The 72,089-nt window shown below is 38.6% G+C and overlaps 1 protein-coding gene across 1 annotated transcript; it reads left to right on the top strand.

Moving 5' to 3' along the window:
- The first annotated feature begins 43,463 nt into the window (after positions 1-43,463).
- On the top strand, positions 43,464-71,099 carry ITM2B (integral membrane protein 2B). Its single transcript, XM_044249727.1, has 6 exons — positions 43,464-43,661; positions 65,128-65,256; positions 66,720-66,926; positions 68,553-68,663; positions 69,300-69,450; positions 70,351-71,099. The coding sequence occupies exons 1-6, from the start codon at positions 43,545-43,547 to the stop codon at positions 70,434-70,436; spliced, it is 801 nt and encodes a 266-aa protein (XP_044105662.1). The 5' UTR covers positions 43,464-43,544; the 3' UTR covers positions 70,437-71,099.
- The last annotated feature ends 990 nt before the right edge of the window (positions 71,100-72,089 follow it).

The following is a 72,089-nucleotide window of genomic DNA, read 5'->3' as shown; positions in this document are numbered from 1 at the left end:
CTATTGTCTATTTTAAGACACCACCAATAATAGTCCACTGTTAAAACACTATTTTTAATAAACAAACTGTTTTTAAGCCAATTCAAATTTTGGAAGTAGTAAATGTGAAAAATATCCATTTTATTTATTTATTTTTTTTTTTAGTTTGATGCCATATATATATATATATAATTTATTTCTTTTCAGCATAACATAATTCATTGTTTATGTACCACACCCAGTGCTCCATGCAATACGTGCACTCCATAATACCCACCACCTGGAAAAATGTTCATTTTAGAGTCAAAGAATTCTGTAGCCCAGTTCCTCCCTCCTGACCCATACAAGCCAAGTGCCTGCTAGAAACATCTACCAATGTGTCAACACCCCTGAAATTCAGTCCATCACTCTGTCAATCCCTGCACTCAAATCTGCTTCTGTTTCTGCTGTCCATTTCTATTTCCATGATCAAACCTTACTCAAGTCAGAGACCTGGACTCATCCTTTTCCCCTCATCCTCCCATTCAGTTAATCTCCAGGTTCGGCTCACTCTACCTCCTAGACCTGTTTTGGCCACATCTGCTTCCCTGGATCCTGGCTGCCCCCACCCTTGCTCATCCAGGCAGCCTCCCTCTCCTGCGGGTCTGCAGCAACCTCCCACCTGACCTCTGCCTTCTCTTCTAGGCAGCTCAGCAGAATGCCTCAGATTTTTCAGTGGCTGCCCAAGGCGCATAGAATAAAGCACCAAATCCTTATGATCCTTAGATAAAATACCAAATCCCAGGCCCTCTGTTCTCCAGCATCACCTCACTCAACTTGTTTCTCTGCTCTAGAAACTCAGGCCGTGCAAGGACTTCTCTTAGCTCCTTAGGGAGTCATGGAAGGCTCGCTCTGCCCTGCTGTGGTCTCCCTCCTCCCTTTTGTGTAGACCACGTATGCATGGCCTCCAGGCTTCAAATAAAATGTCCTCTCCTCACAGAGCCCTTCTCTGAGCCCCGGATGAGCCTCGGTACCCTGCTCTATGCTCCCACCCCACAGTGTTCCTTTATCTTCGTAACACACAGCACACTGTGTTCCACCAGACAGCTGTGTTCCAGTGCTGAGTTTCATGCCCGGCACACAGCGAGCACTCCTTAAAGTCCGAAAAGTGTTTTAAAGAATCATGTGCGTAAAGAACAAATGTGATTAAAGAATAAACATTCACAGGGGCGCCTGGGTGGCTCAGTGGGTTAAACCGCTGCCTTCGGCTCAGGTCATGATCTCAGGGTCCTGGGATCGAGCCCGGCATCGGGCTCTCTGCTCAGCACGGAGCCTGCTTCCCTCTCTATCTCTCTGCCTGCCTCTCTGCCTACTTGTGATCTCTGTCTGTCAAATAAATAAATAAAATCTTAAAAAAAAAAAAAAAGAATAAACATTCACAGATAAGCTGTCTTTGAAATGGAGTCTAGAAAGTCAGCTGGGTTCGTGTCCCAGCTTCCCCAATTATTACCAAGTAGACAAGTTACCTAATCTTTTGGGTTCTTAGTTCTCCATTTATAAGTGGGTACAACAATGGCTTCTAAGACAGGGCCATCATGAGGACTGAAAAAATCTGTGTGTGTGTGTGTGTGTGTTTGTGTGTGTGTAGAGCACCTAGGACACAATTCAGCACACTGTAAGCACTCAAACAAATATTTGTTATCACCATTACCTCATTTATCAGTCTCAACAACCTTAGGAGTAATGAGAGTTGGTAAACTGGGGGCCATATACGGTAAAAGTCTCCAGAATTTGAGGATATAGTGGGGAGGAGTTTACCATCTCTGGATGGAACTACCCAAAGTCAAAATGCAAAAGCCCCACATCAGCCCTCCACTGAAGCAGCCCTTCCTTCAGTGATGGAAGGACAGCAGAGAAGTTGCTTCAGACAAAGCTTGGGATCCATCCAAATCAGCTGAGGTTGCAGATGTGTCTCCAGGCCCAGACTCTAAGATTAAAGGAGGTAATGCACATTAAAAGCACTTAGAAAATCATAAAGTATGATATGAACGTTCGTGGTTGTGATTACTATTATTAGTGGTAGAGTAATTCTATTACCCAATCGATGGTATTGTGATCTGACTGAAACAACCCAATGGCTCGTAATCACAAGAATGTTATTAGTAGGGCAGAGAAGCTGAAGAGCTGGGGAGGAAGAAATGAGTAATGTTTATCCAGCACAATCTAATCAAGAGGGATGCTCATATGAGATGAGAGTGGGGAAGTTCATGAGACAAAGTTTCTCCTGACACCATGCAAATATTTTGGTTCCGTCAATGTTTATCACGCAAGTACTTTTCCCTGGATCAGCTTTGCAGGCACCAGGAAAAGGAACATCCTGGAGAGGAATCTCTGTAAAGTGAACAAATAAGTACTCATTCATCAAAGACTTACTGGGCCCCTACTATCTGGCTGGTACCACAAAGCAGTAAGCAGTTCCTGCCCCCATGCTATAGCCCAGAGGGGAGACAGACAAACAAGTAATCACACAAATAAAACTACAACAGCATCTTGTGCTCAGTGCTACATTAGACTAAGGGAGTAAGAAAGGCTTTTCTGATACTTTATGTGGAACCAGGAGTCAACCAGCCGATGGAATGAAGAGAAAGCTGTCAGGCAGAAGGCAGCAAAGAGTTTGGTGTGTTTGAGGATCAGAAGAGCCCATACAGATTGGAAGGGGTTTAAGGGAGAGAAGGACCCCAGGGAATGACCTCGAAAGGGAAGCAGACCAGATCACAAAGGACCGCAGAGACCTCTTGGAGATGGAGTTATTCCGAGTACAAAATATAAAGAAAAGATGGGAGATGATGACATCTGCAGTCCAAAAAGATCCTTCTGGTTGCTATGGGAAGAATGGATCAGAGGGAGGATTAATAGAAATGGAGAGACCAGGTCAGAGAATTTTGCAATAATCCAGTCAAGGGGTAATGGTAATATGGACAAGAATGGTGGCAGTGAACAGAAGGGGACAGAGTTGTGATATGTTTAGGAATAGGATTACTAGACCTCAGTGATAGACTGGATGTGTGGGAAGGGCAGTTCCCAGATACCAGCCTAAGAGGTGCCATCCATTCACTAAAATGAAGAAGGATAAACAAGGGATAGATTTGCTATGACTCTGGGTGGGAATGTAGATATTACGGAGTGAACTAGAGTACAGTTTGAACATGCCACATTTGAGAAGCATGTGAGATGTCCCAGGGGAAATGTCAAGTGACCGTTTAGACTCACGGCAATGAAGCTTAGTAGAGAGATCCAGGCTGCCATGGACATTTATGGTCACTGGTGTGTAAGGACAAATCGTGCTTAGGATGAGAGAAATGATCTAGAAAGAAAATGTAGAAATGAAGTAAAAAGAACCACCAGTCCCTTGTGAGCTATCATCTCAGGAGTCAGATTCTTAACAACCCATTGGCTCTGGGTGGGTTAATAAGATTGGTTATCTAAACCAGAACAATTCAGTAATCAGTTCTTCATCCGTGGTGACTCCAGTAAGATAGCTAGCCTCAACCAGCAGCGGACCACTCTGTCCATGATCACTGTATTCTAAAACACAGCAGATTTTATTATTCCCATTTTTACAGAGGGGAAAATGAGACTACGAAAGTTTAAGTGATTTGCGTAGAAATGCAGAATCAGTGAGGGACGGAACTGGGACTGAATTCAGGGCATGCAATTGCAGCCAAGAATTCCACCCACCCTTCAAGGATAGAGCCCATGGTCATCACAAGCTTGTGAAGAAATAGAGAAGTTCGTGATCCTGGTGGGAAGACCATAGAACAAAGAAAGCAAAATTAGGCAAAATTAAATAGAAGCCTGTGGGCAGAAGAGATCGTCATGAACTCAGGAAGGTAATAAAGGGTCTACAGGTCTGTGGACTGTGAAGATTAGCGAGGAAGTAGGGTAGGTAAAGGGGGGAGGGGAAGAGTCTCAGATTTAAGGATGCAGTGAACCAAGATGCAGAACGCACTGGGGTGTAGAGAAGAGCTGATGGCAAATGGGTCTCATTCCTCAGGCCACCTTCAGATGGGTGGGGGTGCAGTGCAGGAGAATTAACAAGATCTGTCAAGGGCAGCAGGCAAGGAAGCCGGGCACAGTGACCTTTCCCAGACTCAAAAGTCTGTGCAGGTGACTAAGAAAAAACATATTTGCATGAACTAAAAATCAGGTCAGAAAGCCTTAGAAAGCCAGGCTGGAAATACTGAATTTAGGTTAGTAGTCTACAAGGAGCCTTTATAGATTATTGAAGAGGGAGGAAATATGAAATCTTCAGGAAAATGGTGGTGGTGGTGCTGGGCTACAAAAGGTAAAGAAAGCAAAAACTGAAATCTAGAGGAAAAGTAAGAGGCTTACAGCAGGATGTAAATCAGTGGCTTTTCAAACTTTCCTTAGCAGAACATCCTTTCTAAAAATGAACTCCTATTTGAAATCCCAGTGTATAAAGCAGAACAAATAGTGGCCTCCTTATTAGGACTATTTATTCTAAACATATAACATAGACTTTTTTTAAAAAAAGATTTTATTTATTTATTTGACAGAGATCACAAGTAGGCAGAGAGGCAGGCAGAGAGAGACAGGGGGAAGCAGGCTCCCTGCCAAGCAGAGAGCCCAAAGAGCAGAGAGCCCAGTGCGGGGCTTGATCCCAGGACCCTGAGATCATGACCTGAGCTGAAGGCAGAGGCTTTAACCCACTGAGCCACCCAGGCGCCCCTAACAGACTTTTCATAAAGGCAGCCAAGGGATAAAGGAGCCTGATTAAATAGGGAAGTTTCAACTCCAAGATGATGCAGTGAAATTGCACCTTGTATTAGCTTTAGCATCCAAATAGCCAATTCTTTTATGAATTTTACCGAGGTTTTATAATAGAAAGAAAATCTTCATACACATTGATACAGTCCTTGTATATAGTAATTTTTGTTTTTTGTAATTTTTTTTGTCTGCAGTGACAGGTTACTCTCCCAGTGGGCTGATCCAGAATCAGAGGCAAGGCACTTTTTTTCCTTAACAAAAGTAGGAATAGCAAGAAGCCTCCAAGCAAAAAAAAAAAAAAAAAAAAAAGACATAGCTGTCTAGAAGGTAAGAAGATCACAATCGGCCCTGATGTAGGCTCTCTGCATGAGATAGCCTTCTCACCACATGACCAATGTGGTGAGAAGAAAGCAAATACAGGGAAGAGGCTCTTGAGTCTGGCTGGGCACCTCATCAGGCATGGTGTGCCTGTGCTATGGTAGTGGATTCACTTGTGAGCAGTGCACAGTCCAGAAGTCAAGAAAGAGCGGTAGACAGTTTCAACTTTCCCAATATCAATAACATTAGCTAGGTTTTGCATTTGTGTTTGCATCTGTTGGCATCCCCATTCTTTATTTCACTTGCATTGCCCCAAGAAGAGAAGCTAAGTGTGGGGGAGAAGGAGGGGTACCAGGTATGAGATATTTTTCTAGCTCTGAAAAGTCTCTGTAACTTGAGTAGTAAGAGGCTTGAGTTAACATAGGTCATTTACAAATCAAGGGAACAAATTCCATTTCATAATACAAACATATTCCATATTACATGCCTGATAGTTGAAGGAAATTTGCATATAACAGGAAAGTTTAAAAGTGCAAGTAATCCCCTTCCTTAGATTAAAGAAGGTTTTTATGGATCATTTATATTCCAGACATTTCAGGGCCATAAGAAGCAAAGAGATTGTGGTCAATAAGGAGTCATGTCAACAAATTTTTTAATAAGATTTATTTATGTGTCTATTTGTCTCAGAGAGAGAGAGAGAGAGAGACTGGCACAAGCAGGGGGAGAGGCAGGCAGAGGGAGAAGCAGCCTTCCCGCTGAACAAGGAGCCTGATGCGGGACTCTCTCCCAGGACTCTGGGATCATGACCTGAGCCAAAGGCAGATGATTAACCAACTGAGTCACCAAGCACCCCTACATGTAAACATATTTAGGGTCTGTCTTTTGATATTATCAGACACTTGTTTGTTTTTTATGACTTGGGCAGAAAAGAAATACTTAGGAGTAGAAAAAGCTATTTATACTTACTAGGATATCAAAATGATATTCCATTTTTTTAAGTTACAGATTAAAAATCTAGTTTTCCTTGAGTTTAAATTAGTAATCTTGTTTTGCAAATTAAGAATAATGCTCTCACTTTTCTTTGATTAATATTTGATTAGTATTGGTAAAGAAACTAAATTAAACAATCAATATCATTTACAAAGTTGGATAATTACATCCCCTTAAACATTTTAAATGGCATTTATAAATTTAACAGAGTCAATTTTTATTTTAAACATTTTAAGTGCCTGCAGAGCACATTTATAACCTAATGAGAAAAACCTTCCCCAAGTACTTAAATAACTCTCATAAATCTAATGCATTATATGTATACATGTGGGTAATTAAATTCTCTTAAACATTCCAATTACTTGGAAAAAAGATGAGTGTTCATACTAACAGGAATCAGGTCTTGGGAAGGAGGTGTGATAGAGGCAAGCCAATGAAAGTCCTTGCAGAGATGCCATAGGACCTTGGGACTAACAGATCTGGAACACACGTTCTCTGAAATCCAGGCCACAGGAGTTCCCAACCCAACCTACTCCATCTCATCTGCTATGAATATTTTGAAAATGTTTCCTGATGCCTGGTGTTACCCGAGTGTCCCCAGACTTCCCATGTCTTCACCCTACCCCTATCTTACACCCACCACATGTTTGCAAATAGTTGGCTGGAGTGCAAAAAAAGCTGCTTCAGGAGATGTGGAGGGGATCCTGGGGGGCTCAGTCAGTTAAGGCAGTGATGACCTGCCTTCTACTCAGGTCATGATCCCAGAGTCCTGGGATCAAGCCCCGTGTTGGGCTCCTTGCTCAGTGAGGAGCCTGCTTCTCCCTCTTCCTCTGCACATGCTCTTTCTCTCTCACTCACTCTCTCTCTCAAATAAAAAAGAAAGAGCGAAAGCGAGAGCGAGAGAGATGTGGATTTGGTAGCAGTCATCTCCTGTCTCCCTCACAAGCAACTCCCCTCGGACAATTGGTTATGGAGGTTGGGAAGGGCCTCTGTAGTGAGGGGACAAAAAGGAAGGGACGCCTGAAAACGAAATTATGGAATTCTATGTCTAACTATGTCTTAGACAAGATAATGAAGTCATAAAACTTAACATTTGTACTTAGCACATATGAGAACCCAAGGACTGGGTTTCTACTCCCTTCTCCCCTCAAATATATGTTGACTTAGTTATTATCAAATACCTTAGAATAGGAATCTGGTGCCGAAAATCTATATTTGAATTCTTTTTTTTTTTTTAAGATTCTATTTATTTATTTGGGAGAGAGAGAAAGCATAAGCTAGGGGGAAGCCAGAGGGAGGGGGAGATGCAGGCTCCCCACTGAGCAGGAAACATGATGCAGGGCTGGATCCCAGGACCCTGGGATCATGACCTGAGCAAAAGGTAGACGCTCAACTGACTGAGCCACCCAGTTTGAATTCTGACAAGAATGCGGTGAGGATTTAACTAATAGCCCAATATATACAGGTTCATTGTAGGGTTCAGGTAAAGACATTTTCAAAGGGGTTTCTCTCTCTCTGAATAACAAAAAATTCAATGAATCTTTTTTTTTTTTTTCTTATTTTAAAATGGGAGCTGCTATATACCCAATGCTGTGTGATGCAGTGGGGAGGTTGTGGAAGAAATCAAGGTGATGCTCCTTTCCTCCAGACTGTACAATGTAGGAGATAAAACTTACCCACATATAACAATAACAACAACATAAGACCATGTACAGCCAAATGCTAGATAGGATGTGGCGTTCCTTGGATAGTGTAGGAAATGAAGAGGGCAAGTTTCTGGAAATGGTTGCAGAAGGCAGTTTGGACTTCACAGAGATGCAAAGGCATCAGCTGACTCTTAAAGAATGGGTAGAACTCATACCCCAACCCAGACACAGGCTCCTCTGGGTACCTGGAAGGAAAGGCCCATTAGGGAACTACTGAAAATTATGGGTAAGCTGACCACATTTTCCATAAAAATATCAGAACACATGGTCTGACACATGGTCTAACAACAGGAAAGAATATTTTAAATTGGGGCTGTTCCAGAAAATCTAAAACATATGGTTACTCAATTTATGGGCCAAGAAAATCCTAACCACAATAAAGGACTGAACTGACCAGCCCAGATAGATAAGACAAAGCCACTGCCATCTGAGAAGCTCTGAACTATTTCCTCACCATCTCAGAGTTTATGTTGTTCATGAAGGTTTCTGTTCACCTTTTCAGAGTTAAGATCAGTGCCTCAACAATAAAAGACAAGATGGGGTGCCTGGGTGGTTCAGTCAGTTAAGTGTCAGCCTTTGGCTCAGATCATGCTCCTGGAGTCCTGGATCAAGCCCTACATTGGGCTCCCCACTCAGCAGGACGCCTGCTTCTTCCTCTTCTCCCTGTTCATGCTCTCTCCCGCTATCACCATTTCTCTCTCTCTCTCTCAAATAAATAAATAAAATATTTAAAAAGATAAGAATTTATATTCTGATTTATTAAATTATGCTTTAATATTCTCTAAATTTATTAAATAATTTTTGTGCTAGGCAGGGTATATGAATAATGAATATAAAAATGTTTCTCCTACCTGGGACAATAAAATAAAACCCAATGAAAAGTTTCCTTCCCTACAAGAAAAAGAGGACATCCATATGCCTTGAAGTTCCCAGGCTTTTTATCAGAGCCCTAATTCATACTGAAAATTATATTTTAAACTACCAAGATTGTTGTCTGTTTTTCTCATCTGATGTCTTACTGTTTTTCTCATCAATAGTCTGCTGTCTGAAATAAAATAAATGCCAGAAGCTTCCTTATCCAGTTTTACAATTAAAATTTTTTAGCAATTATTGGAAAAGAAACAATTTTAAGGACTTGAACTCAAGTCTTGGCAGGTTAAAACATCTTCCATTTCACCTTTCAGCCCATCCCAAAGCTCAGAGATCACTTGCCAACTCATTCTCAGTATTATCAAGGAAATGCACATTTTTCTCCTTTTATGGTTCGTGAATACATTGGCCAATATGATGTGGTAATCATTGCTGAAAGAGAACAACAAAGCCACACATTTGAACATTTCCCTTGTTTCTAAAACAAAATCTTAAATGCATCTTAAAATACATTTATTTCTGATAAAAGCAAAAAGACATGTTTTTAATGAGATTTCCTTCCATTATTAGGTTAGGGTCAAGAAAACCTGGGTATGTTTAAAGACTGAGCCCGACTTTCATTAACAGAGTTGTTAAAAGGGGGACACACCTAAAGATACAAAACAGAAAGGGAATGTTTTGTAACCATTAAAATAAAAAAAATTGTTTTTAACTCTAAGGAATGCAATCTGACACATGCTACAACCCAGATGAACCCTGCAGACAGGCCAAGTGAAATAAGCCAGACACAAAGAGACAAATACTGTATGATCTCACTTATACAATGAGAAACCCAATGTAGTCAGATTCATAGAGATGGGAAGTAGAATGGTGGTTGGCAGGGGGCTGGAGTATGAATGGAATAAGGAGTTATTGCTTAATAGATATAGAGTTTCCATTTTCAAGGTGAAAAGAGTCTGGAGATGGATGGTGGTGAGGGCTGCGTGATGGTGTGGACAGATTTAATGTCACTGATATGCACATTTAAAAATGGTTGAGTTGGGGGCACCTGGGTGGCTCAGTGGGTTAAAGCCTCTGCCTTCGGCTCAGGTCATGATCCCAGGGTCCTGGGATCAAGCTCCACATTGGGCTCTCTGCTCAGCAGGAAGCCTGCTTCCCTCTCTGTCTCTGCCTGCCTCTCTGCCTACTTGTGATTTCTGTCAAGTAAATAAATAAAATCTTTAAAAAAAAATGGTTGAGTTGGTGGGGTGCCTGGGAGGTTCAGTCAGTTAAGCGGCCAACTCTTGGTTTTAGCTCAAGTAATGATCTCGGGTCATGATGTCAGCATTATGAGATCGAGCCCACATAAGTCTCCATGCTCAGCAGGGAGTCTGCTTGAAAATTCTCTCCCTCAGCCCCTCCCTGCCACTGCTCACTTGTTCTCTATCTTTCTCTCTCAAATAAATAAATAAAATCTTTTTAAAAATGGTTAAGATGATAAATTTTATGTCATCTATATTTTACAAAAATATTTATATTTAAAGTCGAAAATTTAATTATGAATAAAGTTCCAGATATTCATAGCACCAGTTACCTACCTGGATAAAAATTCTCTTTCCCAATCCCTAAACCTTGGTCCAATACTGGCAGGTAAATAATCCATAGCCTTTGGAGAACTGAGTCAAATCCCAAATATTCAATAGAAACAGGTTGTTTGGGGGAGCACCTGGCTGACTCAGTCAGTAGAGCATACATTTGATCTCAGAGTCACGAGTTCAAGCCCCATGTTAGGGGTAGAGTTTACTTAAAAATAAAAAAATAAATAAATGCAAAATAAAAGCAGGTTGGTGACAAAGATATAACAGTTATTTACCTTATCTCTTTGTATAAGTAAAGTCAATATATTTTACTATCATTTTAATATAATAATTATAGCTAAATTTCTTAATTATTTATGGTATACTGAGTACTGGCCTAAATATTAAAATCCTGACAATACATGTATTTTATATATGAATAAACTAGTCTTAAAGAGATCATTTGCCCTCTGTCATCAGCTAGTAAACTGTGGATCTGGGATACCAATCACAGCCTCTGGCTTCCATACTTTCAAGTATTAGCCTAAAGCTAGGTTTTTGGAAAACAGATGAACCTAGTATAAGTACTACAATTTTCATGGGTTAGTCTCCTTGCTCAATCTTTCATTTCTCAAGAGTCATATGCTGTACCGACTGAGCCAGGCAGGTACCCCAAAACATTTCTACTCTTTAATTTCACTGGAATGATATGTAAATATATTGGGCAACAAAGAAAAGTGAAACAAGTAGCAGGAGATACTTGAAAATACAAGATACTAGAGAACAGAAAACACTCCAGATGGTGTCTTTTCACTATAAGGAAACCAGCTAGAATGGTCAGGTTACAACATAGAGAGGAGTAACTGGGATTGAGGGAGACGGTAGTAAGAAGACAATGTAAGCAAAAGCACTATACTCATACAAAAACAGTAGGATAAACTACAAAAGAATTCAAGGACACATGGGGCTCTTGGGTGGCTAAGTGGGTTAAGCCTCTGCCTTCACTCCGGTCACTATCTCAGGGTCCTGGGATTGAGTCCTGCATCAGGCTCTCTGCTCCATGGGGAGCCTGCTTCCTCCTCTCTCTCTCTCTGCCTCTCTGCCTACTTGTGATCTCTCTCTGGCAAATAAATAAACAAAATCTTAAAAAAAAAAAAAAGAATTCAAGGACACATGCTTCATTGTCAAGGATCCTATAATCTAGTAGAAAGGCAAAAGGCACAAACACATTTCACAAGCAATAATTCAAAGGAGTGAATAAACATAATGAGAAAGATATGTAGGTTTTAATCAGGGATCAGGCAAAAAAAATAAAAAACAGTAAGATCCCAGAGTTTTGGGGTCCAACTTAGAAATCAAGGAGGGACAATGTCATTGAAGAGGAACGAAGGCATTGCAAACCAGGAAGAGCAAAAACACAGCACGGAAATGGGAAGAGATTGTGTCCCATAAGCCTTGCACATGAACTTCAATGGAAGCAAGCAGGGAGAGTGACTGTACCATAGGAGATGATTCACAGATGACCTGGAGGAATTCAAAGGAACAACATGCCTACAAGTTTAAGGAAGAACATCAGAAAGTTGTACAAATTTTAGTTTTGCTGGTTAGAGAAAAGGGAATCACTGTAGTTGTGTGGATGCGGCCAGCCAAAGGCTGCACTTCAAATCGTTAAGAGGTCAAGTAATTACCTTATTAGAATGAAATTAACAGAAGAGCTCAGATTTGTCATGGAGACCTCAACATACGGGAAAGGACTAAGAGAGCAGGATCCCATCAAACAGAAAGTCTGCTCTGCAAAGTCTAGTAATTCCAGCTCTCATAATATATATTGTATGCGTCACTATGCACCAGACATTATCCCAAGTGCTCACGGAGGGTTCACTCATTTCATCTGCATGATCCAGTCGATGGTGGTAAGGGCGCTCCTACCCTCAGAGCGCAGGACTTCACCATGAGGCTATACCCATTTTGTAGAGCTTTTCAAATAATCATGTCAGATTCTGTCTGTTCTGGAACAGAGGGGCAATGAGCTGTATGAATGCAATGTAACCAACATTTTCCAACCGTGGTCTCTCCAGTCTCAAGGATCTGTTTTAGTTTTCTGAATTTAAAATGAACTTAATGAATTTACTGCCGGCCACGTGCCGGGAAGGATTTGTGAGCAAAACAAATACAGGTTTGGGAAGTAGATGGGGAATTGGGTAGACTCTACATTTGGCACCATATAAAATTGTTCCGAATTTTGAAAAGTGAAAAGAATGAGTCACAGAGAAGTAATTAGATTGGACAGTTTATTCCCCAGACCTCTGCTTGGTTACAGGTCTGGAGACTTAGAACCAGCCGAGCCCCCTTTTTGGGAATCATGACATATGCTCATCTGGGAACTCAGCAGGTATCAATTCACAACCCAATCTGTTCCCTGAAAGATAATGAATGACTTTGTAATATCAGGCATCAAAGAATAAATATTAATTCTCTGACACTCTGAAGAGAAGATAAATTTAAAATGTCAGTTGTGTTTCATCCTAACTGGATGAAAATTTGCTTTATTCCTGTCAACCTGTTAAATAAAAAATCCACAAAACATAGAAAAGCACTGAAGAGGAACCACGGAAGGCAGCAAGCGTTGTAGTGTAGTGAACACAACACCACTCCCTAGAGATGACCGGTAGGGCTTAGAGCACAAGGTCTAGTCTTTGATCTTGGCCTATTCAGTCCCTCTTCTTGATGCCAGTGTTGTTTAATTGCTATGTTATGGGCTGAGTTTTTGTCACCTCCAAATTCATTACAAGCTGAAGTTCTAACCACCAGTCTCTGTGACGTCTCAGAAAATGACTGTATTTGGAGACAGGGTCTTTGAGGAGATAATCAAACTAAAAAGAGGTCAAGAGGGTGGACATTAATCCAATATGACTCATGTCCTCATCAAAAGAGGAAATTTGGACACAGACACAGTTCTAATGATAAGAAGGCCCAGGGAGAAATCGGCCGTCTACAAGCCAAGGAGAAAGACCCAGGAATAAGCCAACAGTGTCAATATCTTCATCTCAGACTTCTGGCCTTCAGAATTGTGAGAAAATCAATTTCCATTTTTCTAAGCCACTCAGTCTGTGCTACGGTGTTATGGTAGGCCTAGCAAACTAATGCACTGTATTTTCCCTGGGACCATAAGCGGAATGAGAGCCAGCCTGGGTCTGCTCTCCCCTCACATTCCCAGGGCTTGATATGCAGTAGGTTCTTAATAAACCATATTGAATGACTAGCTAACTGCGGCTGGATGTCTTGAGCCATTTTACTGGAGTGCAGGGATATAACCATAACCAAAAATTATCAAAAGGAACTTCCTTCTTTTATCAAAAAATAACTTTAATTCGTATTTTTGGGATGATGCCCATTCATTCTGGAAACTAGAGAACAGCATAAAGAAGGGGTGGGGCAGGATCACTACAGCCCTGCCAATTCGAGATGACCACTTTAACTTTTGGCACTTGCTGGTCTTTTTTTTCTAGATATACACATATTTTAACATAGTAGAATAATATTGTAACATCTACCATATGTCACATTTTCCCTATGTTGTTAAAACTTAATAAGTATTTTAAATGCTTATGAAACATATCATATCATGTATATTTTCACAGCTGAAACCTTCATGATTAGACATTCAGGTGTTCCTAATTTTTCCTATCATTATTAGTACACAATGAATATCTTTGTGTGAAGAAGCTTTACTCCTCTTTTCTGAATTCTTTCAAGGATGACATTCTAGCACTATATTACGGAATCACAAAGGCATGGCCACTCAAATGAACTGTTAGGGCCTTTGATACACATTCTTCTACTGCTTTTGTGGAAAAGATGAGACAACTTATTCTCTTACCAGCAGTCCATGAGATTTCCCAGCATGCTTTACCCTTAAGTATGATTTTTACAAATCTTGTTAATTTGATAATCTAAAACGGCATCTGGGAATCATTTTCATTTTCATCCTTTGAATATTAATGAAGCTTTCCATTTTCCTTCATGCATTAACCACTTATAAGTGTGTCTTTTGAATGGCCTACATGTGCCTTTTGAAAAGGGGCTTTTTCAGGGGTCGTTTCTAGCTAGGCCTCTACTACAGTATTGCCTGCCTTTCAACAGAGACCTCTTCTTTTAAGTTAATGACGCAGCATGTCCCGAAGCTGTCCCAGAATCTTATCATGAGCAGTGACACTATAATGAAGTCCACTGTTGTGAATAGACAGGGAAACTAGTTCCAATTATTCACCTCTTACTAACCAAATTTTGATACATCAAGTGCATGTGGATATATTTAATTCAGCTCTCTAGGTATGAAATCAGTTTTCTTGGTGGATTGAAAGTTTTCACTTCAAAAAAAGAGGAACTTTTAGGAGCAAGATGGCAGAAGAGTATGAGACCTAAATTTTGTCTGGTCCCAGGAATTCAGCTAGATAGGTATCAAACCATTCTGAACACCTACGAACTCAACAGGAGATCAAAGAGAAGAAGAGCAACAATTCTAGAAACAGAAAATTGACCACTTTCTGAAAGGTAGGACAAGTGGAGAAGTGCATCTGAGGCAATATATGGGAACAGAGACTGCGGAGGGAGGGGCCAGCTCTCAGCAAGTGGTAGAGCAGTGAAGCACAAAATCCAAACTTTTAGAAGTCTGCTCCACTGAGGGACGTTGATCCAGAGGCTAAGCCGGGGCAGGTGGGGGTGTGCGGCAGAAATCTGCTGGGTTTGGAGACTCCAAAAAGAGCTGTGCACCAGAGAAAGAAACTCTTAGTCACTGGCCAGGTGAGCTCAGAGTGCGGCTGGAGACCAGGGAGACAGGAGGGATTGAGAACGTTTCTCTGAGGGCACGCTGAGGAGTGGGACCCTGAGCCCTTGGCTCCTCTGGGCTGGAGATTAAGAGGTCACCATTTTCATTCCTGCCCTCCAAAGCTGTATGTAAAGCATTCAGGGAACAAAAACTCTTGAGAGCAAAACCGAGCCAATTACTTAGCCTGGCACCTGGGAAGGGCGGTGCAGTTCTGTTTCAGGCAAAGACATTTGAACACAGGGTTTCTTTCTTTCTTTCTTTCTTTTGAAGACTTTATTTATTTGACAGACAAAGATCACAAGTAGACAGAGAGGCAGGCAGAGAGAGAAGGGAGGAAGCAGGCTCCCCGCTGAGCAGAGAGCCAAACGTGGGGCTCGATACCAGGACTCTGGGATGATGACCTGAGCTGAAGGCAGAGGCTTTAACCCACTGAGCCACCCAGGCACCCCAACAGGCAAAGACATTTGAGAATCACTGCAACAGGGCTCTCCCCCAGAAGATCATCAAGAACATCCAGTCAAGACTAAGTTCACTAATCAATGAGAACTGCAGAATACCACTGTTAGGGGAATATAACACATAGAATTCATGGTATTTTCCCCATGATTCTTTAGGCTTTCAAAGTTAAATATTTTTAATTTTATCTATTTCTTATTCTATTCTTTTTAAATTTTTCCTCTTTCCTATTTCAACCTATTTAACTATTTTATCTTATCAATACCTTTTTAAAAATCTTTTAAAATTTTCATTGTCATAGTCATATTCTATCCCAACATTGTATTTAATCTTATTTTTGTATATATATAAGTTTTTCTTCCTTTAAAATTTTGGAATATAGTTTCTTCTAACAGATCAACACATAACCTAAATCTGGCATATGGTTTTGTTCTAGTCTCCAGCCTGATCACATTCTCTCCTTTTGTTTTTCTTTTTTCAACCAATTTCTTATCTTATCAATTCCTTTTTAAAAATATTTTTAATTTTTCATCTTTATAGTCATATTCCATCCCTTCATCATGTTTGCCCTTGTGTGTGTGTGTGTGTGTATTTAAAATTCTGGGAGACTTTTAAAAGTCTGGGAGACTTTCTCTTCTAAATTACATAAAGAACAAATTACACCCAAAATCAAGTGGGTGGCTCTGTTATACTCACCAGTATGTATGTATGTGTGTGTGTGTGTGTGTGTGTGTACACACACACACAGTATGCATATGTATATTTTTTTCCCTTTATTTTTTTCCCCCTTTCTTCTCCCTCCAGTTTCAGGTCTCTTCTAATTTGTTTACAGTATATTTTTCTGGGGTTGTTGTTACCCTTTTAGTATTTTGTTCTTTCATTCATCTATTCTTATCTGGATAAAGTGACAAGGCAGAAAAACTCACCTCAAAAAAGGACGGACAGCTAAGGACCTAATCAATACAGACATTAGTAAGATGTATTAGTAAGATAAATTCAGAGCACTAGAGTTCAGAATGATGATTATCAAGGTGCTAGCTGGGCTTGAAAAAAGCATGGAAGATACTAGAGAATCTGTTTCTGGAGAACTAAAATCCCTCTCTGGAGAAATAAAAGAACTAAAATCTAAACAAGTTGAAATCAAAAAAGCTATTAATAAGGTGAAATAAAAAATGGAGGCTCTTACTTCTAGGATAAATGAGGTAGAAGAGAGAATTAGTGATATAGAAGACCAAATGATGGAGAATAAAGAAGCTGAGAAAAGGAGAGATAAACAACTACTGGACCATGAGGGGAGAATTTGAGAGATAAGTGATACCATAAGATGAAACAATATTAGAATAACTGGGATCCCAGAAGAAGAAGAAAGAGAGAGGGGGGCAGAAGGTATATTGGAGCAAATTATACTAGAGAACTTCCCTAATTTGGAGAAGGAAACAAGCATCAAAATCCAGGAGGCTCAGAAAACCCCCCTCAAATTCAATAAAAATAGGTCCACACACTGTCATCTAATAGTAAGACTCACAAGTCTTAGTGACAAAGAGAAAATCCTGAAAGCAGCTTGGGACAAGAGGTCTGTAACATACAACAGTAGAAATATTAGATAGGCAGAAGACCTATCCACAAAGACCTGGAAGGCCAGAAAGGGCAGGCAGGATATATTCAGAGCACTAAATGAAAAAACTACACAGCCAAGAATACTATATCCAGCTAGGCTGTCATTGAAAATAGAAGGAGAGGTAAAAATCTTCCAGGACAAACAAAAACTAAAAGAATTTTCAAACACCAACCAGCCCTATAGGAATATTGAAAGGGGTCCTCTAAGTCCTAGCCTCAGCAATCAGACAACAAAAAGAAAGAAAAGACATTCAGATTGACAGAGAAGATGTCAAACTCTCACTCTTTGAAGATGATATGATACTTTACGTGAAAAACCCAAAAGACTCCCCTCCAAAACGCTAGAACCCATACAGAAATTCAGTGAAGTGTCAGGATATAAAATCAATGCACAGAAATAAGTTGCATTTCTATACACCAAAAACAAGACAGAAGAAAGAGAAATGAAAGAGTGGATCCCATTTATAATTGCACCCAAAACCATAAGATAGCTAAGAATAAATCTAACTAAAGAAGCAACAAATGTGTCCTCAGAAAACTATTAACTACTCACGAAAGAAACTGAGGAAGACACAAAGAAATGGAAAAATGTTCCAGGCTCATGGATTGGAAGAACAAATATTGTGAACATGTTTATGATACCTAGAACCATCTATGCATTTAATACAATCCCTATCAAAATACCATCAACTTTTTCAAAGAAATGAAACAAATAATCCTAAAATTATATGGAACCAGAAGAGACCCTGAATAGCCAGAAGAATGTGGAAAAAGTTGGCATCACAATTCCATACTTCAAGCTCTATTTACAAAGCTATGATCATCAAGACAGTATGGTACTGGCGCAAAAACAGACACATAGATCAATGGAACAGAATAGAGAGCCCAGAAATGGACCTTCAACTCTAGGGTCAACTAATCTTTGAAAAAGCAGGAAAGAATATCCAATGAAAAAAGTCTCTTCAATAAGTGGTATTGGGAAAATTGGATAGCCACATACAGAAGAATGAAACTGGACCATTTCCTTACACCACACACAAAAATAGACTCAAAATAAATGAAAGACCTCAGGGTGAGACAAGAACCCCTCAAAATTCTCAAGGAAAACACATGCAGCAACCTCTGTGACCTTGGCTGCAGCAACTTCTTACTAGACACATCTCCAAAGGCAAGGGAAACAAAGGCAAAAATGAAATATTAGGACTTCATCAAGATAAAAAGTTTTTGCCCAGCAAAAGAAACAGTCAACAAAACCAAAAGACAATGGACAGAATGAGAGAAGATACTTGCAAATGACATATCAGATAAAAAACTAGTATCCAAAATCTATAAAGAGCTTATGAAACTCAACACTAAAGAACAAATAATCCAATCGAGAAACGGTCAGAAGACATGAACAGACATTTCTCCAAGGAAGACATCCAAATGGCCAACAGACACATGAAAATGTGCTCAACATCACTTGGCATCAGGGAAATACAAATCAAAACCACAGTGAGATAACCACCTCACACCAGTCAGAAAGGCTAAAATTAACCGGTCAGGAAAGGATAGGTGTTGACGAGGATGCAGAGAAAGCAGTACCCTCCTACACTGTTGGGGGGAACTGCAAGCTGGTGTAGCCACTCTGGAAAACTGTATGAAGATTCCTCAAAAAGTTGAAAATAGAGCTATGACCCAGCAATTACACTACAGGGTATTTACCCTAAAGATACAAATATAGTGATCCTAAGGGGCACGTGCAACTGAATGTTTATAGTAGCATTGTCTACAATAGCCAAACTATGGGAAGAACCTAGATGTCCATTAACAGAAGAATGGATAAAGAAGAGGTGGTATATATACAATGGAATACTATGCAGCCATCAAAAACCATGGAATCTTGCCTTTTGCAACAACATGGATGGAACTAAAGGGTATTATGCTAAGCAAAATAAGTCAACCAGAGAAAAACAATTATCATATGCTCTCTCTGATATAAGAAATTTGAGAGGCAGGGAGGGGGAGGTGTGTCATGGGGTAAAAGGAGGGAAAAATGAAACAAGATGGGACAGTGGAAGGAGACAAACCATAAGAGACTCTTAATCTCAGGAAACAAACTGAGGGTTGCTGGAGGGACGGTGGGTGGGAGGGATAGTGTGGCTGGGTGTTGGATTTTGAGGAGGGTATGTGCTATGGTGAGTACTGTGAGTTGTGTAAGACTGCTGATTCACAGAATTGTACACCTGAAACAATACATTTTATGTTAATTAAAAAGATAAAAAATAAAATAAAATAAATGGAACTTTTATAAAGAAGGCAGATAGTTCTCTATTTTCAATATAATTTTGACATAAATGCATCTATTTCAGCTGCATTTATTAAATTCAGGACACAAAGGACATTAAAAATACATGTATTTTCCAACTGATTTATTCTAAAATCAACATCCATAGTGAAACAAAATCTTGTTCCTTGAATAAACCTTAGAAGTCTTCTAATCAAATGCTTATATATTCAGAGGAGGAAAACTTCAACAAAAATGTTCGTTCAAGCAGTGGCTGGTGGCAGAGCTCTGTTTCAGAGAGAGAATGGTTAGAATTTGCAGAGAAATGCTGATGGTGCACAGATCAGGAGGGCCAATCAAGTACAGTGAAGTAAAGACCAGGCAACTTTGAATTCCTTAGTTTGCTTCCCTTCCACATCCCCACTTAGCTGTACCCATCCTTGTGCTCTGTTTCAGAGTCACAGAGGCAAAGGTGTCCTGTGTCTTTCCAAGGATGGCCCCTGCCCCTCCCTTCCTCATCCTTTCCCCTCGCACCTCCGGGTGTCATCTGTCTCTTCCCTCTCTTGTGTTGTCATCCTTCCCTCTCCATCTGTTCTCAATCTAAAAATACATTCGACTTTCCTTTTCCTAAAGAAAGCTTCATTCTAGGCTTTCCTTGCTAACATTACCCTATTTGTCCCCTTCTCAAACTCCTTGAAATGTACACTTTGTTTTTCTTTTCCCGCAATTTCCTACCCACACATATATATTAAGGTAGTTGCTGCTCTGACTCTCCCTGCTCCTCCAATTAGGTTTGCCTATCCTTGAACTTCGTATAAGTGGACTCATACAGTGTGTACTTTTTTGGTGTCTGGCTCCTTTCATGCATTTATTCTTTTTTTAAATTATGGTAAAATATACACTACACAAAATTTACCATTCCAAATATTCTAAGTATATAGTTCTGTGGCATTAAGTACATTCCCATTGTTGTGCAGCCATCACTATCCCCCCATCTCCAGAACATCCTCATCTTCCCAAACTGAAACTATATACCTGTTCAAAGCTAACTTCCCATTCTCCCTTCCCCTCCTTTCCAGCCCCCAGTAGCCTGTCATCTATTTTCTGTCTCTATGAATTTGCCTATTCTGGGCACCTTATACAAGTGAATCCATACATTGTTTGCCCATCGGTGTCTGGCTTATTTACTTAACATAATGTTTTCAAGGTTCACCCATGTCTTAGCATGTATCAGAACCTCTCCCTTCTAAGACTGAGTGATGTCTCATTGCATCTGTGTCTCACACTTTGTGTATCTGCTCCTCCATGGATGAGCAGAACCTTTAAGTGGTTTCCACTTTTTGGTTACTGTGAATAAGTGCTATATGAACATTTGTGTACAAGTAACTACTTAAGTCCTTGCTTCAATTCTTCTGAGTATATACCTAGGAATATATCATATGACAACTCTGTTTAACTTATAGTTGCTACACTATTTTCCACAGTGGCTACACCATTTTACATTCCCAGCACTGCTTTTCTCCATATCTTCACCAACACTTGTACTTGTTATCTGCCTTTTCCTTCCTTCCTTCCTTCCTTCCTTCCTTCCTTCCTTCCTTCCTTCCTTCTCCTTTATTTCATAATAGCTATCCTAAGTTTCTTATTGTGGTTTTGATTTATGCATTTATTTTTAAAATGCTCTCTGTCCTTGGTTCCTATCCTCATATTAGTTCTTTGTTCATTTTTCATTCTCCTTGGCTGACTCCTCTCTTGGCCTCTTGAATATGAGTTTCCCTGGTTCCTCCTCAGCCTCTCCCGCTTTCTTTGCCCATGGTCCCTGGAGAGTTCATCCACTCCCACACTTCTATGATGGGAGTGTCCTACCGATGTTGGGAGCTCTTAAATCTGTATTTCTCCAGTCAGGACCAAACTCTGAGACCATATTGTCTTTAAATCACCGCCTTTGGAAAATAAAAGAAACTTGGCTAAAAATATGGACACAATTAATGGTCTTGTGTCCATTTTTTAAATATCATTTTTTAAATATCATGGTAAATATATCATGGTAAAAAATATCACATTTTTTAAATATCATGGTAAAAAAATACATAAAATTCAGCATAACCATTTTTGTTTAAAAAAAATAGACAATTTTTTATAGCACCATTAGTTTCAGAGCAAAATCAGCAGAATATACTCCCATATACTCCCTGCCCTCAATATCCACAGCTCCCCCATTTTAAAATCCCCCACCAGAGTGGGACATTTGTTACAATCAACGAAACTACTATGATACATCATTATGACCCAGAGTCCATAGTTTACATTAAGGTTCCCTCCTGGTGGTGAATATTCTATGTGTTTGGACAAATGTATGCACAGTATCATAGCCAGTAGTTTCACTGCCCCCCAAATCCTCTGTTCCCTGCCTATTCATCCCTCAATTCCTCCTAACCCCAGCAATCACTGATATTTTTACTGTCTCCATAGTTTTGCCTTGTCCAGAATGTCCTATAGTTGGAATCACATAACACCTAGCCTTTTTAAGATTGTTTTCTTTCACTTAATAATATGTATTTAAGTTCCTCCAGGTCTTTTCATGGCTTCATAGCTCGTTTCTTTTTATCACTGCGTAATATTTCGTTGTCTGGATGTACCATAGTTTGATCCATTCGAGGAACATCCTGGTTGCTGCTGGATTAGGGAAGTCATGATTAAAGCTAGTATAATCATTTCTGTGGACATGAGTTTTTGACTCAGTGAGCAAAATCAAGGAGCACAATTGCTGGATCATATGTTAAAAATATGTTTTGTTTTGCAAGAAACCACCTGAGTGTCTCCCAAAGCAGCGTATCATTTTGTGCTCCTACCAGCAATGAATGAGAGTACCCAGCATTCCACCTCCTCACCAGCATTTGGGGGTGTTTGTGAAAGAAAGAACTGATAAAAAAATTTCTTCTCTGCAAAAGACACTACCAAGAGAATGAGAAGACAAGCCACAGACTGGGAGAAAATATTTGTAAAAGACACATCTGATAAAGGACTGTTATCCCAAGTACACAAAGAACTCTCAAAACTCAACAATAAGAAAAACAAACAACTTGTTTAAAAAAGAGGCCAGAGACACCTCCCCAAGGAAGATATGCAGATGGCAGAGAAGCATATGAAACGACGTTCAACATAATATGTTATGAGAAAATTGTAAATTAAAACAATATACCACTACACACTTATTAGAATGGCCAAAATCCACTGAACCCATTTAAAAAAATTAAAATAAAAAATAAATAAAATTGGAAAAAATAAACCACTTTAAAGTGTATAGTTCAGTTGTGGTACGTACATTCGCATTGCTATGCAACCAATCTCCAGAACTCTTTTCACCCTGCAAAACTGAAACCAAACACCTATTAAGCAATAAAACTGCATCTCTCCCTTCCCCCAGTCCCTGGTAACCACCTTTCTACTTCCAGTTTCTATGTATTTGACTACTTTAGTTACCCCGCATAAGCAGAATCATACTGTATTTGTCTTTCTGTGACTGGTTTATTTCACTTAGCATAATGTTCTCAAAGCTCATCCATTTTGTCACATGTGACAGGATTTCCGGTGTTTTTTTAATTAGAAAAAGGGGTTGATGCTTTCAATTGGGAAATATATGCTGTGCTGGGCATTTGCCCCCCTCCTCCAACAGCCGTTCCTCACCCTTCTCTTGGCTCTGCTGGGAGTCCCAAAAGGCTGATCTCTGTGGATTGCCTCACCCTTGCCCTCTAATTTCTGGTTGGGTTTGGTTAATGGAGCCCGAGAGCATGAGGTATTTATTTGTTCCCCCACACAGCACTCCCTTCCTGCCTCGCCCTTCATTCAGGCTGCGGAGGCTCCAGATTCTTCTTCCCCAGCACTAGCTCACTCCCAGCTCCCTTCACACTGTTCCCTTCCCTCCCAGCCCCTGCCCAACGCCCTGGCCTCTTCAGGCCTAAGGGTAGGAACAACTTCCTGTTGTGGCCAGTCCCTGCATGCTTCACATTCCTTTTTTGTTCCTTTAGCCTCACCTATACCTTGGTAGGGAAAATCTCTTTATTAAAGTCTCTTCATTAAATCCTTCTGAGTAAGCCATCTGTTCCTATGACTCTTGCTGTGATCCTGAATCCAGACTCATCCAGCAATAAAAAGAAAAAAATTAATGATGTAGAAGACTAGGAAGTGAAAAATAAAAATCTGTATCTACTCTCATAGCCTTTACTCCCTTCTCGTCCATCTACACCTACTGCCATTTTGTTTGTTGTTTCAGGGGTTTTGGGGGAGTAGGGGGTCAGGGGTTGGGGTAGAGGTGGTTGTATTGACCTTGAGTTCACCTATCGGGTGAACTTTAGCTGGTCTCAGACAATCCTGTTAACTCCTTCTCCTTTGCTGGTAACTGGTTCAAAAATCCAGGCCTAAGCCCTAACCACGAGATAGCTGGGACTGGGCTGAAAATGGGGTCCTGAGTCATGATCCAGCTCAGGTCAATACGATCCAAAGGGAAATTTGCGGGGGCAGGGGTGTCCTCTCAAGAGCACCATGCTTGAAAATGAGGCCCAGAACTGCTCGAACCTGTTTGAGGAGTCCACAGAGGAGGCCAAGCCAGGAGAATCTAGGAAACAGAATTGGGCCAGCAGGTTAAGTAAGCTAACCCTAAACCCAACTGGCCTCCACACATGCAGTTATGGTAGCTGATAAATTTCATGGTGTTCTGTTTACTTGGAACTAAAGCATCCTAACCAAGACTTGTATATTCTGTAAAATATACACACCCAAATGGAATCGTATCATAGATATTGTACTGAAAATTGTCTTCTTTAAAAAAAAAGATTTTATTTATTTATTTGACAGAGAGAGACACAGTGAGAGAGGGAGCACAAGCGGGGAGTGGGAGAGGAAGAAGCAGGCTCCCCGTGGAGGGCAGAGAGCCCCATGCAGTGTGAGGCTCAATCCCAGGACCCTGGGATCATGACCTGAGCTGAAGGCAGATGCTTAACGACTGGGCCACCCATGAAATTTTTTTTTTTTCACTAAATCATATAATCCTGAACATCTTTCCAGGTAAGCACATTTAGATCAGCCTCCGTATTTTAAATATTGGGTAGTATTTTTATCCAAAGGAAATATCTCAGTTTATTTACCATTTCCTTCTTTGAAGAACATTTAGGTTGCTTGCTGTTGTTCCCTATTACAAACTTTAGCAAAATGACACACGCTTTGGTGTTCCTGTATTAATATATACTTAAGATAAATTCCTACTAGAATTGCTTGGTCAATAAATCTGAGAACGTAAAATGTTCATAAATACTACTAGAGTTCCTTCAAAAAGGTTTCACCAATTTACGTTCCTACTCAGAATATGTGAGCATATTTATTTCTTCACATTCTTGCCAACACTGGGTATGATAAAGAGTTTAAACCTTTGGTGATCAGATGGAAATCACATATCAGTGGTGTATTCATACTTTTATTTACGAGTGAAGTCCAGGCATTTTTATGGTTTTTTCTCATATTCATGTCCCTTTGCTCACTTTTTAATTTAATTTTTTCTTGTTGATCTGAAGTAGCTCTTTGTACATACTTTTAAAATAGCTATTTATGGAGGCACGTGGATGGCTCAGTGGGTTGGGCCTCTGCCTTCGGCTCGGGTAGTCTTGGGGTCCTGGGAAGGAGTTCCTCATCCGGCTCTCTGCTCGGTTGGGGGGAGCCTGTTTCCCCCTCTCTCTCTGCCTGCCTTTCTGCCTACTTGTGATATCTGTCTATCAAATAAATAAATAAATAATCTTTTAAAAATAGCTATTTATGACAGATATTATAAATTCTGTGTCCCGCTTTTGAGAATCATTTCAGTTTGCTTATGGTACATTTTTATGAGAAAGTCTTATGCAGTATACTGTATTGATTGATGTTTATTCCATCATTTAGGATGATTGCTTTTGCCTAGAGTCCTTCCTTCACACCAAGATTGTTTAAATTCATCAATGTTTTCTCCCAGTAATTTTCTGGGTTTAAATTACATTTACAAATCTGATCCAAGTGAAAAGTTTTTACTCTCCACTAATCTGCCCTCTAGTTATTTTGTCGCAATGAATATATACTAGTACTAAAATTTTTAAATAATACACTCACTAGCTAGTGTAGTATAGATGTATCTTTCTATTAAAATCTTAACAAAAACAAAATCAACAACAGATGTAATTTGAAAAAATCAATTCGGTAAAAGGATGAAACTAGGCTTCCCATATTTTGCTTTGAGATGTGAAAGATCACCATATGTGGTCCTCCCTCTGCTGCGTCTAAGCTCCTCCTCAACATGTACACACTGTTCAGCACAGGAGGACTGCCGGCTTGTTACTGATGGCCACCCCTCCTCGGGCTTGACATCAATCCACAGAAAAAAAAGGAAGAAAAAAAAGAGAAAAAATAAAAGAGCTATAGGAAGATAGAATAATCTGTTAAAAGCAGGATCAACATTTTCCAGTGGGCAGCAACAACTGTTCCTGTCATGTGTGGACTGCCACATAGTACAATTCATTTCTTGACTCCCCCTTGTAAAATAAAAACTTGTCCAAGCCCCCAGCCCCTCCAGTCCACAGCCCCAAAGGGTCTCTGCTTTGCACAAAGTTAAGAACACAGGCTCTGGGGACAGATCATCACATTTACACTGGACTCTCCCAGTGACCAGCTGTAAGACCTTGTCACATTGCTTGAGTATCTCTGGGCCTCAGTTGTCTCACCTGTAAAATGGGGATTATAAAATAATACCTTGAGATATCTTGCGGATGCATCACCTGAGTTAATACATATAAAGCATTTAGCACAATGCCTGGAATGTAAGTGCTCAATATATATTAGCTCCTATCTTTATCAGAGAGCACTTAAGTTTATCCGAGCTACAAGTCCACTGCAGAAGTCCAAAGGAACACTGGCAAGTTGGGAATTATAGGACATTCCAATTTTCCTGTTGTTTGACAAGTTTGCAAAGATCATGCAAGCTCTCCCTTTCTATTTTGTTAAGCTATAATATGTGGGTAATTAGTTTCTTAAGCAATTAACTACTAATTGTAGAATGCAGTAAATATGCAATCTGGGGGCTACTCTTATTAAAGGGGTTCTTACTCACCTGACTTAAGACATGTTATTTCTTCTCCAAATGACTCAGAGCTCTACTCACTACTATTATGCAATGAAGTTAGAGAATTACTGAATCATGTCAAGCCTATTTATTGATGCAAAGATCCCACTGAGTAACAGCAAAAAAAGTCTTAGTCATAGAGTAAGACAAAGGCATCATGATGGAAAAGAAAGAAAAAACATCGTACTTGGTAAACTGCAGCTGAAGTGCATTTTGTGATGATTCCACCCAGCAACTCCATGAAGTAAGCATTTTCTAAAGTTGTCCTATGACGTTTCCCTTTTACAGAAAAGTGAACTAAAACTTTTTGAGATTATATTACTAGCAGGGACCATGAAGGCTTATTTTAGGAAATGACCCTAGCATGTCTATATGTAGGTATACGTTTTTTCTTTTTTCAAAAAATTTATGAATGCAATTAAAATGCATTTTATTTATTTTGCTGTTTGGTTTATCCACTAGGGCTTTTATTGCAGTGATTACATTTTGTTATTGTCAAGATCAAAACTGATTCTTTAATTAAGAACTGCCTGCTGGTATGGTTGTAGTACCTTCTCCTCTCTCTGAGGTTATTGATTATAATTAATTTATAATTGTATTTGCTCTAGTAACTATATCCTTGGGCATTCATGCTTGTATTTGTTGGGTTTGGTACCTGCCTTTCATGGTGTTTTTCCTTAAAAGCCTGACGATTCCTGGTTTGCTGCTTGATTTTGTAACTGAGCATCCCCATCTGTAGGAGATGTTCTGTTCCAGTGAGCTTTCTCTGTTCATTGCAGTTAGGCCAGTGTAGAGGTACTAAGAGGATCTCCCCATTTCTCTCCCGTTCCTTCTGTATCTCACTTCTCTTTGAAACAATGTTTTTCCACCTTTTTTTCATCACTGTCCTCCAAAGGAATCTTTTTAGGCACTTCTTTCCCTAATCACCACTTGTGCCCAATGCAATTCCACAGATAAGGCCACAAGTTACTGCAATATCTAACTTTTTTTGCTTCCTTTTCCCCCACCCTCACTGAGAAAGATACCAGCATGCCCTCCGCTAAAAATGCATGCCCTGAAGAAGGTCCCTTCCTTTCCATACCAGGTATGCCAGAGGTAAATGGTCTTCTGCTTAAAAAGGACTTACCCAAAGAACTTATTAGTTCCTTTATCCAATGCATTTGAATTTAAAACATTCCTATTTCTAAAGTCTCTGATGTACTAGGGTTTTTGTTGCTGTTGTTGTTACCTTTTAATTGATAGACTTTGTTTTTTTAGGGCAGGTTTGTTTTTTTTTGTTTTTTTTTTTAAGATTTTATTTATTTATTTGACAGGCAGAGATCACAAGTAGGCAGAGAGGCAGGCAGAGAGAGAGGAAGAAGCAGGCTCCCTGCTGAGCAGAGAGCCCGATGTGGGGCTCGATCCCAGGACCCTGGGATCATGACCTGAGCCAAAGGCAGCGGCTTTAACCCACTGAGCCACCCAGGCGCCCCTTTTTAGGGCGGTTTTAAGTTCACAGTAAACTGAGCAGGAAATACAGAGTGTCCGCCTACCTCCTCCCCACCCCACAAGCCCCTCTCCCTGCCCTCAACATCAGCAATGCACACGGGTTACAATCTGCACTTGCTTCAGAACTGAGGTTTGCTCTGTTAATCTGATGATATAAGCTTTCAATATTTCTGGAAGTCCTGAGAGCGTATTTTGTTATTTTCAAGCAATAGAATGAATTCCTCTTCATCTTTATGATGATTGTAATTTTGAGGAACTGGGGCAGGGGGGTAGGGAGTCCATTCTTCACATCCTCCAGCATGGGGATGGGTGGGGGGAAGAAGGTCCATAGACTGTTATTCTAAGTCATACCAACAGTCTTCCAGTCTTAGCTCAATAATTCTTCTAAATTCTAAAAGGCAAGAAAGTTACTTTTAACTAAATATTCAGCATTTTTTAATAAAGTAGTCTCTATGCCCAAAGTGGCTCAACCCAGAGATCAAAAGTCACATGCTCTATTGACCAAGCCAGCCAGACACCCTTAAATACTCAACACTTTAAATAACTAATATATATTAACCTATGTATGATAAAGTAGAATGGCTCTATTTTTATGAGTTTTTTCTTCAATATATTGTATTTATGGTTGTGGAATTTGTGACATATTTAATTTACATAGTATATTAAAATTGCTTACCGATACTGTATGTTTAAACAATTTTATAGAAAAAAGACCACAAAAGCATTAAGTTCCATTTCTATTGCTCCATATTCAGTTTTAATCTGTCAGTATACATGAACGCATACTGCATAGTTCCAATATTTTGTACACACCATTTTTGTACTGTTTTGTTAACCAATGTGTTTGTATATTCACTTACATTCAAAATTGTCATTTTTATTTCCCATATAATTGTTAAACAGAATGGAATCATTATGTTTACTGACATCTTGTAAGTATTAAGAATAGACTTTATTGTGTCTAAGAGTATGAATACCATAAGGCAGATTTCTAAAAAACTCAAACAACTGGGGCGCCTGGGTGGCTCAGTGGGTTTAAGCCTCTGCCTTCGCCTCAGATCATGATCCCAGGGTTCTGGGCTCAGCAGGGAGCCTGCTTCCCCCTCTCTCTCTGCCTTCCTCTCTGCCTACTTGTGATCTCTGTCAAGTAAATAAATAAAATCTTTAAAAAACTCAAACAATTTTTGGCGCCTTGTCAACCCTGCCAAACACTGGGTTCAAAATTTTAATTCTTTTGGAGGTTTTTAAATTGAAACTTTTTTTTTTTTTAATTTGTGAACACATTTTCCCACTCAGTGACTTCCTATCTGTATTCTCACATGTACGAAAGTGTTTGTGGTAGACTGCGCTTTCCTAATCTGTCTGTAACAACCAAACTGCCCCATACCTTCTTCTTGGACACTCCTCCCATTGAGAGGTAAAAGCTATGCTTTTCTTCTATATTTTGAGCGTGACCCTGTGTGACCTCCAAAGCTGGGAGAGAGAATGTGTGGGTTCAAAAGAAGTGTATCAAAAGATACACCTGCTCTTAGAAGTAAGCCACCTAGCTGGGAGGAAGCCCAAGCAAACTGTAAAGAGGTTGGTGTGGAGCAGAACTGAGGGCCTCAACCTACCGTCCTGGCTGAGTTTAGTTAAAAGCCAGCCCCAACTTGCTAACCACGTGAGTGAGTCACCTTCACACACCAGCACCGGAACTAGTCACTCTTGCTAATGCTGTTGGCTGACGGAAGTATGGCATCCCTGCTCAGCTCAGCCCAAATTAAACATTTAGGAGCAAAATAAATGACTGTTTTGTTTCAAACCACAAAATTCGGGGCTGGTTTGTTACCCAGCGACAGATAATTGATACGGTGTGTAGATCTCTTTCAACCATGCATGGAGTGCAATTTGGAATGCTCACGTGTGCAGGCATAGCTCAGATGTATTGCAGGTTTGGTTCCAGACCACTGGAATAAAGTGAAGATCCCAACAAACAGAGTCAAATGAATTTTTTTGTTTCCTAGTGCATATAAACATTATGTTTACAGTGTTAATCTATTACGTGTGCAACCGCCTTATATCAGAAAAAGTACATGCTTTAATTTAAAAATATTTTATTGTTAAACAATGCTAACCATCATTTGGGCTTTCAGGGAGTCATAATGATTGATGAGAGATCACCATAAAAAACACAATAATAATGAAAAGAATTGAAATATTGTGAGAATTACCAAAATGTGAGAGACAGATGAAGTGAGCAAATGCTATTGGGAAATGGCACTGATAAACTTGCTCACACAAGGTCACAAACCTTCAACGTGTAAAAAATTCAGTATCTGCGAAGCGCAAGAAAGCTAACACAATAAAACGAAGTATGCCTCTATTTGTCTAATCCTTTATTTGGAATAACGACTTTTTTTTTTTTTTTTTTTTTTTTTTTTAATCTGAGAGAAAGCAGTAGAGCATAAAGTGTAAGAGAACTCTGGCATTAGATTGCCTGGGGTCAGATCCTGGCTCTGCCAATCACCAGCAAATTATCCCGTCAGCTATTAAATAAGGCTGATAATGACAGCCATCTCATTAGAAGTATTCTGAGGATTAAATGAGTTAATGTATAAAAAATACTTAGCTCAGTACTCATCCCAAAGTAAATCCTCTTTAAGTGTTAGCCATTCTTACCAGTTACATATTTTCACCCATGACTCTATTTTGCTGCTTTTTTAAAAACTGCATTATAAGGGATGGGTTGGGTGGGTGATGGTCATTGGGAAGGGTATGTGTTGTGGTGAGCGCTGTGAATTGTGTATGACTGATGAATCATAGACCTGTACCCCTGAAACAAATAACACACTATATTATATAACACTATATTATATAATACACTATATTATATACACTATATTATATAACACTATATTATATAGCACTATAACGTACTATATAGTACGTTATGTTAATAAAAAAATACGTTAATAAAAAAATCCAGTCTTGACCTCTTCTTTACACCATCCACAAAAATTAAACACATTTGGATTGTACATTTAAATAAAAACATAAAACAATTAAAAATTGCATTTTGACATAAACATTTTCTTTCTTCTTCTTTTTTTTAATATTCTCTTTACTTTTATATTTGGTATCAGTCAGGATTGGGGTGGCTGGGTGGCTCAATTGTTGAGTGTCTGCCTTCAGCTCAGGTCATGTTCCCAGCGTCCTGGGATCAAGCCCTGCTGTCAGGCTCCCTGCTCAGAGGGAAGCCTGCTTCTCCCCACCCTGCTTGTGTTCCCTCTCTCACTCTCTCTGTTATAAATAAATAAAATCTTAAAAAAGAAGTGGAAGAAGAAGAAGGACATAGCTTAACTAACTTAGTAAGAGGTCTTCGTAGAACAAGATCTGGGGTTGTTCAGTGTATCATTTCAATAATTCCCTCAAAGATCCAGGTCTATTCAGCTCCTAGATTTCCTAATATTGGCAACAAAATGACTAGGTAATTCTAAGCTACATATCCAAATATGACAAGTCTAGAGGAAGTAGACAGGCCATCTTCACTTTTAATTTTCTCATAGGAGCTTGAAATTTTTTCTTCACAGACTTAACGTTCAGTGGCAAAAATTGTGGATGTACCCAATTCAGAAACAAATCCTTTGCAATATCATTGAAGTGGAAAGAATGTTGGCCCATCAACCACAATGTTTATTGAAATTTTTAGCATATACAATTTGCTTTGGTAATATATACCCTGCTTCATCAGTAGTTCTGATTTCTTCTCTGACTCGGGTATTTAAGAGTGTTCTAATGCTTTCCAGATGGTTGGTTTTACTTTTAAATTCTATTTTTGCTGTTGTGTCATAGACAAAGTGACATGTAGAATTATGGTTGTTCATTTTTGATGCATCTTTGAATCTCATTCTACTTCTCAAAGAGAAAATCTATTTTTTTCTCTCTATGTCTGTTAATTCCACTTACTTCATTGTTCAGCTATATAATTGATTAATGGTTTAATTGATCTGCCATTTTGATAGGGATTTTAAAGTCTTCCGTTATGAATACATTTCTATTTATTTCTTCCTATATTTCTGCATTATCTTTTGTTTTAGATATTTGTTTGCTTAATTTCTTGAAGGCAGTTAGTTTGTTTTTTTTTTTTTTTTACAGATTTCATTTGTTTACCTGATAGAGATCACAAGCAGGCAGAGAGGCAGGCGGAGAGAGAGGGGGAAGCAGGCTCCCTGCTGAGCAGAGAGCCTGATGTGGGGCTCCATCCCAGAACCCTGAGACCATGACCTGAGCCAAAGGCAGAGGCTTTAACCCACTGAGCCACCCAGGTGCCCCTAAGATAGTTAGATTTAATGTTAATATTTTACATGTTAATATTGTTTTTACCATCACATCGCAACCTTGTTTCTCATTTGTATTGTTTTAGTTTCTGATCTATTTTACCTAATACTATAATAGTAACTCTGCTTCTGCTTCTCTCTCTCTTTCCACTTTCTTTCCCTAATTTATTTTTGTTTTGTTTTCAGACAAACATGTTGAAACTCAGACCATCTCTTAATAGCCCTCTTACCTCTCATTTTATAACAACACTTAGCTTAGAAAATCACAAAAACATCTATTGATTATATGTTTTATGCCTATTCTAATTTCCTGGAACTTTGAGAGCCAAGAGCCCCCTGATATTTGCATTTTTAAATAAACTCATCATTTACAAACCAATTTGTACTTCATTATGGAGTATCATCAATACCCTTATGGTTAATACCATATTTTCTGATAATGAAGGTGACTAGTTAGATACAAGGATACTACTTCAAGCTTTAGCCAGAGTCAGTAATACCACAAAGGTTATTTTATTATCCAGTTTTCTATTCAATAATATTTTGAAGGCATTACAAGTAACTTTGTATAGAATTCCGCAAATAGTGAAAAACATATGGATTCTCTATGAACATTTGCAGGCTTTTAAATCGTTCTCCAAGTAGTCTAGTGATGACTCCTAGAATAGTTTGGGTATTGTGTAATACTATGTATGTGAGAGAGAATGGAACATATGTCTGTAGTCGACTGAGAAAAGACCCCAAAGATATCAGGTCCTAGAGCCTATAAATAGTGCCTTATTCTGAAAAATTGTCCTTGCAGATGTGATTAGGGTAAGGATCCCAAGACAGGGAGATTATCCTGGATTATCTGGTGGGCCCTAAATGTCATCACAAGTATCCTTATATGAGGAAGGCAGACAGTGATCACACAGACACACACACACAGGGGGAGCTGAGAGAAAAAGGAAGGAGAAGAAGATGGGGGGGAGGAATGGAGGAAGATTTGAAGACGTTGGCCTTGAAGATTTGAGTGATGAGGCCACAAACCAAGGAATGTCAGCAGCTACCAGAAGCTGGAAGAGGCAATGGATGGATTCTCCCCAAAGCCTCTGGGAGGAAGCGAGTCCCTGTGAACAACTTGATTTCAGTCTACTGATATCGGTTCAGGAATTCTGGCCACCAGTTTTCTAACAGAATAAATTTCTGTTGTTTTAAAGCATCAAGTTCATGAATATTTGTTAGAGCAGCCATAGGAAATGAATACAATGCCAATCAATAATACGTTTTCAGTTATCAGAAGACACAAGAACCATACCTTTGGGGGCACCTGGAGCTCTTCTCTTCTTCCAGTCCTTGACTCATGGCGCCATTACAAGTCAATCGCATTGCAGTCTAAAAAGAAAACCACTCTGCAATATCTTCCATTGCCTATATTATTAGCCACATTGAATAATTTCTCAAGAAGTCTCAATATGATGTAGGCCAACAGGCATTTCCACCCACTACCCCAACAATTCCATATAGGTTGATCTCTAAGGACCTGGTCATTTCTCAAATTCTCTGACCCATCAGAAGACTCTACCTTTAGTGGTCCTATGCGATGAGAGCAGGGTTCCCAGATGTAGTAGTAGGAGCCAACTCTGGTAACTAATATAAAACCAGAAGGCTATATGGATGTGACCAACAGTGGTAAAGTGAGTTACCTTCAGTCCCAGGAGAAGATTCTGCTAAAATCTTAAGATTCTTCCTAAATAAAATGAGCTTTAATTATCTAGTTAAGAAGAACATGGAACACTCTAACTTCAATAAAACTGAGCTGAAGGGGGCGCCTGGGTGGCTTAGTCGTTAAGTGTCTGCCTTTGGCTAAGGTCATAATACCAGGGTCCTGGGATGGAGCTCTGCATCAGCCTCCCTGCTCAACAGAAAGCCTGCTTCTCCCTCTCCCACTTCCCCTGCTTGTATTCCCTCTCTCACTGTGTCTTTGTCAAGTAAATATATAAAATCTTGGGGGGGGGGGAAACAAGATGAACAAAACACCCTGCTTCTAAAATACCAAGTGAATGAAACCTACAAATGGAATGCAGCTGTACAGGTAAGGAGTGTCACTTCCCAGCTCGCAGAGATTCCCGTTTGACGGAGTATCTCTATGTGCAGGTTACTTTAGAACCAGCTGCCCACCCCCCACCCCCTACCCCTGCAGGCACTGGAGACAGATGCCAGGACTCCACAGGTTTCTCCATCTTTTTTTTTCTTAAGGTTCCCTTCTTGGTTTTGTTTTGTTTTTCAAACCAGGAAAGTGGCCTGCATTTCCAAGGTCATTAGCTCCTCTCCCATCTCTTCTTTTCCTGACCATATTCTTCTGTTTTGTTTTCTTTAACCTAGGGAAAAAAATGCAACCACAAAAGTAATGTTTACCCTTCAAAATAGCAGCTGAAAAAGGCACAGGATGTGTGAGACTAAAAAACGTTCTTTTGGTTTCCTCTCCTTTTTTGTGTGACTTTCCTTAGGTTCCTCCCAGGGGGAGCCTCCTCTAAGTGACTTTCTTCTGTTTAGCTTAGGGGAAAAAGTTCCCCCATTGAGAGCAGCACCACCTTAGGAACACAACCTGGTCTGATCTGTGCCTTTAGGCACAGGCTTCACTGCAGCTCAGGGGTGAGTCTCCACTGCCTTGTCTTTTTCGCTATGACATGACTTGAAGTGGATTAGTCTTCACTCTTTGCAATTGTTTGAAAATAATCATGGATCATGGATCCCAGGGCTTCTGAACTACTGGCTTTCCTTGGGAACGCCGTAAGGAAAAACTTCTTGGAAATCTGTCTTCAACCAACAGAGCTATTTCCTTTCTTTTTGGGAGCCTTCCATAAGACAACAGGATTTATGAGTTCAAATTCTTGCCTCACAGAACTACTTGTTCTTAGTGACATGTGTCCTTTCTGCCACTTCTCATTCCCTACACCCTCTTTGCTCACTCTCTCTTCCTTTACTTCTAGATCTTTGCACAGTCTTCCACCTACTTGTCAACACCTACTTGTTTTTGCTATTGGTCAACCACCTACTTGTTATTGACTGGGGCCCTTTCTCACCCCCATTATTTTGGATTTGACTTTTATGAAGTGTATGGGAACTGTGGCAAGGGGTTTTTCAAAACACTGAATTGGGTTGCTTTGGTAAGTGCCGGTAAGACTCCTTGTCTACAGTAGACATCTGTTTGTTTCTGTTACATGTACTCTAATACTTCAAAAAGTTAACTGTGGTCTCTTAGCATGACGGTCATGCTATTTCTTGGTAATGACTGTAACACAATTATTTTATTATGCCTCCAAAGTATCATCTTTCTCTTCCCAAGAGATAATTAATTCACTTACATAAAGAAACGAGTTTCAAAGTTTAAAAATTGAGAATGCAAAGAAAGGAAAAACTGGTTATGGTCTACCTGGAGAGGCATGCTCCATAGTTAGTTTGACCCACAGCACTGAAAGACAAGGCACTGAAAGAGTCAAGATCAAGTGGTCCCCATCTGAGTAGTGCATAGCCACACTGAGGTATCACCCCTCCTTCTAGCTTAATTTTTTTTTTTTTTTAAAGTAGGCTCTGTGTCCAAAACAGGGCTTGAACACTAGACCCTGAGATCAAGAGATCAATGCTCTACTGACTGAGCCAGCCAGGTGTTCCTACTGCCTCTCCTTTTGGTGACTTAAGGAGCTTTAACTGAGATCTACTACTTTAAGAAAGTTCCTAAGTGTATGGATATTTCTAGAATATCTAGTAATCTTTGTTACTTTTCTACTGACTGGAGGTTTACTTGCAATTTTACTGGGCTTATTTGCATTTCCCATTTTTTTTTTCAGGTCCATTAAAGTGGCCTGGGACCTGGGCTGATTTGCCCAGTATGGACTGAGGAATAAGTAACTCCTTTTATATCTGAGCTCCTTTGGTTCTAAGTTCTCAATTCTTTCAGAGAATGTCTTCCTGCATTTGTTCCTTGCAATCTGGCCCTGAATGAGTACTTAGAAAGGGGAAGAAATGCTCTTTTTTCTTTGCTGTTTTCACTGAGGAAACCAAAGGCAGACCACTTCCTTGGTATATCTTTTAGTATCTTATCAGATGGTCTTTTATAATATTTTTTCTCTCTGTGTGGTCTCTTAATGCAAATGGCAGTTAAGCATGCTATTTCTGGCTTAGGTCAGGTATTTTCTCATGACGGATTTTATAGGCCTTTTATGCAGTGTGATCATCTAGCCCCAAGAATATCCTAAGGAGAAACGTGTGTTTAGTATATACCTAACATGCCTGAATTTCCCTTGGCCTTCAAAATATATGTCCTGAATCAGCTCTTATTTTATCTGTCTGAAACATTCTTTAAGGGAAAATCCAAAAATAAAAAAGCTGTTTTTACATAAATATTTGGATCTTGGTTCTCTGGAGTTTTAATAAGTCAAACTTTTCTCCCCCTTTGCTTAAAATAAGCCAGAGGAAAACTAGATGAAAGATTACACAGAAATCGACTCTTTAGATGCTGTCTGCCTCAAAGTACAAACTGTTTTTCTCTTGGGATAAGTCCTCTCTGTTATGCAATGAGTCAAAGCATAACAGGAGAAAGTGGATTATACCAAATTCAAAGTAAAAATTCAAGTAGATTTCTCCAGCTGTGGTGGGCTTACTTTCATTTCCCATATTTTTTTTTCTATGTCCGTTATAGTGGTCTGGGACCCAGGCTGATTTGCCCAGTATAGACTGTGGAATAAATAACTCCTTTTATACCTGAGTGTTTTGTAGGGAGCAGTCTGGAACAGGGAAGCTCTTAGACACATTTCTTTAAGACCTCTTTCTGTCCCTGGTGTGGGTCAGCAGGCACGTGTACTTCTTACACTTTTATCTCACCTGGAGCTCCTTTGGTTCTAAGTTCCCAATTTCCTTTACCATTATAACCTCACTAAAGAGAGAAATATTTTTAACAGTCTTCTCTTCAGCATCAAAACCATCTTAAAAATGGTTTTTTCTTAAATAGAGAGTACTGGGGCAAAAGAAGAAACCAGCTCATTTCACCAGCCCAAACATCTGGCAATTACCACCCAACTGAAGAAACACGGTTCTGAAGTATGTTCCCAACCACTGCTTGTCCTGGGAGTGCAGCAGCATGGAATCCGATATGGGCAACATAGGTTGACTACGTCCTTCAGTTCTAAAGGTTTCTTTGACAATAACGCATTGTCAGGCCTTTCCCGGTCTTTGTGTCTACTAAGGGTGAGGAACACAGGGGACAGTTTTAGGTAGGCACAGACTGCCATGCTGATATAGGACATACCTCTGAGTAAACAGGAAAGAGCTTCCTCATCAATATCTATGGCTGAAAACTGTCTATCCTGGAGGCCACCCAGAAGTCACAAAGACTAAGTGTGGAAAAAAAGCCCTTACTGTTTCTGTGCTGCTAATTACGCTGGTTTATGAATGATTTTCTTGTTTAGTAACTATTGCCAGATGCAACGAATCTTGGGGTTGGAAGACAGAAAGGTCACTTTAGTGAACTTTGACCACAGTTCCACTGACCAGTTTTGCAGGAGACCAAAATCATTCAAGTTTTTCTTTGATTTTTGAATATTTTTGTTTAATGATCATAAGGAAAGTGATTTCGTAGTGGCCTTTAAAAAGAAGTCTGTCTAAATAAGCATGACCTTCCCATTAGGTTGACTTGCATTCTGTTCTTGGACTAGGCAGAGAAAGAACTATCAGAACTTCTTGAAGTCTTTTTCCAGGACTGTGATTGTATTAATTAGAACATTGTTTGAACACAAGGCAAAGTCCTCTGGCTATTAAGTCTGAAAACATGGGATTTCACATTTATAGTTTTCTGAAATTTAAGTGTCCCAATCCAGCCACATTTGTATTTTGACTTCCTGCCCAGCACTTTTTCTATTTTGACTTAGATTAAAATTGCACATTTTTTAAAAATTGCACATATGTCTTAGATGTAATTAATGAATATGTATGAAATATAAGATATGATATACAAATATATTTAGAGATGTGGAATATCAAACCCGAGTAGACTATGTCACTCATTGTCATAAAGATTCTAGATGAAATAATTTTTAAAAATTATTTAGCAGTTAAATTTATAAAATATTTCTAGGAAGTAATGTATATTTTCACATGTTTCACTAATGAATGCAGCTGCATTTTAAACAATTTTTCAGAGTTAGGATTAAGTGATATTATTTTCTTTATTTCATTCAAGTGTGACAGTGTTAAATAATTCACCAAAATCCACATAAAGTTACCATTGTTTTTGTTCTCTGCCATGGGGAAAATATTAAAAAATAAGGAAAAAAAATATAGGGATCTCACAGGGCCCTTTAATTAGATCCTGGGGTAAATAATACATTTTTAAAAATATCAGTGTTAAATGGAGTCTGCCTTCAGGTGCTTTTTATATGTGTTCTACTGTATGTGTCAGGTTTATCTCACTTTAGGAAAGTGCACAAAAAGATGGAATTAACTGGAAATTTAAACAAGCATCTAAGAAACCCAATGAAAGAAATCTCTTAGCACTAACTTCATATTCCTCTTCTGTTATAACAAAATGGGATGAAAAAGGCAAATAATTGCTTTCTCCATATTAATTAAAATAATAATTTTGGTATAGATAGAAGGAAGGCAGATTCCTATACTGAAAGCCAGACAGAACCAAGTGGACAGAGCGCTGGGGCCTAAGTCTGGCTTGATGACACAGGGCCTTGGAGTTTAGATTATATACATACACACATTTGTGCATGGTGGGGGTGGGACGAGGGTTGTAGATCCTATACGCAGTCGTGACAGAGAAATATCAGTGCCTCCTCCCACATCCATGTTGCCAAAATAGTGATTATAACAGCAACACTTCCACACCATTTGCCTGGAAATTCTAGCCTTCCTGGGTGAAGCCCAGTAAGATACTTGGTAAGATTTCACTGGCATAGGGCAGACATTTTATGATATTTAGCTAGCCTCTGTGCATATTTCTTTTATCTTGCTTGACTTGTACACACACAAGACCTCTATTATATGTTATTAGTAATGTTGGTTTATACAGTACCCCTTCTCCTAATATATGAGTATTAGAAATGTGTCTAATTTATCCTCATTAAGAAAAACAAAGAGGGAAGCTGTTACAATGGCCTGGAAACTTCTGTCTGATGTTTCCTTCTTCCTCATTCACTCAGAGTGCCAATCAGTCTTTATAGAGCAATCTTTTTTTTTTGTTTGTTTTGTTTTGTTTTGTTTTGAACAGGTTATTTGCAGAAACTTTCAGCAATTCCATGAGAAAAAAAAATTCCAGGGGCGCCTGGGTGGCTCAGTGGGTTAAAGCCTCTGCCTTTGGCTCAGGTCATGATCCCAGGATGCTGGGATGGAGCTCCGCATTGGGCTCTCTGCTCGGCAGGGAGCCTGCTTCCTCCTCTTTCTCTGCCTGCCTCTCTGCCTTTTTGTGATCTCTGCCTGTCAAGTAAAATCTTTAAAAAAATAAAAATTAAAAAATTTTTAAAAAAATTCCACCTACTCATTGTGCTATCCTGCTGTTATGCCCTGCATTAGCCAGCATGTAATGTTGGGGGCCCCTGGCCCAGTCCTCTCTCACGGTGGTCTTGGTGTCCTTGGTCATGCTGTTTCCTTCATTCAGGGTGTTCTTCCTCTTCCGTTCTCTGCATCCAAATTGTTTCCATCCCTCCAACAAAAATCCTGTCTCCTCTATGAAACTCTACCAGGTCCTCCATGTCATTCTGGACTTCAATGTTGTATTATGAACAGTTAGATTATTCAAGTATTACTGGTAAAATGTGAGGTATGTGAAGTTTAAGCAAAACTAGGGTTCAGGTTGTTAGAGTGGATTCTGCTTGTTGGATTGTCTCTGTGCCTTTTTGCCATTTCTTTCTCTCTCTCTTTGACTCCTTATTCTCATCTTTTTTTCTCCCTTTCTTTTAAATGTGAAGAGACATATTACAAGCATGGATGTACTTGGAAAGCCATGCTTTGGAAGAGGGAAGCTAATAGATGGCAAATGAAAAGGCTGTGGAGAGTATCCACTCTTTCCACCATCAGAACAAAACAAAACAAAAATCCCAAATCCCACAATCAATCAAATCAAGAGAACTGCATTTATTATTAGGACAATTCCCAAAGGCATATTATAGCCTGAGATTCTGAGGGGAGAAAAAAACCCAAAACCCTGAAAAACTAATTAAGTCAGTTCATCATGGAAAATAATGACATGGTATAAAAGAAAATAATTGAAAAACATATATGGTATAGAGGTAGGAAGGCAGTAAGAAATATAAACCTGGGAGATAGGAAATTTAGAAACAATAAAGATTTATCTAAAGTTATGGAAAGAACAGTGCTTGCTTAAATCTGAAGAGAGGCAAGGTGAAGGCTTCACCATAGCTTGGAAGAAATATTTCTTAAATAAAAGCTGAGACAGCTACCAGAGCCCCAGCCCCAGCCACACATTGGGTTAGGAAAGAAGTCAGGAGAACATTTCAAAGGGCATACTGAGTGATGCTGTTTAGCCAAGGACCCCCAATTTGCAAAAATCTCCAATTTTCCTGCTAAGTCTGAAAGAGAATGAATTGAAAGTATGGAGATGTAGGGGTGCCTGGGTGGCTCAGTGGGTAAAAGCCTCAGCCTCTGCCTTCCACTCAGATCATGATTTCAGGGTCCTGGGATCAAGCCCCACATGGGCTCTCTGCTCAGTGGGAAGCCTGCTTCCCCCTCTCTCTTTGCCTACTAGTGATTTCTCTCTGTCAAATAAGTAAATAAAATCTTAAAAAAAAAAAAAAAAAAAGGAAAAGAAAGTATGGAGATGCAGACAACCTAAAAAAAAAAAAAAAAAAAAAAAAAAGAAAAAAAAATCCATCTCCAAGCACATCATATGAATCTAAATGGTCTAAGATTCTTGAATTTAATTTTCTGATTCTATTTTGTCTTCCCTCCTGGTTAAACTGAAAAACACCAACATCAAGGTGAAATGTAAAGCAAGGACCACTTTTAAAATAGAGTCTCCTTATTCTTCCAAAATCACTGTGAAGAAAGAAAACAAAGATCTTCTAGAAGCTCCATTACATTCAGTAGTTAATGGTAACCAATCACTATGTTTTTAACTTTCTTTTGTTGAGTCATCAACTTTCCTCCTCCCCCACTCCCTCCAGGGTCAACAGGCAACCTTTTATTAAATCAGGGGACTGCATTTGCTATGTTTGGTCTTGATCCAACTTCTTTATTATCTCTGCTGTATTGTTGTGCACGACACTGTTTTGTAGACACATCAGATAAAATGGGGAAACAAAACCAGGAGACTATTCCCAGACTGTTTGCCAACTGATTTTAAGCTGTTTCTGGATACTAGTATGCAAAATAATGGTTTCTTATTCCCAGGTCTTGTACAATAGAAATGGGGGAGGGTGTTAATTTCTGATTCTGTCAAATGCCTTCATTCTTCCTTTGTCTTAGTTTCCTGATTTAACAGTGTCCAGAATTTTGTTTTGTTTTCTTCCCTAATTCTATGTAGTGCAAATGCCTTAAATATTTTTCCAACATCCCATCATAACAAAAGGAGAAGCAGGAGGGATATATGTATAATCCTTTATAGTCCTCCAGATCTTGTTTTCAGAATTCCTTAGTTTTCAATTGTAGTGTGTCAGGAAATCTATGAAACTATGCCAGTTCACAAAGTAAAACTTGCAGAGTTGATCCCTGGACAAGGAGGGCCCAGGGAATTTCAGTAAGTTGCCACAAGACATATGGTTGGCTAGGGTCAGAACTCACCAGACCTGAAATTCAATTTTTGCCATTCTCTACTAAGCACCTAATTTTCACTGAAATTTCAGAATGCCTAAGCAAAGTTAAGTTCTGGTTTGGGTTTCTCTCTCTGTCCAGTATGATCTTTGGAAACATACAATCTGAAAGATACGAAGATCTTGAACTATTCCACAAGGATTTTATATCTGATTCTATAGAATTTGAGACCTAACCGCTTCCTTGAGCAGAGCCACATTTCCAAGGAGCTCAGCCTCAAACTACTTTCTTCACAGTTGACCGAGGTCAGAGTTGACACAGTTGAAACATTTCCAGAGTACACCCACATTTCAGGTTGAACCAGGACAGAGTGGGGTGGGAGAAGGGTACAAGATCAACCATTTGTCCAAAGGGTCACACAATCATTAATCCAGCACAGTGCAGGTCAGTATCCTTTCTCACACTAGTTATAAGTAAAATCTTTTCAAAATGTAATTTTGCTTTATCATATATATATATATATATATCTTCTTTTCTATATTCTTTATATATGTGTATATATGTATATATATATGTGTGTGTATATATATGTATACATATATATATTCATTCTTTTAATTTTGCACAAAACTACTGAAGATTCATCATGGAGTGCCTTGATTTTAATCACAAGACAGCCCGGTGTGCACGTGGGTTTTGTTCAGATCTGCACAAGAGTGGAACATTTTGTTTTAGGAATGTGAGATGTACAAAATACGAATCTGCTAACAGCCTTCCTCCAAATTGCTCTGGGAGTAGGCAGGGAGGGAGGGTAGGAGAGAAGACAAGGCCAGTCTGCGTGAGGTAACGCCCTTGGGTGAGGTCCTAGGAAGATAAAAGAAGTTCACAAGGATAGAGTGTATTAAACATTCCTGCGCTCCACTGGGTCGGTTCCATTATACAGAGGAAATGGAGGTGTGGACGCCCAAAAGTTCCAGTCTTTAGATTTGCGGAGGGGGCAGCAAGCAGGAAAGGGACGGCCTAATCCGCCGTGCACCGCAAACCCAAGAAAGTTCCCCTGATTTTGTTACAAACCTGCAACATTGTGCCCCGAGGTTAAACTGCTGGAAACGAACTCAGAACCGGAAAATCCGGGCGCTCACCCAAGGAACGCCCGTCCTGCCCCGGCTGGGTGCTGCGTGGGACCTGGGGCGGGAGCAGAATCTGGCGCGGCGCCCGGCCCCGCCCCTCCCGCCCGCCTCCGGACCCGCCCCTCCTGTCCTCCCCGCTCCGACCCCGCCTCCGGGGGTGCGAGCCGTCTCCGCCCTCGCCCGGGAGCTGCGAGGCTGCGGGAGCGGTGCTGCAGTAGCCGCCTCAGCCGCCGCGGAGCCGCTCGCCCGTCCTCAGCCGTTTCTGAGCCGCGCCCGGAGCCCGGCCGAGGAGGCTGCAGCCGCAGCCAGGAGCCCGCAGCCCCCGCCTCCAGCCCGCCGCCGCCCCCCGAGGGCGCCCCAGGCCGCGCCATGGTGAAGGTGACGTTCAACTCGGCTCTGGCCCAGAAGGAGGCCAAGAAGGACGAGCCCAAGTGCGGCGAGGAGGCACTCATCATCCCCCCTGATGCCGTCGCGGTGGACTGCAAGGTCCGCGGGCCGGGGAGGTCGGGGGAGTGGGCGGTCGGCCCGGCCGGCAGGGCTGCGCGGGGCCGGGGGCGGCTCTGCACGCGGAGGAGGCGCGGGCCACGGGCGAGGGTCCCCGGGGGAGCGGGGCTCTCCATCTGGGGCTGCTCCCTTTTCTTGTCCGGCCGCAGCTTCTCCTTTGTAAGAAAGTGCGTGTGCAGGAAGTGGAGCCTAACACGGGATCGGGGGCTTGGGAGGCCTGGAGAGAGAGGGATCGAAGAATTTGGGCCGAGTTCACGGTCGTTGTGCAGTCCGGGGAACGTGCGTGGGGTCTGGACTGGGTTCGTTCCACCCGGAGGCCCGCGGCGACATGCAAAACAACAAAAACAACAACAGAGTTTGGCACTTCCTCCCAGTATAAATAATGTTCCTAAAATGGCTGACATCATTCCAAGCCTCGACCTCAGTTGCTTCCTACTTTCGTTTCTAGGCTGAACAGCACTTGGACTAAGTCCAGCTGCTGTAAGCCTCTTAATTTTAAAAGCGTTTTCTTCGTTACCTCCTTTTCCACGGCCTTTGGGTATTGGCAGGTGAACTTCACATTGGGGTCTGGAGAGGGGGCTGAGGAGCGGTTGAGGGGAGAAAGTGAGGTGAAGATCTGCTCAGAATAGGCTTTGGCTTTTGATGTTTACAATTAAAACAAATATTCCTGGTAAGGATCAGTAATTACTGTGTAGATGCTACTGTAAAACCCACGACTGGCTTTTAAGTTACATAAGCATATTTATGAGGACCCTTTAACACTAAGTGAAACTAAACGGGAGAAACTCGTTCACGTCCCTTACAAAATTCTCCTTTATTTTTACAAAATCCCTCTTTTTAGTCCTAATAAAAATCAGGAGTGGAACTATAATTGTGCCAACTTCTAGCGGATTACAATAATAATATATTTAGGATATACAATTGTAATTGTCTCAAGTTAAAAAGGAAAGCCTCGTAGCCTGTTCTCTACGAAATGATCTTTAGGCTGCAAACTTGCAGTCCTGTAAAAATTAACTGTAGAAGTTTATTTATGTTGCTCAACTTCCTTTTTCCTTAGCATTTTTCAGGACCTGTTACCAGTAGAGTAAACTTAGTTTTAATTTCAAAAAATGCAATGATTGTGTGCAGGTGTGAGTAATACGGGGTTTTTAATGTGATGTAATGAAAATTACCGTTGAAAAATATGGCACTAATCTACTGTCAAAAAATTTGACATTGTAATGTTAATGGGGACTTGCCTGTGCTTACTTTTTGGAAATGTTCTAGTTAAAAACAAAAACGTCAGGGTTTGATATTTAAATGACTGCCTTGCCTTGAAATACAAATAGGGAACTGATTACCTAAAAGGATTAAGAGTTTTGATACTGCTATTGTTTTTCTGAATCCATTGCAAACAGTCTTGGTCTTAAAAGAAAATGTTTGGAATGCACAGAGGATAATTAAAGTAGCAAATTATTATCTTAGCTCTATGTTTATCTAACATTCATTGTACCTAAAATAGATTGTCAAGTGCCCTGTCATAACAATCTCAGATACATTATAGAGATTTTAATCTTAGTATGTATCTCTTAAAAATCCTGTAAATATAATTCCTTCCTTTTAGAAAAGGAGAGAGGGAGAAAGCATGGATGATGTCACTTCAGAGAGCTTTTCTCTTGATCTGTATTCAGGGAGATTTGGAACTCCGGATAAAAGTCAGAATTAATTTGCTAGGTAGCTTAAATCTGACTTTAGACTTTTTCTGTCATTCCTGAAACATAACCCCATTTTCAGACTCTCAGAATTTCTCACAGTTTCACCATACTCAAATTTTGTGGTCACAGCTGCTGTGAAAAAGTAACCATTTATAGCTCTGTGCATTTTCTGTTTCTATTTTCTTAGATCCCATATCCAGATAAAAATATTGGAACTAAGCTTTGAGGTCCAGAGTATTCCTTTGTAACCAAGCAGCAGTCATGGATGAATAGGCAGATTTTAAAAAATGACTAATTCTTTCTCTAGCTATAAGCTCAAAGACTTCTTTTCTTCACTAAGTGACAAAATATTGCTCTACATTAAAAGTAGAATCCTAATAATCAGTCACTTAACGGTAAATGAAGACTTAGCTTAATAACAGACATTGTGAAAGAACTTCTGATCTTTTCATCTTGCAGTTCGACTGTGATTACATAATGTGCTCTAGCTCCTTGGGGTGACTTTATGGTAACCACTGAATTTGACTGCCTAGATTCAGCACAGAATCAGCCTTCCTGTTTGCCTGGGGCACATCCTTGCCTGCCTGGTTGGTTGAGAGAATCAAGTAAAGCTGGTTATGGACCAGAACTCCTGAAGAAGAAATTTTTAGTACCTTTAAATCTTTCTGGATCACAATATCCAAATGATGTTTGTTTCTCAAGATGTACACTCCATGGCCACCTGCCCTGGTGTCATCTTGAATTCTAGTTTAAAAAGGCAGATTCTACTACCTTAGAATCTTCCAAAGAATTCTGTTATCTCTGCCACCAAAAATTCTGATCACTCCAGTCAGCTGTCTTATGTAACACACATTCCAGCAATTTAATGTTGCTCCTGTCCCTTGTTATTTCTTTAGCTCTTTTCTTATTACAGGTTGAGAACCCTCTGAAAGCAGTGCCATTGCCCTTTTTTCATTTTGTCTTTCAGTAGCTCTCAACTCCCAACAGTCCTGTCTGTTGATCTCAACTAGCTTGCTATTTACTATTCTTTTCCTACATTTTCCCCTTAATTTTTCACCTTCCTCTGCCTGTCCCAACTGACACGAAACTCAGAGATCTAGAAATAGCAAGGAGTATGACCTTTGTTTTTTTAACAGGTGAATTTTAAATTATATGTGTGTGTGACGTTACAGGCCGTGGTTCATTGGTGGTTGTGTCTATAATTTTGATCTTTGGAAGACTGTTATGTATGTGCAAATATCAAAGAAGATACCTAATGAACTCAGTCAGAAGTCCCAGTTTTGTCATTACATAACTGCTTGATCTTGGGCTTAAGTTTTTAGTTTTCCTTATCTGTAAAAATGAGAGGGTCTGTAAGGACTCTTCCAGTTTTAAAATTCTCTGAAGATGTGAGGATTACATAATTAAATTTGGCAGGAATTAAATTGTTTTGTGAAAAATAACAACCACCTCTTCATCCTAACCCTTTCTTCCCCATGTTTAGCATGTACATTGCTTCTTTGTATTAAGTAGCAGTGGGTCAAAGAGAAAAGAAATGGACCCAGGGTATTATGTAATAAACCAAATTTTTATTGTGGGTTACCTCACTTTAGAGCAGTAGTTGTTAACACTTTTGTGTGTGTATGTGTAATGCCTAATTGTGAAACACCTTCCCAATATCAGGACTCAGCTTAAATTTGCTTCACAGATATCCCTGCAAACTGTACTGCTGGAAAAATTGTATTGTCCCTCCTTTACCCTGTATTACAGTTATAGACCTCAAAGGGAGAGAAAAGGAAAGTGCTTGTATGGGAGAGAAGATGGGGCAGGATGGAAGTGGGAGAGAAAAGTGCAAGACTACCAACCCGGTTAAGTTCTGAGTTACCCATTACAACATGGCTCTTTGGACCCTAGTTCTTTGCAGTTTCTGGTATTTCCTGTATGCATAAATAGGACTGATGGGTTTGGTAATTTAACTTTTTTGGTGTTGGTGGGTTTTTTTTTTTTTTTCTTTTGGGGTGTGGTTTCTGGGGATAGGAGAAACAAAATATACATGACGTTTATTGAAATGTGTTGACCTTTAGAGGAGGAATTTGGGAGCTTGGTTCTTTTTGAAGAAAGTACATATCATTACCTAGTTGTGTAATTTAGTGTTCGTAAGCAGTAGCCAGTAAAAACTTTACAGACATTACGTTTTGGTTCTTGGTGAGGGTATTGGTAGCTGAAATGTGAGGGTTTCGTACTGGGAGATAAATTAATGCCCCCCCACCCCCTGGGGGGGCCGGTTAGGACATGACTTGGCAGGACAGGTTCCTGTCCCGTGTCTCACCCCCTGCTCCCCAGACATGCCTGGGGTGGGGGGTGCTGCTGCTGCAGAGGGTGGACAAAGGTTGGACGAGGTTGTGTATTGCATATTTGGAGGACAAGTTACCTGCCTGGGGCTTCACAGTGTCATCTTAAAACATATTTCGTCTGGACTAAACAGAAGCAAGTATGTTATCAGTAAAATCATAAGCCCCTGAGAGGTTGTGGCATTCAGCTCTGCTGTGTAAGAGGTTTAAGTAAGTGAAAATATCTTTTTTACCCAGAAGTATCTCTTAGAACACATGGCACAGGCTTACTTGATTCATTATTTAACATAAAAAGTTTTCATTATGTATTACTAAAACTTGACTTGCTTTAAATGTTTGTCGAAAAATGTAATAAGTAGTAATGTAATAAAATGTAATAAGTAGTAAGACGTTTTACTTCTTTAGTTCTGTCATAATTTAAATATCTAGGGTGTGTATTTAAAATGCATTTTCTTTTTCCAAAAGGAAATACTTTCTGAACTCAGTCCAAGTAGCTGGACTGCTTTGCATATCATAGTGTCAGAAGAAAATCTAGAAAACATTTGTCTTTTCAAATACAATATTGATGAATTCATTCTCCTAAACTTTTAGGTAAACTTGGCAATTTTTATTAGAACTTAGACTGAAGGAGTTAAGTACTTGGTCATCAAAGAGTTTTTTCAGTAATAACTATAGCCTGTTAAAATAAAGGATTTGACAGCTTGGAATTTCTCAATGAGGTGGTTTTTATCCAAAGGATGTAGAAAATATTAACACTGGCACTAGTTTTTCAAGAAGCTTGTGTATAAAGTTGTTTTCTGGCGGTCCTGTTTTCTTTGCACAAACCTTGGCAGTGAATGTTTTTATAAGGTAGATGGCTGAAAGTTGAAAATTAGAAATTTTATTGCAGACATGATCTAAGAACATTATTAAAAAATCATTTAATTGTGATTGTCCCCTTTAATTGGTATTTATGATACATCTTTATAGCTTTAAAGACAGCTGTAATATAATTCTATAATTCTCTTTTTATGTGTTACCAACAATTGAATGAACAAAATAATTTTCAACAATTGAAGATTTCTTTAAAACTCTTTAATCAGTTTGAAGGGAAGAAAGAACTTTATGAAGTATTTCTGTAATTTTACCATTTGGGGGGAAAATCAAGTAAGAATGAACATAGACTTTATTCTTAAGTTAGAAGAATTTTAATCTTGAGTTACAGAAATGAAGAAATTATTTTTTATGATAGGGATAGTCTGATTTTTCATTTAATATTTTATCTTTTAGTATTAATATTTTTCCAGCAGTAATTGTATGTAAATATGTATATATATCCAAATAGAAATTAATGTTGAGGTAAAATTTGCCTAATTTATAAATACTGATCATATTTGAGTTAAATATCTAGGGAGCTTATTTGGGAAATGGACACTAATTACGGTGTTCAATATGCAATACTCGGAAATTTTAAAATATTTGCATAAACTTGTTGACACAGTTGAATTTCATAATCTAAGAAATTTAAGTTTTGGTGGGTTTTTTTATATTTGAAGGTTTGTTTTAATGCCAAAATTATTTTTATAAATTTGTTTTGCAGAATATGTTAAGAGTAAAGCTTAAATCTTGAATTGTTTTTGCTGCTTTAAATATGAATATCATGTTTAAAATTAAGATGAAAAAACCAGAAAGGTAAGGTGCATTGTTATGTAATGACTTGGATGCAGCATCCAAAAGAAGACCCAGCTTTAGTGCTGGGAAAAATGATTTCCAGAATCAGTGTGTTTGCATCGCTTTTTTTTTTTTTTTTAAGATTGTATTTATTCATTCGACAGAGATGCAGCAAGAGAGGGAACACAAACGGGTTGGGGGGGTATGGGAGAGGGAGAAAGAGGCTAACTGCTGAGCAGGGAGTCCAGTGCGGGGCTAGATCTCAGGACTCTAGGATACTGACCTGAGCCTTCACAACTGAGCAACCCAGGTGCCCCTGTGTACCTGCATTTCTTAAAATTCATTTGCTCAGCCAGCCTTTGTAGTATTTTTGTTCTGCTATATACACTTCTCTGTCAGTTTTTATCTTTCCATTTATAACTTGCTCCTTCAGTGCATTTTTTTCCTTGCTTTCATCCTAGCGCTAGGACAAACATTTCCCAAGCAAGTCATCAGTGTTAGCCAGGGCAGTGCTAGACACAGAGATCACAAACTCAGTGCCTCCTGGGCCCAAGCAGAATTAGTGAAGTTGGGCTTTTTACCTATTAAACAGTTTAGAATATTCTTCATTTTCATTACAAAAACAGTGAGGGGGGGGTCAAGTGTTGTTTGGTTCTCCAGTCTTTAAAGGCAAGCTAGAATCAGGATGATTTTTGACACTTAAGTATTAAGTATTCCCAACTAATTTATATAAGAATTTCAAGCAAGGCAAAAATACTGACAGTTTGACGTGGGCCACTTGTTTTAGTCTCCTTTACAGTAGAGAGCCTGGCTGGCAAATGATGGCGCGTGTCTCCAGACGTGGCATGCTGCCTGTTTTTGTATGGCCCATGAGCTAAGAATTATTTTTACATTATTAAATGCTTGGGGAAGAAAATCAACCAACTTCTCCCTTTTGTTCTAATCAGTAGAGGGGTGTACAGTTCAGGAAGCAATACTGTCTACCACGGAGAACTCAGACTATGCACTTAAACTTCAGGGTTTAAATCCTATCTCTGCCACTTACTGTATAATATAGGTGAGGTAAGTTACTTCAACTCTCTGCCTCAGTTTCTCCTTCAGCAAAATGGGGAATATGATAATCTGTAAAAAGTTTATCACCATGGCTGGGATAGAGTGAGAGTAAGACTCAGAAAACATTAGGGACACGTGGATGGCTCAGTCCGTTAAACGGCTGACTCTGGATTTGGGCTCAGGACGTGATCTCAGGGTAGTGAGATCAGGTTTTTGTCAGCTCTGTGTGCTGGCCCTGGAGCCTGCTTAAGATACTCTCTCTCCCTTTATCCCCCTTCCCCCTGCTCCCACTCTTTTTTTTTCCCTCAAAGTAGAGACATTCGCTGCTGTTACCAGTACTACTGTTAACTGTTACTTAAAACTACAACTATCAAACAGGGTTTGGCAGTGCTTGGATTGTTAAACAGCCATGTGATGTGAGACCAAATGTAGTATCTTTCTAGTTTTCCAGTTGGCTTTGATTCAGCTTTGCAGATGTCACTTTTTCAAGTAAACTTACCTTCAAAATTTCTAGAAAGGAAGATTTAAAGTTAGAAGTAAAGTTAATGAAGCAGAGCAGTTCTTAAAATTTCTGCCTTTTTTTTTTTTTTTTTTAAATAGACCAGTGCCACAGACCTAAAGCCACTTTTCATAGGTTGAGATCCTGCTGTCAAAGGTTAATGTAACCTGGATCTGGTAACTTGGACAAGTCAAGAAACCTCCCCACGACTCAGTTCCCTCATTTGCAAAATAGTCTGGTGGCACCAGCCCTGAAGTGTCTTTGGGATAAAATTCAGAGTGCCTGCTACTTAGAAACTAGTTAAATGTTAAATGCGCTTCCTCTGTCTCCATTTATTGAAGTCCCATTTTTCCCCCTCATCATTCTTGTTTTGGAGTAGTACTTCTGTTACCACTATTGTTTTATCCCTATGTCGCATGTCAGTTAGATAACATTATTATTGTTAAATCATCCTCTACAGGGCATTCTGGTGAGGATTTATTTCTCTCTGTAATGTAGAACTCTTAGCGTGCAGTACTTTTATCCATTTTCATTAAAAAGTGGTTATTTCTCCATTACATAAAGGACATTGAATTTAATTTTGTAAATTTAATTTTGGGTTTTACCAAATAATGCTTAGTTTTAAAATGCAAATATTCCTGCCCTATCATAGAGGAACTCACTTTTTAAAGATTATAGTATATTTATATATAATACAGTACAGATTTTGAGTGTACAGTTACATAATTTTAAATACATGCACCTGAATAACAACCCAGTCAAGATAGACCTCTATCAACTCAGAAAGTTCTCATGTCCTTTTAGTGCCTGTCCTCTCCCCTAAGAGGCAACCACTAATCTAATTTCTATCTTTGAAGATTAATTTGAGGCAATTGAGTTCAGTCTAGCTTCTAGGCTTTCTGTAAAATAAAAAAGAGTGTGGTTTTGGTGAGCGGAATACAGACTGGATTCTGGCTCTGTTGATACCCTTGGCCTGGCATCCTTGTGCCAGTATATTCTGCCTAGCTATATATGGTGATCCTAGCTCTGCATTTCTGTAAAAAAGTGGTTTTCACTTTTTGGACTCAGGACACCTTTGTATTCTTAAGAGTTGTTGAGGACCCAAAGAGCTTTTGATTTATGTAGGTTATATCTATTGATAATTACTATATTAGAAATTAAGACTATTAACTAATTTAAAATAGCAATGATAAACCTATAACATATTACCATAAATGGCATTTTTATGAATACTAAAATTTTCCAAATAACCCGAAATTAAGAAGAGTAAGGGTAATACGTTTACATTTTTGTAACACTCTGCTGAATAGCTTAATAGAAGACTATTAATAATAGCTGATTCTCACATCAGCTTCTGTGGTCAGCCTGTTGTACTATCACACATTCAGCTTCTGGGAAAACTTTACACTAGTCAGAGCGTGAGAAAGAAAAAAACCACTGTCTTAGTTTTATTATGAGAAGGTTTTGACCTTGTGGAACTCTTAAAAGGGTGTCCCTGGACCACATTTGGAAAACTTAAACTCTGTGTACTTTCTTATGCTGCTGTTGTTGGTTTTTGTTTTATTTGTCGTTTTCACAATTTTAGATATCACCTATTGTCTTCCTAATATGGAAAGTGAATATTTAGCTTTTTCTGTATAAACATATTACAAACATTACTCTGTCTTACGGTGTAGTTACAGTAATTTCTGGTTAAATTGTTATTCTATGCTTTTATTGTAATTGACAAATATTTACGTCTGAGTAACATAGTATAACCTAATAAAGTTACTAAGTTCTTTCTTACACAAAATTATTTTATTTTCCCTGGATTTAATTGTTTATTGGACCAGGGAGGGTTGCTTAATTTTCTGTGTATTTGTTGCTAATTCATCCTCAGATTTTGACAGCAGTATAATTGCCTTTGGGTATTTACAAACTTACTAGATAAGTTACCAAGTTTTGTATTTTTCTTGGCAGTTTTCCGTTTGTCATTCTTCAGTCTTACCATCCACACTGGTTATAATCTAGACATACTGCTACCCAGATGCCCAAGAGTAATTATCATCCTGGAATTGAATTGGTTTGTCTTTATCCTGTGTTTTATCTGCAGTTTAATGAATCTGAGAAAACGTATCAGATCAATTCTTTTAAAAAAAACCTTTCACATCTGAGAATCTTTATCCTCACACTTAATTGGTGATTGATTGGGGTATAAAATTCTAGGTTAGCTGTAATTTTCTTTCAGCATTTTGATGGCATTGCTTCATGCCATTCTGATTCCTGGTTTTTTTGACCAATATTTTCCCCCATCTATAGAAGCTTAAGGTTATTTTCTTTATGCTTCTGGCTCTCAAATTTTTATTGGTGTAGTTTGTTTCAGGTCATTCATTTCCATTCTCTGGCTAAAGATGTATTTATTTGTCATCGCTTTATTATTAACTTTGTCGAGTTTTCAGGAAGAAGACATGGCCATTTAATTGGAAATCAGTCATTGGGCTTCTAACTGTGCTGTCTTAATGCTTTTTAAAGATTATTGGAATATTTCCTTTTCACATTAAAAATAGACTTGGATAATAGCTATTAATGGAAACCATTATTGTCTGGGTTATTACTATTGCACTAGGGTTTTTTTTTGTTTTGTTTTGTTTTTTAATGTTTGTTTCTTTAAGTAATCTCTCCTCCCAGCATGGGGCTTGAACTCATGACCCCAAGATCAGGAGTTCCATGCTTTTCCATCTGAGCCAGCCAGTGCCCCATATTAGCACTAGTTTCAGGGGCCTATAGGATGGCCTAAAAGACATGAAGCATCATCTTCTGGTCTCCCTCTTTAAATTTAAAAACTGTCTCCGTCATGAGTTAGAGACAACTTGGTCACTACCAACTTTGTGATTTTGCTTTGTGGCTTTGCTACTCTACTTCAGTTTCATTTTTGTAATTAATATCTTGCCTTTTCTATTTATTTTCAAATGCCTGTATGCTTGTAAGCCTGAGTTATTTTCCTTTGTTGTTTTTGCTTCATGCACATATGATTTTAATATTCTTGTTACTGTCCTTTGTAATTTGATGAAGAGAAAAATCCTATTAATTTGTTTTGAAACTTTTTTTCAAGATTTTATTTATTTATTTGAGAGAGAGAGAGAGAGAATGAGCAAGGAGAGCAGCACAGGGAGGGAGAAGCTGACTCCCCACTGAGAGCGGAGAGTTTGATCACAAGTGAGCCAAAGGCAGATGCTTAACCAACTAAGCTACCCAGGCACCCCTAACTTTCTAAACATAATAATAACACAGCTGTTGTAATAGTTAATGCATAGTGCTTAGTGTGAGTGTGGCTCAATTCAGGTAAAGTCTTTAGAGCAGAATTTTGTGGAAACTCAGGCTAAATCATTTCTGATTGGATATCAGCATGATCCTATTGTGACATGGTGTCAAGTCATTATTATCAGAGTTAATTTGCATGGTTGAAAAGCCCCATGCTTTTCCTTCTGTATGATGTACATGGAGTGTGAGAGGGTATTCAGGCCTTATGAGTTCTAAGATACTACACAAATAATTTTACTTCTCTGGGCCTCATTATATTTATCTGTAAAACGATGTGTTGCACTAAATGTGCTGTCATGGTCCTTTCATAGTAGATGTTTTCTTTCTGAAAACTATACTGATCACATATTCAGAGGCATGTACCTCATGGCCAGGTGCTATATTAGGAATTTAAAAATTACTAAGCATCCCAGTCTTTAAGTAGCACCTCGCTGGGAGAGACCAGCTGATTGTGTAGACCAGCTTGATCACAGCTGTCTTAAATGTCACAAGAACACAGCACCCTTGGATCCAAGAGCCAGGGGAGTGGTGAAATAAGGAGCAAGATCCAATGATTGATTACTGAGTATATATTGTGCATGTATTTGGTGCTGGGCGTAGGTTCAAAGTACTTTTGACATGTTCGTGATAGACACATACCTCTGATCTCCAGAACTGGAATATTTTGCAGTAGTCCTTTTGTCTAACTTTAAAAATTCTAAACTTGGACAGAAAATACACTTTCCACATTTTAAATTATTTCATGCCTTTAGAAGAATATAATTGGAAGTTTTTATCAAGAGTTTTTCATTTTAAATAGAATTACTCATATTTGAATATAAATGCATAATTATCTTGTTGAATGACATTAAAATCTGGGATTTATACAGAAATGATTCCAGAACAAGTTTGCTCCCCCCCCATCTTGACACTTAATTTTATAGTGAATTATAGACAGTAGAACATTCTTATCATACTTCAAGTTTTTGTTTTTACACTTCCAAGTTTTAAGAAAATAGTTGATACTCTTATTAATAACAGTAGGAATTCATAATTCAGCCAGTGCCAGAAGAAACCTGTCTTGACCATTTTTATTGATGTCTGGTAAAGGCTATGATTAACAATAAATAGCAGTTGTATATAATGCTCTTGACTCTCCAATACCTTTAGATCTCACCAATATGAATTTGAAAATCTGGGGCACCTGGCTGGCTTAGTTGGTAGAGCATGGGACTCTTGATCTCAGGGTTCTGAGTTAAGCCCCACATTGGATATGGAGCCTGTTACAAAAAAAAGAAGAAATTCTCCTGGAATTTCCTAAAATAGAAAGTTCTCTTCAGTGTAGATTGAATAAACACCTTGAAGAATATTGGCTATCTTTAAAATACGTATAAAAAAGAATAGAGAATGTTTAAGGTGTTCCTATATTACCATTGTGCTTTGTGTTAGATACTCTTCTTGTCCTTAATATAAAGTGATGAAGTGGGGCGCCTGGGTGGCTCAGTGGGTTAAAGCTTCTGCCTTCGGCTTGGGTCACGATCTCAGGGTCCTGGCTTCGAGACCCGCATAACTCTCTGCTCAGCGGGGAGCCTGCTCCCCCCACCCCCATCTGCCTCTCTGCCTACTTTTGATCTCTCAAATAAATAAATAAAAATCATAAAAAAAAGTGATGAAGTCGTGATCCAGCACTGAAAGCATTTATAGCCATATATATATATATATTTTTTTTTATAAAGATTTTATTTTATTTATTTGAGAGAGAGAGACAGTGAGAGAGAGAATGAGCGAGGAGAAGGTCAGAGAGCGAAGCAGACTCCCCATGGAGCTGGGAGCCTGATGTGGGACTCGATCCCGGGACTCCAGGATCACGCCCTGAGCCAGAGGCAGTCGTCCAACCAACTGCGCCACCCAGGCGTCCCTATATATATATTTTTTTAAGTTCTGACCTGTATATATATTTTTTTAACCTAGGCCTGTGCCAGTTTTATATACTGCCAATAATTTGGTTCAGTTTTAAATTTTTCAGAATAGTTATATTATGCAATAGCTTAAAATTTTCTTTTTGTTTATTACAGCTTTTTTTCAGAATAGTTATATTATGCAATAGCTTAATTTCTTTTTGTTTACTGCAGTTTATTGCTTTTTGTGTATTGCAGGATTTGTTCACAAAAAAAGGACATTAATGAAAAATCTGTTTTGTAGACAATGTATTTTGTATTGATTTCTCATTTTTCATTTATTATTTAAGTTATCTCTACACCTGGGGCTTGAAGCTACAACCCCAAGATCAAGATTCACACGGCTCACCAATTGCGCCAGCCAGGCACCCCAGTTTCTTATTATCCATATAATGCCAAGCACTTGGAAAACTGCTTCATTTTTGTGTGCTAGACACAACATTTGTCATGTGGACTTTTCTCACCATAGAGGAGATAGTAGCGATCTTAATTTGAAAAGTAAAATGAGAAAGCATAATTCAGATACTGATTTAAATGAACAAGACAAAATGTCAACAAATATTTGATGTCTGTAGAGGTTAGCTTTTTAGCCATAGATTTTGTGTTTTACATAGAATATATATTTGATAATCAGTGCTATTAATACTGAACGGATCGCTGGGTCATGTCTTTTCTATGCCTCCATACTTGGGAAAGAAAACTCATGTACAAGTCAGGTGGACAGAACATGTACCAGCAGTAAATGGATGGCACTGGTATTCTACACAATAGTAATCTGTTGGGGTAATCACCTACATAGCTTTTGTGGTTCTAAGAGTATAGTTGGGAAAGAATTTTGGAAAAATTTTAAATAGATCTTAAATGATAACCAAGATTTGTTCATTTGTTACTTTAAAATTCTTACTGGAATAGGAAATGATTTAATTTCCCTGTCCCGTACTGTCCATCTTTTTCCAGTTGGCCTTTACAGGATTTTGTTGTCGATGGCTTTTTATTGGCTTTAGCCCCAGTGGATACTTGCTTCAGCTTCACCTTTCTCAGCTAAATCAGGTGGTGGTGGGATAATAATGACTATTATCTACTGATCACTTACTGTTTTCCTGTGTACCAAACAGTGATCTAAATGTTTCCTCATTTAATCCCTGCAACAACCCTGTGAGGAGGTGATACTGTTAATCCATGTTTAAGATGACATAATTGAGATAGAGAAGTTAAACTTGTCTAGCTTTCCCATCCTCCCAAATTCTGACATTTTTTGTCTGCTGTCTTCAGTTTTGTCTTCACCTATCTTTTCTAGCTTCTTTAGTACCATTTACTTGAGTCTTAGGAAGAAACTGTCCTGTTGCTTGTAAATTGGGGAAGGGGAGAATCATTTGATTTTACTTGAGTATTATTTACATACTGAAAATTCAGCCCTTTTAGGTATATTGTTGTGTTAATTTTAGCAAATGTAGTTGTGTAATCATCACAGTCAAGATACAGAATATTTTCCTCACTCCAAAGTGTTTTTGTTTTGTTTTGTTTTGTTTTTTTTTAAGATTTTATTTATTTATTTGACTGAGATAGAGAGGACAAGTAGGCAGAGTGGCAGATAGGGGGAGAGGGAGAAGCAGGCTCCCTGCTGGGCACGGGGCTTGATGCAGGGCTTGATCCAGATCCAGTATCCTGGGATCTTGACCTGATCTGAAAGCAGATGCTTAACCGACTGAGCCACCCAGGTGCCCCAGAGTGTTCTTTTTGATACCACTTAGTAGTTCTGGCTGTCACTCCATCCTTGTTTTGTCTTTCTGTAGTTTGCCTTTCCTGGAATATAGACTGTATTACAACCAAGTGGCTTTCTGTCATTCTGTAGCTGTTTTTATGTTTTCTGGGAACTGGGAGTTGTCTGGAGAGGTCTTGGATTCCTGTAGCTCTTGGCCCACAGTTTTCTCTGGGCTTGCTCAGTTCTACCTCTCCTCTGTTACACTTTTGGCTTGCTTATGCCGTTCATACTCAGATTAGAAGTTTGTAAGAGAATTCGCCTGCTGTGTCATTTAAAGCATTAAGGTTTTTTATTCAGAGCATTAATCCAGTCTAAAGCTCAGAAGTCAGAATCCTTTATACCGGGAATACTTTAGACTAGTTGTTTTATAAAGTAGGTTCTCAGGTGGTCGTATATACCCAGTCATAGCAGGACTTAATTCAAAACTAGGCAACACAGTAGCCAATAACTTGGTATGTTTGGTCTTCATCTAGGGAGAAAAATTAGGAGGAGTTGAGAAACCAGGAAATTCATGTGTAAAAATTTGAATCATAAGATTTTTTAAAATGTTGGCAGCTAATTCTGTATTTTGGAAAATAGTATATAGGCCAGATACATCCATGGGCAGCTGGCCTGTGCATCTCCAGGTTTATTCATATTGATCAAATGTATTTTTTTAATAAAGATTTTTATTTTTGTCAGGGAGAGAGAGAGAGGTAAGCAGAGAGAGAAGCAGGGTTCCTGCTAAGCAGGGAGCCCAATGTGGGACTTGATTCTAGGACCCTGGGATCATGACCTGAGCCAAAAGCAGACACTTAACCGACTGAGCCACCCAGGCATTCCTGCCAAATGTGTTTTAAAAATGCACATGTTTCTTGGATACATGTACATGTTTCTGAGCCTGGGTGGCTCAAATGGTTAAGCATCTGCCTTCATCTCGGGTCATAATCCCAGGGTGCTGGGATCGAGTCCCATATTGGGTGCCCTGCTTCTTGGGGAGCCTCCTTCTTCCTCTACCTCTGCCTCTGTCTGCCTCTCTCTCTCTCTCTCTCTCTCTCTCTCTGTGTGTGTGTCTCATGAATATATAAATCTTTTTTAAAAAAAGTTCATGTTTCTAAACCTATTTCTGAAGGTTCAGTAGTTCATGCTGCTTTGAGTCGAATAAATTGTATTGATTCTTTTCTCTATTTCTGTCTGGTTTTTATACTGAAAATATTTTCATACCATCTCTGTCCCCCTCCCTCCCTGCTTCCCTCTCTTCCTTCTTCCTCTTTCTTTTTTTCTTCATTGATAAGATTTTTAACCCTAAGAGATGTTTTCCTTTTTAATATTCTGGTTCCTAAGGCTTTGTGATTGCATTTGCCATAATAATTGCATAATAGGGTATCTGAGAGCTTTGGAAAAAATGTGTCTTCATTCATCCTATAAAGAAGGCTCAAAGAGAAGTGCCTGAGGATGTACAGTGATTTGTTAGTATAGGAACAGAATCAAAATTATATGAAAACCCTTGTGTTTTGTCTGAGTTAAGCTGATAATGGAAGCAACATTTACGGAAATCTCTTAGGGAGCTGACTGAGGTGACCTAATTCTTAACTAATTGAAGTACCAGAACAGAATTTATCCTTCATTTTGCTTGAAATATAATTGGTTAAGTAATCGTACTTTATCATGTGATGAGAAGATTTATTTAAACCAGAAATTAGTACAACGAGAGAGCAAGAATGCTTCCAAAAACTGTGTCTTTCCATACTGCTGTAGAGGGCTGATTATAGGCCAGTGCGTGCTTCAGTGTCTTCATTTATAAACTGGGGTAAAAACTCGAGGTTTTAGGAAGATTAATGAGATGATAATTGTGCAGCACCTGTGGGAGCTCTTTTACCTTCTCAGCATAATTTAAGGTGTACCAGTTCTGTTGGCAGTGCAGGGGGAGGAAATATCTCTGACTTGTTCTAAATTAGGCCAGGTAAACTCATATACCCTGGCAAAGAAGCCCTTGTTCATGAGTGATTTTCCTTTTTTTTTTTGGTTGATTTTGAATTATGAAATAATCCAAGCATACAAAGCCAGAGAATTTATAGTACCATTTGATATGTTTTTAAAGTCTTAAATATATACTGGTAATATCCAGCTTGCCTTTTTTTTTTTCTTTTGTAATTTAGGATTGTGTTTCTACACTCTTAAAACCAACTATGGTAGTTGATATCACTTTAATTATTATTATATGAACCTATAATACTTTATTCTCCACTTGATGGACATGTAGGTTATTTTTAATTTTTTCTGTATTGACCATTCAGCAGTAATCATTATTGGACCTTTTTCTTTATGTACACATATAAAACTTTATCTAGGGCCACGTTCCTAGAAATGAAATTGCTGGGTCATGGAGGGGTGTGTGTGTGTGTGTGTGTGTGTGTTGAACTTTATTAAATACTGCCAAATTGTTCTCTGAGCAGTTGTACCAACTCCTGCCAACTATATGAAAGTTCTCAGTTCCCGTTGCGCCGTACTTTCCCTAGCACTTGGTGTCGTTAGTGTTCTCTTATTGCCTGCTATGTAAGAACTCCCTTGATCTCCCCCCCCCCACTTCCTACATTAAAATATAATTTACATGCAATAAAATTCATCCATTCCCTGTATATGACTTGATTGAATTTATGGTAATAACAAAGTTGTATATCCCCCACCATCAAGATCTGAAACATTTCCATTATCTTTAAAAAATTTCCTTATATGTCTTCAGTCTCTCCCTCACCATTTCTTGGCCATGACAACCACTGAACTACTTTTTTGTTACTACATTTGCCTTTTCTAGAATTTGATAAAAATAGAATCATGCAATAAGTAATCTTTTATGTTGGATTTGTTTCACTTAGCATATTTTTGATTCAGTATGAATATACCACAGTTTATCCATTCATCATTTAGTGGATACTTTTGTTGTTTCTAGTTTGGGGCTATTATGAATAATGATGGTATGACTAATACATAAATCTTTGAGTCAGTTGATTTTTAATTACCAGTCTTCAATCTTGCTGAACTTCAATTAGTTTGAATTTTACTTTCTCAGATTTTCTAGACAGTGATATCATTTACACATAATGATAGTTTTGCATTCTTTTTTGTAATCTTTATATCTGTTCTTGTACTTCTCAGTTGTATACTAGCTAGGATTTCTAATGTTGGATGGAAACAAAGAATCAGTTTTAGTGGGCAACCCTCATAATTCCGGACTTGAAAGGTTAATGGTATTAAGTCAGACGTTTCACCATTAAGTATGAGGTTTACTATTGGGTTTTGATCATTATTAGCCTTAGTCATGTTAAAGAGTTTCACCTCTTTCCAGGTTGCAAAGACATTTTATTATGAATGGGAGTTCGGAGTTTGTCAAATGGATTTTCGACATATATTGAGATGGTCATGGGGCTTTTCTTCTTAAATCTTGCATATGTGGCCTTTTAAACTTGAAGCTTACTCTTTCTGGAGTTAATCATTTAAAATACTTTTTTTTTTAAGATTTTATTTATTTATTTGACAGAGAGAGATCACAAGTAGGCAGAGACAGTCAGAGAGAGAGGAGGAAGCAGGCCCCCTGCTAAACAGAGAGCCCCACGTGGGGCTGGGTCCCAGGACCCTGAGATCTTGACCTGAGCCGAAGGCAGAGACTTTAACCCACTAAGCCACCCAGGTTCCCCTAAAATACACTTTTAGTAAATCACTTAGATTAAAAACTTTTCTGTTCTCAATATATTTTAATGCTTTCTCCATGACTCAAGATTGTAATATGGTATGCCCTTCATCTGTCATGAATAATGTTAATTTTGACTGCGAATTACCTAAGACGTGAGCCATGCCTTAATTACATTTGTTATTCCCACAGGATCTTCCACAGTATATTGCAAATAACAGGTCCTTAATAAATGTCGAACTGTACTAAGTACTTAGAGCTGTTGTTCTTTGCTAAATAGCCACTATCTGTTTTGTGTCATGAAGTCTTACGTTGATCCCAACCCTCACTATCACACTGGCTGTGGTTGTAACTTTCATGCATCATTAAAAAAATAAATAACCCAAGCTTTAAAAACAGATCTAAATTTCATTCACTCATCAAATATTTGTAGAGTGCCAACCAAGTACTAAATTTAGCTTGGAGCTAACAGTAATGCAAAATGAATATGAATGGATAGTCAGAAGAACCTTCCAGCCTGATCGCTAGAAGATGTGTATATGAATTATTCTAATGCAAAGTAGGAAATGATCACTAAAAAATGAGAGGGGAAAAAAAGAGATTAGATAGATTTTGAAGACCCAGTAGTTCTTTTAGGAAGTACATGATTTTGGTGCATGAACTTGGGTCTATAATGTGGTTATTTGAAGACTTAGTTTCTGATTCTTAAACCATGGTTCGTATTGTTGAAGTGCTGAACAGATGACTTGTGGATAGTGAAGCATTTGTCCTTGTCCAGAAATGTGATTTTTGAATGAACATGAGAATTCAAACTCCAGAGCATGGTATGTAAAGGCCCTTTGTGATCTGCCCTATTTAACTTCTCCATTCTTACTATACCCTCCCTACGTCTTGGACATGCCAGCCATAGCACATGTGTCCCTTGGAGATGTCATGCATTCTGGTTCCATGATTTTATTCATTCTTTGCCTTCAATATAATGCCCTTTAACTCTGTGTTCTCTGTGGGTAATGAGCATTTGTCCTTCAGCATTCCATTCTAGTATTTTCTCCTCTAGGAGATGCACTCCAAACACTGTTGCCTTTTCTGTGCTCTGCCTTCTTCTGTTAGAGTCCATATCATGTTTACGTTCTCTTTGTGTATTTATTTCCCAGGCTGATCCGAATGATCTCTTTCTTGGCAGGGGCTATATACCAGTGCCTAGCACAGCTCTTGGCACATAGTAGACATTTATAATTTGTTCTTGAAATTTGCTGACCAATTAAAAATGATATACTAGAGGCGCCTGGGTGGCTCAGTCATTAAGTGTCTGCCTTTGGCCTGGGTTGGAGCCCTGCATTGGGCTCCCTGCTCAGCAGGCAGCTCCTTCTCCCTCTCCTACTCCTCTGCTTGTATTCCCCTCACTCACTGTGTCTCTCTCTGTCAAATAAATAAAATCTTTAAAAAAAAAAAAAAGATATATTAAAAGGCCTGGAAACTTGTCATCCGTTTGACAGTTTGGGCTGTATATATTTTTTTATAAGTGTCTGCCCATGGTCTTTGGATATTCATTTATGTGTTGCTAGAGAAGGAGTCTGCCAAACAGGGTTGGTGTTGTACGCACATTTGACTGTCTCAGCAGCTGATACCAAATGTTTGGAAATGGCTGTTTCCATCTGTCATCTCCACCCCCCCAACCCTGCCTCCACCCTGAAATTGATTATGCTAGGAACTGTTTCTTATCTCCTTAGGTATTTATATCACACAAGGGCTCAAGCAAAATACTAGACTTTATCATTCAGGTTTCATATTACCTTATGACTCCAGGGAATTCTTGTAACTTTCTGTTTACAGATGGAATATGTTACATGACTTGATAAATTATTCTAGGCTTATTCTTTTTACATACTACTTTGTAGTACACTTGTCTTAAGTACATATACTAACAGCAGAGTGTTAATGCTCTCAGAGTGTCTGATCCAAGCCTCAAGTTAAAAGGCATTTGTTCCACAGTGTCCCATTCTGTGTTTAAAACCTCAGTTAACCTAGTTGTACACTGTCTAGCCCTGAAGTGTTCTTGGCTGTTTGGGACAGATGGGATTGGACTTTTTCTTAGTAGTATCAAGTTGAAATTCCTTATCTTAGCATTGAAAATAAAACTTTAGCTTTCATTCATTCTTTCTTTCTTACTAATTTTTTTTTTTTTTTTTTGGATTTGGAGCTTTCATTCTTTCTTAACTGTATTCTTGTTTCAGCCATATCCAAAACTGTTCAGTCAAAACCTGGAGTCCCGGGATCGAGTCCCGCATCAGGCTCCCAGCTCCAGGGGGAGTCTGCTTCGCTCTCTGGCCTTCTCCTCGCTCATGCTCTCTCTCACTGTCTCTCTCTCAAATAAATAAATAAAATCTTAAAAAAAATTTAAAAAAAAAACTGTTGATAACAGTTTTTCTTCCTTTTTTCTTATATCCTGTTTATCTGTAAAGGTGTGGATCAAGTCTACATTCTCCCTTAATACAGCCTACATTGATTTTTTCTAAGCAAAGATCAGAGTCCTATGCTCAAGAGGCTATACATACATACTACTAACGAGAACATCTTCTATTACGTTGTTTTCAGGTCAATTAGAGCCTTTCCCTGGCTGTCTGTACAATATATCTTGAGCCATGAGTTTGATGACGTGAGCAGCTAATCTCAATTGTCAGCTCTTTGACATGAACCTGGGTCCAAATCAGAAATTAGCCATAAATCTGAAGTGACAGAGTGACTGAGTTAGAAGGGCAATGGGAGTATTTAAAGGCCTGAACATTGTGACCCCATTTGACATTCTGAGGCTAAATTATTTCTTTGAGTGGGTCCAAATCAAAATTCTAACTAACTGCATGTCTCTTGACTTAATAGCTTTTTTTTTCTGTTCACTCTTTTCCTTATTTTTCTACTGCTTCTATCTTAAAAATGAAGACCTCTGTCAAACTAGATTTGTTTTTTAGGGTAGGGCAGGAAAACTAATAAGATTATTTTAAGACTCCAGTGGTTCAGAGACTTTGTTTCATATTAGTTGTTCTGTCCCTTAATTTCCTGTTACTTTTTCTTGTGTATTGTTAGGAGTGGTTTGATACCTGCTATGAAATATACGAACTACATGTAGCAGGCTAATACATAATTTTATAATATAGTACACAGTGAGGTTGTATATATAAGGCTCAGCACCGTAATACTGCATGACAGAGTTGGGTTGTAGCCTTTTCTGAATTTTTAAATGTTAGAAGATATTTTAGTCACCAAAGTTGTGCACAGAAATTAGGAATTATGCAGTATGTTACCGCTTGGGAGGTGTGAGTAGCAAAGGTGTTGAGAGAAGAAGGCAGAACTCTCCTAAGAGACTGATGGCTGTGGTAAGTCCTGGCACCACCACCTAATATTCCTGGGCTGATTTTGTTAACGATATCTGAGTCCATTGGTCTTCTTACCTTTGTTTATAAAATGATCATCCTTTTCAGTCTTCTTTGAATCCTGACCCTTCTGTGATTCTGACTGGAGATAACGATACTGACCATTGTTGGTCTTTTTCATATTTTAGGACCCAGATGAAGTGGTACCAGTTGGCCAGAGAAGAGCCTGGTGCTGGTGCATGTGCTTTGGACTAGCATTTATGCTTGCAGGTGTCATTCTGGGAGGAGCATACCTGTACAAATACTTCGCACTTCAAGTAAGTGGAAAAATGCTAAGAAGGACTTTCTGCCTTTCCTTCATGCATATTAGAAAGTAGGTCCAAATTTGTTCTAAGCCTGCATTTTTTGTCTGTGGCCTTTGGCCCAGGGTGGTAGTCCTGTTTTAAAGTCCTGTTTTAAAAATCTGAACATAAGTTTGCTGAGCCTGTTGGGCAGTCACTAAAAGCAGAATAATGTTATTTTGAAATGTTGTTAACTAAAGAGGACAGATACGGATGATTTTTCAAAATTGGCTAGTCTTTGTTTTCCTACTGTAGTAGTAGCTAAGATACACTATGATTATTTGCCTGTTGAGTAAATACATCAGATAATATCAAAATGTTGTCATATTCATGGATTCTAACTTGGTAGCCAGTTTGGACTTGCCTACAATTTGACTTTATTCCTGGACACCGGGTGCACTGGCACCATGTCTCTCTGCTCTTTCCCAGACATTGATTTTTCTTCAAGGATTGTATAACTTCAGCAGTGATGTTGAAGTGATTTGGGATGAACGTTGATAACTCAGAGTGTTTAATAGAAATCCTTAATCTTAGTGGGTTAAGACAGATACTTCTTCTAATGATAATCATGATTTATGATCTCTGTTTTGTGATACATTTCTCTTTAACAAAAAGTTAGTAGGTTTTTTTTTTAACATTTTAAAATTTGAAGAAACCATTGACATAGATTTTACTAAAATAATGAAACATTCTTTCAGAGGGAATGTATACATTTCATGCCCATTTGCATATTGATAGACATTACTGAAATACTAGTTATCTTTTTTTAATGCAGTTTTTAACAGGAAATGTATTTGATATAGAAAAAAACAATTTGTAATTCCACCATTCAGAAACACTTTTGCCTTAACATTTTGTTACATACTCGTAGCCTTCACGTATACTTTTTAAAAAAAGTCTTTATAATGATTACTGTAATCTGATATTTTCCACATAATTGTAATTTATTTTAAGGAAAAAAATCACAACTACTTGTAGTCCTGTAAAAATTACAGAAAAACTGTCCCTTTTTTGGCCAGTAAGAGAAAAATCATTTAATCAGTGACTCACATCAAAAAGTCTTACAAGTATACTCTTTCAGGAAAAAAAATTTGTTTAAAATAAAATAATGCCTACAGGTAGAAGTAGGCCTATGTATTTCTTCACATTTACTTGTCACCAGATGAATAATTGATTTAAATTCTGTTTTTGTCAACTGCAAAAAGTAGAGGAAAAAATCAGCTGTTTTCTCTTTCTGAAACCATTTTTTTTTTCTTTACAATACTTCAGAACCCCATCTTAAAGGATATGTTAGCTCTGTAATTAAACTGTCTGACTTGTCATCTGAAAGAGTTTGCAAGCAAAATGCTATTTAGATAGCGGTGGCAGCTTAAGTAATGCTTACATTTAAAAACCTGTCTCCCACTGAATTGCTAAAATAGTGTTTGAACTCTCTGTAGCCCGATGATGTGTACTACTGTGGAATAAAGTATATCAAAGATGATGTCATCTTAAACGAGCCTTCTGCAGATGCCCCGGCTGCTCGCTACCAGACAATTGAGGAAAATATTAAGATCTTTGAGGAAGATGAGGTTGAATTCATCAGTGTGCCTGTCCCAGAATTTGCAGACAGTGATCCTGCCAACATTGTTCATGACTTTAACAAGGTGAGCCAGGTGCCTGGAACTGTTTAGGAAAAAAAAAAAAAAAAAACCAAACAAGGGCAAGTTTTTTAACTGATGCTCTTTACAGTTTTAATTTCAGTATTTGCTGATTTCCTTTATTTAGAGCTGACTTGTTATTTAAAGAAAAAGTGGACTTGGGTTTCTTCTGCCTCATAAGATATAAACTGTCCAACATCTGATGTTGAGCCCAACTCTGGCTGCTGCTCTTTTGCTAGTAAATTGCTACTATTTCCTATTCACCCTGTTTTCTTAGCCATGGGAAGATTCATGGTTCCATTTCTTTCTTTCTTTCTTTTTTTTTTTTTAAAGATTTTATTTATTTATTTGTTACAGATAGATCTCAAGTAGGCAGAGAGGCAGGCAGAGAGAGGAAGGGCAGCAGGTTCCCTGCTGAGCAGAGACACACCCTCCCCCCAATTCGGGGCTGGATCTCAGGACTCTGGGATCATGACCTGAGCGGAAGGCGGAGGCTTTAACCCACTGAGCCACCCAGGCGCCCCCATGGTCCCATTTCTATGTCGCATTTTCAGAAATTAGTAACTTTAGTTTTGTATCATTTTCTAAATCAGTTTTTAAGTTCTCATTCTATATTTCCCCTAGTGTTGAATATTGTTATGCAATGCACAAAAGATGAGGTGAGAAAACGGTGAATATCCCAAATTCTCCACCTAGTTCCAAAATTTTACCATATTAATTTTCTTTTTCTCATATTTGATACTTGAACTCTTGTCTCTTCTATATAATTCTATATCACTGTCACATCTAAGAAAATGACTATAATATAGTATTATTTAATATCTAGTTGATATTTAAATTTCCCCAGTAATTTTTGTCCCAGGAATGTTTTGTTTTCTTAAACCAGGATTCTGAAATTCAGAAGTTTACATATTTTCTGTGAATTTTGCATCTGTATATAAGTTTACCAGTTTAAACACTCAGGAGGCATAGTTACTGAAGTTAGCTTTGCAAATATTTAATGCCTCATAAATACATATGATAAATGTTTATAAATTTAAAAAATACATACTTCAAAATAATAAGCCTGTCCAAAACAATAGTAAATAACTAATACTGAGCCCTTAGAAATCTGAGTGTTTACATGATTTGATATAACTCATTTTAATCCTCAAAACTGTCCTATGGGACAATCTTTCTGAACCATAAGAACACAGAAAAATCACTTAATTAACTATTATTTCAGTTTCTCTCAGGATGGTGGTAATTAGTACCATTCTAAATGCATAGGGTAGAAGTTAATTTTTACATGTAACAGATGGATACCTTGGAAGGTGTTAGGGCTTAAAAGTGAGAGAAGTGACTGTATCTCTTAACCAGATGATAGGCTGTTTGCAGTTAATTTTAATAGTTTATTGTTAATCATTTATAGAACAAACTCTTGATAAGAATTTTGTTTACTAGTAGCAATAATTTTTTTTTCTCATTACTACCTTCTCTTCCTATCCTACCAAGTACTTCATTTGTTGAAATGCAAGTGATTTATATGTCCTAAAGCCAGCCCATTTTAATGGTATAAATTATTCTTAAAACTCCAGGTGCTGCCTGTGCTACAGATACTAATCTAATGAAAATGAATCTTTCTCTTTGCAGAAACTCACAGCCTATTTAGATCTTAATCTGGATAAGTGCTATGTGATTCCACTGAACACTTCCATTGTTATGCCACCGAGAAACCTGCTGGAGTTACTTATTAACATAAAGGTAGAAGGTGTTCAGATATATTTTTTTAAGTTTTTATTTATTTATTTGGCAGAGAGAGAGAGAGAGAGTGCACAAGTGACAGGCAGAGGGACGGGGAGAGGGAGAAACAGGCTTCCCTCTGAGCAGAGAGAGCCTGATGTGGGGCTCAATCCTAGGACCCTGGGACCATGACCTGAGCTGAAGGCAGATGCTAACAGACTGAGCCACCCAAGTGCCCCTGTTCAAATGTTCAGATATTTCTTATGAATAATGCTGTTATAGGATCTTAGAATTTCCAGTTGAGATAATAGCCCTATAAGTGCCCATCTCACCAGACGCATAGCTAAGAGCTTTATAAAGAGGAGTTAAGACTCACGATTTTGGGGGTTTTCCTTTTATTATTTCATATTTTGAAATAAAATTAAATTATTATCTGAGTTTTCCCAGTGGGCCTGATAATAAATAGTAGGCTTTCAAGAAATAAGATCTGTGTTGCAAACTATTCAACTCATGGACAGTGTGTAAATAGACAGGCATGACTGTACTGCAATAAAACTTCATTCATGAAAACAGATGGTGGGCAGTAGTTTGCCAATCTCTATTCTATACCTTTCCTGTATCCTCTGAGTATTCATATAATATTTCTTCCAAATGTAGGCTGGAACCTATTTGCCTCAGTCCTATCTGATTCATGAACACATGGTTATCACTGATCGCATTGAAAACATTGATCACCTGGGTTTCTTTATTTACCGACTGTGCCATGACAAGGAAACTTACAAACTGCAACGCAGAGAAACCATCAGAGGTAATACTTTTCACTGTTAAAGTCCTGGCAGAAAAGTTTGTCGTTTCACTTCACTGTGTCAAGCCAGATTTAGATGTAAGCCAGTGTATTGTTAGCAATATGTTTGCCAGGAATGAGAAAGTAAAAGTATTGTGTCATTATATGGTATTTCTAGATTTCCAGAGAATCCTCTGAATTCTGAATCCACTTTTTTCACGTAGAGAGAATTAGGTGTATGTGAAGTATCAATGCCTTGAGATGCTGTTACCTCACTTTCCATGTGGTCACCCAGCCCAACCTTCCATCCCACCACTTTGGTTCATTGACACTGGGCAAGAGTTCTTCTTGTCCAGAGGTCTCTGGAGAAGCTCTGAAGCTATGTGCTCAGGGACCTGGATTCTAAACGTGAACTTTTGGATCATGTTGAAGATAGTCACAGTCAGGTTAATTACACGGGAAATTGGCTGAAGAATTAAGAGCATCAACACAAGTAATATAGTTTTGCCAGATCATTTAACCTTTTTTTTTTTTAACCTGAACAACAAGAATGACAGTATCTCCCCATTACATTTCTTTTATAGTTGATGATTTTTTTTAAAAGCCAGATTTACGCATATGATGAAATTCACCCTCTTCAGTGTGCAGTTCTGAGTTTCAACAGATTCCTACCACAGTCAAGATACAGAATATTTCCGTACCTTTGAGGTCATAAATTTACATATGGCATTATTATTGGTTGCTAATATCTATTAAGATACTTAGTTTAGACAAGAGAGGAAAATTATTTTCTCCAGGGCTAAAAAATCAAACTACAGAAATTAATCGAATCTAGAGTAAAATATTTTTATATGTATAAATAATATAACTGATAAGTACAAATTACTTAACCAGAAATTTAAAAAATTTTTCCCTCCCCAACAGGTATTCAGAAACGTGAAGTCAGCAATTGTGTTACAATTCGGCATTTTGAAAACAAATTTGCTGTGGAAACTGTAATTTGTCCTTGAATAGTCAAGAAAAACATTAATGGGAGAAAAACTTAATATCGCAGCATAACCCCCCACCCTTTGTATTTTGTGCAGTGATTATTTTTTAAGATCTTTCATGTAAGTAGCAAACAGGGCTTCACTATCTTTTCATCTCATTAATTCAATTAAAACCATTACCTTTTAAAAATCTTTTCTTCTTTCCAAGTGTGGTGTCTTTTATCTTAAATTAGTAGTTGTATGAAGTCATAGATAATACTACATTTCACCATAGATCTTATGTGTTAGGAAGAGTTTAAATTTCTTTGAATCATTTATCCAGATTTTTGTGTTTGAATTAATGCATTTTCCAGAGGAGGGGTTATCTAAAGAATAATCATATATATGCATACGTAAAAATGGACCACGGTGACTTATTCGTAGTTGTTAGCTGCCCTGCTGCTTAGTTTGTTAGAGCATTTGAGCACACATTTTAATTTTCCTCTAATTAAAATGTGCAGTATTTTCAGTGTCATATTTAACTATTTAGAGTATGATTTTCACCTTGATGTTTTAATATCCTAGACATCTGCTGTAATAATATTTTAGAAAATGTTTGGAATTTAAGAAATAACTTGTGTTACTAATTTGTATAACCCATATCTGTGCAATGGAATATAAATATCACAAAGTTGTTTGACTAAAGGACTGTGTGTTGTTTTTCCCATATAACAAAACCAAAGAGTTATTTGGTTCTTTATATCTTCAGATAATCCATGTAAAAAAAGTATTTCTTAAAAGTTCAGTTCACTATTACAGTGGGTAAAAATTGTAGATTTTTAAAAAATAAAAACAAGCTTTTAAAATAAGTTATATTCTTCATGGATACTATTGAAATAACATCTAAGACTCAACCTTGACAGATACTGTGTAATAAATTTAAACTAATGTTTTTGTAGTTAACGGAAGGACTATTCTTAACGCTAAAGTTCCCAAGGAGCATAAAATACACTGCTTTTCTGTGACTGTCTCCCTCACAAATGGAGCATTTCAAGTTATAATGGTGATTCTTTCATTTCCAAGGTTACTTTCTACCTGAAATAATCCGCCACCATTTAAAATATCTAAGAGTAATTTCGGGGTACCTGGGTGGCTCAGTTGGCTGAACCCCTGATTTCCTGATTTTGGCTCAGGTTGTGATACTGGGTTTGTGGGGCTGGGCCCTTTGTTAGGCTCAATGCAGAGTCTCCTTCTCGACCTCTCCCTCTCGCCCTCAACCCCTCTCCCTACTGTCACACTCTCTCTAAAGTAAATAAATCACATATATAGATAGATACATTGATATATATATATAAATATATATTTGTAATTTCATTGTAAATTCCTAAGATTAAAATACTGCAGCTCTAAAATTAGGAAGTCAAAATTTTTAGTTTCACAAACCCCGTAACAGCTTGGTCTAGGAACCAGTTGTAGTCTTAAAAGACATTTAATTCCTGGCTCCTGGTTTTATTTCAGGAATTGTTAAGAGCTTCAGGCTAGTCACATATTACAGAGATTGAGAATTTATTTTAGAAGAAAATATATTCTAATAAAATGAGAATTGTTTTTCCCCTACCCTCCAGGCTCTAAAATTTCTTGTTGTTTTAGGGGACTGTGAACATTTAAGAAAATGTTTTTTATTCAGCAAATAGC

This window comes from Neovison vison, chromosome 5 (genome assembly GCF_020171115.1).
Source record: "Neovison vison isolate M4711 chromosome 5, ASM_NN_V1, whole genome shotgun sequence".
NCBI classification, from domain to species: domain Eukaryota; kingdom Metazoa; phylum Chordata; class Mammalia; order Carnivora; family Mustelidae; genus Neogale; species Neogale vison.
The sequence above is the reverse complement of the archived record's forward strand: the minus strand, read 5'-3'. Positions and strand labels throughout refer to the sequence as shown.

Excerpts from the sequence above, each read along its gene's own strand:
- ITM2B (XM_044249727.1), top strand. The coding sequence starts at position 43,545 with ATGGTGAAGGTGACGTTCAACTCGGCTCTGGCCCAGAAGGAGGCCAAG. Across the intron at positions 68,664-69,299 it reads AGTTACTTATTAACATAAAG|GCTGGAACCTATTTGCCTCA; the intron begins GTAGAAGGTGTT and ends TTCCAAATGTAG. Across the intron at positions 69,451-70,350 it reads ACGCAGAGAAACCATCAGAG|GTATTCAGAAACGTGAAGTC; the intron begins GTAATACTTTTC and ends CCTCCCCAACAG.